The following is a 70797-nucleotide window of genomic DNA, read 5'->3' on the forward strand; positions in this document are numbered from 1 at the left end:
GTTTGGTGTGTCCTCTTACAGGTGCTTTCCCCGCCTTAATAAAAGTCTGTGGGGGGGAATGTGGGGGTGTATTTATGTGTGTACTGTGCTCACATGCACATAGAAATGACTTTGTGCAGAACTGCGTTCTTAATAGGATGGTTTCCATCTTCCTTCTTATACTTGACAGTATAGTAATTTTTCTATCATTATAAACATACAGATCTAATTCTCTTCAGTGACTGTATAAGATTACATTTTATTCCAGCACAAGTGGTTGCTATTTTGTGTGATAATTCTGATTTTTTACCATTAAAATAATGCTGGAGTGAGAAACATGGAATATCCATACCTGAGCATCCCTGGAACTGTTTTGATGGCCTGCATTATCTGAGAATCACTAGGTCAAGTACAGTCCTGTTTAAAATGTTGCTAGGTCCTTCTAAATTATCCTCCAGGATTGCATCCATCTAGACTTCCACAAACAGTGAGGTAAATCTCCTATGCTTTCCATCAACACTAGGTTTTTTATAATTCACATTCCTTTCAGTGAAGCATCTCTGCTTCAACACAAGACATTTGGAAGGGAAGAGCTGCCCTTCCATCATTCCCTGTCGGCACACCAAGGGCAGGCAGTGTAGAGGAGCTAACAGTGAGGTGAGCATCTGTAAAGCTAGAAACAGAGGTGTTTGGCTTCCATTCCTGTATGTTAATGCAGACAATGTTTATTGAAGGCTGTTACTGGCCAGGGACCCTGGGAATAGCATGATAAACAAGACCATGCTCTGCCTTCACGAGCTTGCATTTTAGACTGGGTCAGCCTTCAGCACATCCAGTAGACTATAATGTCAAGTGTTGTGAAGACTTCAGATGAAAAATAAAGCAGAGAAAAGGACAAGGGAGGAGGTGTGTGTGGGGAGACCGGGTGCAGGAGAGGATGCCACTCGGATGGCCTTGGAAGGTTCTCTGCTGATGGGACTCTTGAATAGAGACCCACGTGCAGTGAAGCCTGAGCCCCACTGCTAACCTGCAGAAGGCCCCATCCAGCTGGGTCTGGCAATAGCAAGCACAGAAGGCCTGAGAAAAGAGCCAGTCAGGCAGGTTCCAGAAGAAGCCCCAGAGCTGCACTGACTTTTGGTTTGCTAGAGGAAGATAATAGAACTACTTACTTTCTTTGTTGAATGCTATATTCAGGCGAGGAAAACCCTGAACCACATGTGTGTGTCTTTGAAGGAGTGATGCTGCTCATGTACAGTAGCACTTGATCCTCTAGAATGCAGCATCTTAACCACTAGACAGCAAGTCTCTGGGATGTTGGCATTACAGGTGGTGGCTTAACCCACTGCACCACAACACTAGCCCTTACCCACAGAATTTTAGAAGCCCAATGAGTCAGAAAATAGACTGTCTCGGCCGGCGCTGCGGCTCACTAGGCTATAAAACTTGAGCATCTCCCACAAAAATCCTAGGCTAGCAATTTCTAGTGTACTACTAATAAGAAGTTAAAATATAGACACTTTCTGGGGAGATTCCAAAATTAGAGTGATTTATGCCAAACATCTTAAGATGCTTTCCCTCTGTTTAGCTAAAGTCAGATCTATGGGGGAAAACTAGATGGAGAGTTCGCTACAAACAATGTCTTTGTTTCACCTTTATAAAATTTTGTTTGTGAGTTATGTAGGCCTCAGTAATTATGAATGGGAAAAATAAAACTGTGACTTGCAGTTCAATATTGCAAATATTGTAGAGTTTTCTACTGAAGTGCTGTGGTGAGAGAACAGGCATGGGGTCTAGGAAATCCTTCAATGAATTGGTATATGTGTATTTTTCAGAGTGCTTCTTTCAAAGACATTTAAACTTCGTAAACATTTTCTTACACATGATGTTAAATTTAAAATTGCTGCTTCAACAGACACTGAGCTCTATGTGATGGTAACCCCTCCTACACTAATGAATCACCTTGCTTGATTTTCCCACCTGATTATTGTGGAAGATGACATGTGATTGTCAAATGGGGAAAGAAAGATTTTTTTTAAGATTTGTTTCACTATTTGAAAGGCAGAGACACAGAGAGGCAGGGGCAGAGAGAGAGAGAGAGAGGTCTTCGGTCTGCTAGTTCACTCCCCATTGGGCCACGATGGCCATAGCTGAGCTGATATGTAGCCAGGAGACCAGAGCTTCTTCTGGGTCTCTCACGTGGGTGCAGGGACCATCTTCCACTTTCCTAGGCCATATCAGAGAGCTGGATCGGAAGTGGAGCAGTGGGGACTCAAGCCAGCACTGTTATGAGATGCCAGCACTGCAGGCAGAAGCTTTTCCTGCTATGCCACAGTGCCATCCCCAAGAAATATTCTTGTGGTAGACTAATGTTCATGGGCTATAGCCCTCTGCTCTGTGCAGGTAGAATTTGAGTAATTCCTGGCAGACCCCTAAATTTTTGAGGTACATAGGGATACCATGATAAATGTATTGGGACCCACAGTTTTCCAGAGAAATACTTCATGATATCTACTGGGGCCCTGCCATTTATGAAAATGGGTTCTAAAGCAACCTGATTAGTGAAGACATCGCCACCTATTGATTCAGTGAAGCAAGTCCAGAGGGAGCACCTCTAACCCTGGCAGAGTCTTCACCCCTGGTGACTAAGATGCTATAGACCTGTGCTGCTCCTCATTCCACGGGGAAGGCCCTGCCATACTGCTGTGAGCATCCTGGTTTAATATTTTGGTATTGTTGTGTTTTGGTTTGTTCTTCAACTTAAACACATGGTATCTCCGTTTGGTTTGTATATTTCATCTTGCAGTTTTCACAGCTAAATTTCTTTTTTTATAATTTTTATTTATGTAAATGTGAACAGATACCATGTATTTCATATCACAGATTGAGGAGTGTAGTGATACTTCTCACCTTTGGCTCCTCCCCCAGCATCCTGCCCTCCTTCCTTCTTCCTATCTTGTGATTATAAAATAAACTGAAAGAATGTCATTGTGAAAATTGTAAGAAATTGTAAATTCTAAACCTTGACAGAACTAACTACACAATGTGTAGCTCCTAGTAGCAACTGAAAATGTAGATTTTGTTTAAAAATTGTCATGCATTTAAATATGGAAACCCTAGGAATTTAGATTGAGTTTAGGTGAGAAACTACCATGGTGCCTCCCCAAACGTGTGTTCTGTAAACATAATGTGCCCACAACCAACTATTGATTTGAACCAAGGGCCATAGTGGTCACCAATGATGGGAAATGGGCAGTGAACCTGAGGACTGTGACCAAGACCTGTCCCAGTGAGTCAGTGAGAGATCAAACTGTGCATGAGCCCCCTGGCTCCAAGCCCCAGCACTTGCCCCATCTTCCCATCAGACTTCATTTACAAAACACAAATTGAAGTTAAATTCAGGAAGAATGAGTTTGGTCCAGTTGCAGTGTCACTGGTCACATCCTGATGAAACAGGCCCTGCATATTCAGTTCCATAGTTTAATTGGGCTAATTCTCAACCTGCCTATAATATTTAACTATGTTACATGCACATAGGAATGTACACCCATTGGTGGGAGAATAGCATGTAGTAATTTATAATTCTCATTTCACTTTTCACTTTCCTGGTGTCCTTCAGATACACTTCCTTTCATTTTCTATTTCTGAATTTTCAGTTTGAGGGAGGTGAGGTGACAGTGTAATATGTTACTTGGATATTGGCTTAAGTATTCTCTTGATAGAATTCCTGAATCTTTATTTTCAAGATATAAACTGCCTGTAATTTAGTTTAGTCAAGTTCATGAATAATTTCTTAAGATTTATTTATTTTGGCTGGTGCCATGGCTCAATAGGCTGATCTTCTGCCTAGGGGCACCGGCACACTGGGTTCAAGTCCCAGCCGGGGTACCAGATTCTGTCCTGGTTGCCCCTCTTCCAGGCCAGCTCTCTGCTATGGCCCGGAATGCAGTGGAGGATGGCCCAAGTGCTTGGGCCCTGCAACCTATGGAAGACCAGGATAAGCACCTGGCTCCTGCCTTCAGGTCAGCACGGTGCCGCAGCGGCCATTGGAGGGTGAACCAACGGCAAAAGGAAGACCTTTCTCTCTGTCTCTTTCGTTCACTGTCCACTCTGCCTGTAAAAAAAAAAAGATTTATTTATTTTAAAGTCAAAGTTACACAGAGAGAGAAGGAGAGGCAGAGAGAGAGAGAGGTCTTTCACCTGCTGGATCACACCCCAGATGGTGGCAATGTCCAGAACAGCACTGATCTGAAGCCAGGAGCCAGGAGCTTCTTCCAGGTCTCCCACGTGGATGCAAGGGCCCTTCTTTACTGCTTTCCGAAGCCATAGCAGAGAGCTGGATCAGAAATGGAGCAACCGGGATTTGAACTGGTCCCCATATGGGATGCCAGCACTGCATTTGGTGGCCTCACCTGCTACGCCACAGTGCCAGCCCAAATCCTGCATGTTTTAAAAATCATTTCTGTCCCATGAAGCCTACCAAAACCCCACAATATTAACCTAAGTTTCTTAATTTTTATTTGCATTTTATGTATAGGAACCTATTTTTGCATGATGTATTTTTCCAGCCTTATTACAGTATAACAGAAAGAAAAATAGTATATATTCAAGGTACGCAATCTGTGTTTCTATGAGTCTGATCTTTATATTGCATTTTCACACAAACCTTTCAACTCTCCTGGTACTTACAAAACACTAGGAAAGGATTAGTACAATGAAGCTACTTAACAAATTTATCACTCTTATAGTGTTTTTTAAACTTATCTCATTTTATTTATGTATTTTCCCAGAAAGCTTTTGTTTAAGGTATATATATTTTATGCATTACATAAATACAGCTTTAGCAGCATATTAATTCTTGCTACCATACCCACCCTCTCACTTATACTCCTGTCATTTTATAGTGTTTTTATAAGAATACTGACCTAGGAAATTACATGTACAAAATATGGTGTGAACTGGTTACCTGGGGTATATATTAGATTTTCAAAACCTTACCTCATAATTGTAAATGTAATTTTTTTTAAGATTTACTTGAAAGGTAGTGGCTCACTTGGTTAATCCTCTGCCCATGACACCAGCATCCCATATGGGTGCTGGGTTCTAGTCCTGGTTGCTCCTCTTCCAGTCCAGCTCTCTGCTGTGGCCTGGAAGGGCAAGAGCTTGGGCTCCTGCACCTGCATGGGAGACCAGGAGGAAGCACCTGGCTTTGGGTCAGTGCATCGCCAGCTGTAGGGGCCATTTGGGGAGTGAGCCAATGGAAGGAAGACCTTTCTGTCTTTCTCTCACAGTCTATAACTCTACCTGTCAAATAAAAAATAGAAAGGCAGGAAAGAGAGAAGGAGAGTAAGACAGAGAGAGAGAGAGAGTGAGAGAGAGGATGAGGGATATCTCATCTCATGCATTATTTCACTCCTCAAATGTCCTCAGTGGCAGGGCTGGGCCCCAGGTCTCCCACTTTGGCACAGAGGCCCAAGTCGTGGGGTCATCTTCTAGTGCTTTCCCAGGCACATTAGCAGGGAGGTGAATGGGAAGTTGAGCAGCTGGGACTCGGTCTGGTTCCCATATGGGATGCTGGCAGTCCAGGTGGAGGCTCAAGCTTTTACACCCCAGATCCAGCACCATAACCATATATTTGTATCTTTTGACTAACATCTCTTCATTTTCATGGTCCCAGTTCATCACAAACACCATCCTGCTCCATGACTGTGTTAGTTTGACTTTTGTATATTCCACATGTAAGTGTGCTCATGCAGTGTTTCTTATTTCTGTGTCTTGTTTCACTCACTGTAATGTCCTATAGTTCCATACTTTTGGATCCATCTTGTGACAAGTAGTAGTGTTTCCTTTCTTTTTAAGGTTTGGTGAGGATGCCACTGTGTGTGTATCCCATTTTTCCTTATGCATCCATCAACAAACATTTGGGTTATTTCCATATCGTGGAATTGTGAATGATGCTGAAGTGAATTGGGGGTGCAGACAGTTCTTTGAGATGGTGATTTTCTTTTGGATTCATGGCCAATAAAGGTTGTTCCTTTTTAAATTTCATTTGAGGAACTCCCATATTGCTTTTCATAGTGGATGGTACAATTTACATTACCTCCAATACTGTGTGTTATGTTTTATCTACATTCATCCAATACTGTATGTTCTGTTTTATCTACATTTTTCCAATACTTGTTATCTTTTAACTTTTTAATAGTAGCCATTTAACAGCTATGAGGTAATAACCATTGTCATCTTGATTTGCATTTTGCTGATGATAGCAATGTTCAGAACTTTTTCACATACCCACTGGGTACATTGTCTGTCTTTGTTGGAAAACATTGATTCAGTCCTTGGTCCTTTTTTAATTGTATTCTTTGTTTCTTAGTGGTATGCTTGTATTACTCCCTTGACCACACATCTGGTTTGCTAATAATTTCTCCTATTCATTGGTTTGTCTTTTCATTTCATTGATCTTTGCTTTACTGCTTTTTGTTGTAGTTGCATTTCCTAATATTTGCTTTTGCTCTCTGTGCTTTAGTTGTTAACACATAAGCAACCACTGTGGAGGCTAATGTCAAGGAATTTTGTATTTTATAAGTTGTAAGTGTTCAGATCTTCTGTGTGGACTTTTATTCATATTGAGTTGATATTATTATGTGGTGTAACAATATCCAGTTTCAGTTTTGGACATGTGGTTATCCAGGTTGCTTCTGCCTCAGATGTGGGCCATTATGTCCAGTGACTGCATGTTTGGTAACCCTGGTGGGCCAGGGTTCCCAGTGTCTTCAGTTGGATTCATTAAACCAGATGATGTGGCTAGAGTTGAGCAGGAGGTTGGCATGTGTGGTGATTTGGGAGTAGGAGACCATGAAGTGATGGAGTCAAGACAGGGGACTGTGGCCTCCTCCTCTGGAAGCCAGGGATATATGAGGGTATGTCAGAAAGTTTTTTGAAAGGTAGACATTTGGCATAGTGGGAAAGACAATGCTCAAGACACTAGTAGCAGTCTGGGTCAGGTCAGCCCCTGAGTATTTTGGGCGTTTGGGTAATGAACTACTAGATGGGTGGTATCTCTCTCCCTCTCTCCCTCTCTCCCTCTCTCTCTCTCTCTCCCTCTCTCTCTCTCTCCCTCTCTCCCTCTCTCCCTCTCTCCCTCTCTCTCTCTCCCTCTCCCTCTCCCTCTCCACCTCCCCCTCCCGCTGCCTCCCCCTTTTTGTTTCTCTGTGTTTTGCTTTTGAAACCAATTGCACTATTAAAACTAGGTGGAAAAATGGGTACGGATGATTATCACATTAGCAGTAGATTATGGGGTAATTTTCTAGAATCTTACAGGTGGATGTGTGTAGCTCACAGTGATCTGTTATATGTGTTATTAGAAAATGAAATACCTTACGGCGCTGGTGCACCGGGTTCTAGTCCCAGTCGGGGTGCTGGATTCTGTCCCGGTTGCCCCTCTTCCAGGCCAGCTCTCTGCTGTGGCCCGGGAAGGCAGTGGATGATGGCCCAAGACCTTGGGCCCTACACCCCATGGGAGACCAGGAGAAGCACCTGGCTCCTACCATCAGATCAGCATGGTGCGTCGGTCGTGGCGGCCATTGGAGGGTGAACCAGTGGCAAAGGAAGACATTTCTCTCGGTCTGTATCTCTCTCTCTCTCACGGTCCACTCTGCCTGTCAAAAAAAAAAAAAACGAGAAAAAAATAAAATTAAATAAAGCCTTCAATACTCTCATAGGCTCTTCAGCCAGATCCGAATGCCTTAAGGGCTGATTCTGAGGCCAGAGTGTTGTTTAGGACATCTGCCATTCTATGAGTCTGCTGTGTATCCCGCTTCCCATGTTGGATCCTTCTCTCCCTTTTTGATTCTATCAGTTAGTATTAGCAGACACTTGTCTTGTTTGTGTGATCCCTTTGACTCTTAGACCTATCAGAGCCAGCAATTGTGAACTGAAATTGATCACTTGGACTAGTGAGATGGCATTGGTCCATGCCACCTTGATGGGATTGTATTGGAATCCCCTGGCACATTTCTAACTCCACCATTTGGGGCAAGTCCAATTGAGCATGTCCCAAATTGTACATCTCCTCCCTCTCTTTTTCCACTCTTATATTTAACAGGGATCACTTTTCAGTTAAAATTTAAACACCTAAGAATAATTGTGTGTTAATTACCGAGTTCAACCACTAGTACTAGAACAACAACAACAACAACAACAAATACTAAAAAGAATAAAGTATTACATTGTACATCTAGAGTCAGGACAAGAGCTGATCAGTTCATTGTTTCTTATAGTGTCCATTTCACTTCCACAGGTTTCCCCTTTGGTGCTCAGTTATCGCCATTGTTCCTTACTGCTGTATAGTATTCTATGGAGTACATGTCCCATAATTTCTTTATCCAGTCTACTGTTGATGTGCATTTGGGTTGGTTCCAGGTCTTAGCTAGTGTGAATTGAGCTGCAATAAACATTAATGTGCAGATGGCTTTTTTATTAGCCAAATTAATTTCCTTTGGGTAAATTCCAAGGAGTGGGATGGCTGGGTTGTATGGTAGGGTTATGTTCAGGTTTCTGAGGAATCTCCAGACTGACTTCCATAGTGGCTTAACCAGTTTGCATTCCCACCAAAGGGTTAGTGTCCCTTTTTCCCCACATCCTCTCCAGCATCTATTGTTGGTAGATTTCTGGATGTGAGCCATTCTCACCGGAGTGAGGTGAAACCTCATTGTGGTTTTGATTTGCATTTCTCTGATTGCTAGTGATCTTGAACATTTTTTCATGTGTCTGTTGGCCATTTGGATTTCCTCTTTCGAAAAATGTCTCTTGAGGTCCTTGGCCCATCTCTTAAGTGGGTTGTTTGTTCTGTTGTTGTGGATTTTCTTGATTTCTTTGTAGATTCTGGTTATCAACCCTTTATCTGTAGTATAGTTTGCAAATATTTTTTCCCATTCTGTCAGTTGCCTCTTCACTTTCCTGACTGTTTCTTTTGAAGTACAGAAACTTCTCAATTTGATGCAATCCCAAATGTTAATTTTGGTTTTGACTGCCTGTGCTCCTGAGGTCTTTTCCAAGAAGTCTTTGCCTGTACCTATATCTTGCAGGGTTTCTCCAATGCTCTCTAATAATTTGATGGTTTCTGGCCGTAGAGTTAAGTCTTTAATCCACGTTGAGTGAATTTTTGTGTAAGGTGAAAGGTAGGGATCTTGCTTCATGATTCTGCAGGTGGAAATCCAGTTTTCCCAGAACCATTTATTGAATAGACTGTCCTTACTCCAGGGATTGGTTTTGGATCCTTGATCAAATATAAGTTGGCTATAGATATTTGGATTGATTTCTGGTGTTTCTATTCTGTTCCATTGGTCTATCCATCTGTTTCTGGAACAGTACCATGCTGTTTTGATAACAACTGCCCTGTAGTATGCCCTGAAATCTGGAATTGTGATGCCTCCGGCTTTGTTTTTGTTGTATAGGATTGCGTTGGCTATTCGAGGTCTTCTGTGTCTCCATATGAATTTCAGCATCATTTTTTCCAGATCTGAGAAGAATGTCTTCGGTATCTTGATTGGTATTGCATTGAATGTATAAATTGCTTTTGGGAGAATAGACATTTTGATGATATTGATTCTTCCAGTCCATGAGCATGGAAGATTTCTCCATTTTTTGGTATCCTCTTCTATTTCTTTCTTTAAGGTTTTGTAGTTTTCATCGTAGAGATCTTTAACGTCCTTGGTTAAGTTTATTCCAATGTATTTGATTTTTTTGTAGCTATTGTGAATGGGATTGATCTTAGAAGTTCTTCCTCAGCCGTGGCATTGCCTGTGTATACAAAGGCTGTTGATTTTTGTGCATTGATTTTATATCCTGCTACTTTGCCAAACTCTTCGATGAGTTCCAGTAGTCTCTTAGTAGAGTTCTTTGGGTCCCCTAAATAAAGAATCATATCATCTGCAAAGAGGGATAGTTTGAGTTCTTCCTTCCGGATTTGTATCCCTTTAATTTCTTTTTCATGCCTATTAGCTCTGGCTAAAACTTCCAGAACTATATTGAATAGCAGTGGTGAGAGTGGGCATCCCTGTCTGGTACCAGATCTCAGCGGAAATGCTTCCAACTTTTCCCCATTCAATAGGATGTTGGCCATGGGTTTTTCATAAATTGCTTTGATTGTATTGAGGATTGTTCCTTCCATACCCAGTTTGCTTAGAGTTTTCATCATGAAAGGGTGTTGTATTTTATCAAATGCTTTCTCTGCGTCTATTGAGAGAATCATATGGTTTTTCTTCTGCAGTCTGTTAATGTAGTATATTACGTTGATTGTTTTGCGAACGTTGAACCATCCCTGCGTACCAGGGATAAATCCCACTTGGTCTGGGTCGATGATCTTTCTGATGTGTTGTTGCATTCTATTGGCCAGAATTTTATTGAGGATTTTTGCATCTATGTTCATCAGGGATATTGGTCTGTAATTCTCTTTCAATGCTGCATCTTTTTCCGGCTTAGGATTTAAGGTGATGCTGGCTTCATAGAAAGAGTTTGGGAGGATTCCCTCTTTTTCGATTGTTTTGAATAGTTTGAGAAGAATTGGAGTTAGTTCTTCTCTAAATGTCTGGTAGAACTCAGCAGTGAATCCATCTGGTCCTGGGCTTTTCTTTGTTGGGAGGGCCTTTATTACTGTTTCAATTTCTGTCTCAGTTATGGGTCTGTTTAGGTTTTCTATGTCTTCCTGGCTCAATTTAGGTAGGTTGTATGTGTCCAAGAATCTGTCCATTTCTGATAGATTTCCCTGCTTGCTGGCATACAAGTCCTTGTAGTAATTTCTGATGATTCTTTTTATTTCTGTGGTGTCTGTTGTTATGTTTCCTTTTTCATCTCTGATCCTATTGATTTTGGTCTTTTCTCTTCTTTTTTTAGTTAGTTGGGCCAATGGGGTGTCAATTTTGTTTATTTTTTCAAAAAACCAGCTCCTCGTTTGGGTGATTTTTTGTAATGTTTTTTTTTTTTTGGATTCAATCCTGTTGATTTCTTCTTTGATTTTAATTATTTCCCTTCTCCTACTGGGTTTGGGTTTGGTTTGCTGCAGATTTTCCAGATCCTTGAGATGACTTGAAAGCTCATCTATTTGGTGCCTTTCCAATTTCTTGATGTAGGCACCTATTGATACAAACTTTCCTCTTAACACTGCTTTTGTTGTATCCCATAGGTTTTGGTATGTTGTGCTGTTATCCTCATTTACTTGCAGAAAATTTTTGATTTCTCTTTTAATTTCTTCTATAACCCATTGTTCATTCAGGAGCATGTTGTTCAATCTCCATGTGTTCGCACGTGCTCTAGGGATTCCCGAGTTGGCTAATTTCCAATTTCATTCCTTTGTGGTCTGAGAAGCTGCATGGTATGATTCTAATTCTTTTGAATTTGCTGAGACTTTCTTTATGGCCTAGTATGTGGTCAATCCTAGAGAAGGTTCCATGTACTCCTGAGAAGAATGTAAAGTCCTTAGATGTAGGATGAAATGTTCTGTAGATATCTGTTAGATCCATTTGGGCTATAGTGTCATTTAAATCTACTGTCTCCTTGTTGATCTTCTGTCCTGTTGATCTATCTATCTCTGAGAGTGGAGTATTGAAGTCCCCCAGTACTATTGTATTGGAGTCTAAGTCTCCCTTTAAGTCCCTTAACAAGTCTTTTAAATAAGCTGGTGCCCTGTGATTAGGTGCATATACATTGATAATCGTTATATCTTCCTGTTGAATGGATCCCTTAATCATTATATAGTGCCCCTCTTTGTCTCTCCTAACAGTTTCTGTGGTAAAGTTTCTGTTGTCCGATATTAAGATGGCTACGCCAGCTCTTTTTTCATTTCTGTTGGCATGGTATATATTTTTCCAGCCTTTCACTTTCAGTCTGTATGCATCATTGTTGGAAAGATGAGTTTCGTGTAAGCAGCAAAAAGATGGGTTTTGTTCCTAAACCCAATCACCCAATCGGTGTCTTTTAACTGGACAGTTCAGGCCATTAACATTCAATGTGACTATTGAGAAGGAGTAACTTTGCCCTGCCATTTGCCAAAGATATTTTCTAATATATGGTTTGAGATTACTGTGACTTTTTGCCGTGAGGTTTCCTTCCTTTACCTTCTTTCATATTGGTGACCGTGTTTCTGTGTTTCTGTATGTAACACATCTTTTGCAGGGCTGGACGAGTGGTGACAAGTTCTTTCAATTTCTGTTTGCTGTGAAAGGTCTTTATTTCACCTTCATTCACAAATGAGAGCTTTGCAGGATATAATATTATGGGCTGGCAGTGTTTCTCTCTTAGTACCTGGGCTATATCTCGCCATTCTCTCCTAGCTTGTAGGGTTTCTGATGAGAAGTCAGCTGTGAGTCTAATTGGAGATCCTCTGAGAGTAATCTGGTGTTTCTCTCTTGCACATTTTAGGATCTTTTCTTTGTGTTTCACTGTGGTGAGTTTGATTACAACGTGCCGTGGTGAGGATCTCTTTTGATCATGTTTATTAGGGGTTCTATGAGCTTCCTGTACTAGGATGTCTCTGTCCTTCTCCAAACCTGGGAAATTTTCTGCTAGTATATCACTAAAAAGGCCTTTTAATCCTTTCTCCCTCTCCATGCCTTCAGGAACTATTAGAACCCGAATGTTGTTTTTTTTTTAATAGTATTCTGTAGATTTCTGACAGTATTTTTTAGATTTCTAATTCTTGTTCTCTGTCTTCTAATTCCGATATTCTCTCTTCTGCTTCACGCATTCTGTTTTTAAGGCTCTCTAATGTGTTTGCCATTTGATCTATTGAGTTCCTCATTTCATTATGGTTTCTTGTCACTATCACAGTATCATGTTCTACTAGTTGTTTCATTTCATTTTGATTCCTCCTTAATATTTCATTTTCACGAGAGAGATTTTCCATCTTATCCATTAAGGGTTTCTGTAGTTCCAGAATTTGTTTTTGAGAACTTCTTAATGTTCTTATCAATTTTGAGATCCACTGCTTGCATTTCCTCTATCTCTTCATCTTCATAATCTTGCATTGGGGTGTCTTGTTCATTTGGGGGCATCATAGCGTGTTCCTTGCTGTTGTTACCTCGGTTTCTACGTTTGTTGTTTGGCATGTTCGAGATAATTTATGGTTTTTGTTTTTTTTTGCTCTGGTGGTTTTTTCTCGTTGTACTATGCCTCTAAATGGGCTGTCTGCTTTGATGGATCCTTATAGGCTGTGATGGGTGTGGCCAGATAGCTCTGCTTGATTCTTCAGGTTTAAGGCTGTGCAAAAAGTGAATCACCCATATTGTTCTCTCCATTGCTCCTTGCTGGATCTCTCTCTCTTTCTCTCTCTCTCTCTCTCTCTGTCTCTTTTTTTTTTACTCAGTTGGGAAGTAATTCCACACAGCTGAGTAGAATTGAGGGTAGTTGAAATCTGGCCTCTGTGAGTATTTGTTTGATCTACCCCTGTGACCACACAAAGAGTTTATGCAGCCCTCAATGTGTTCTCAAGTTTCACCATAGTCCCAAAGTAACTGAGTTTGTGTACTCCTTGATGCTTTACATATTTAAAATGGCTCCTGCTCTTTGTTTTACTCGGTTTTGTTAGTTGAGTGGAGAGAGAGGCCTCTGCCTTTCCCCACCAATGTCTCAGGTTTCTGAGGTTTTTGTCTTACTTCCAGTTCCCGCGCTGGCGAGATTCTGTGGCTGGGCTCCCGCGGCTGGGCTTCCACGTGGTGGGCTCCCTGTAGGTCCTCTGTGTCACATCCACTAGATCCGGAAGTGTTTCTTCTGGAGTTTTTTTCTTGAATCTTCTCCTGAGGCTACAGTAATTCCACTTTTATGAAACTTTATTTTCCCAGATTATCGGCTCACATCCTCACTATCTGCCATCTTGGCTCCACCCCAGGTGTATGTATTTTTAAGACTGTTGTGTCTTCTTGCTGCATTGGGTCTCTTGTCAATATATAATGTCCTTTGTATCTGTTTTATAGATATTGATGTAAAGTCTTTTGTCTGATATGAGTATAGCTATTACAGTTTGTGTTTCTACTTGTATGGTAAATCTTTTTCTCATTACTCAATTTCTTTCTTTGTGTAACTTTACCTGTGAAGTAAGTTTCTTGTGGGAATATGAAGTTGGGTCATACTTTTTAAAAAGTTACTTGACCAAACTTTTTCTTTTGACTGGAGCATTTAAATCATTAACATCCAAGCTAAATATTGATAGATAAAAAGTAAGTCCTGTCTGGCGCCGCAGCTCAATAGGGTAATCCTCTGCCTGCAGCGCCGGCACACTGGGTTCTAGTCCCAGTCGGGGCGCTGGATTCTGTCCCGTTTGGCCCTTTTCCAGGCCAGCTCTCTGCTGTGGCCCGGGAGTGCAGTGGAAGATGGTCCAGGTGCTTGGGCCCTTCACCCACATGGGAGACCTGGAGAGGCACCTGGTTCCTGGCTTCGGATCAGCGTGGTGCACCGGCAGCAGTGCGCTGGCCGCAGTGGCCACTGGGGGGTGAACTAATGGTAAAGGAAGACCTTTCTCTCTGTTTCTTTCTCTCACTGTCCACTCTGCCTGTCCAAAAAAATGTTTTAAAAAAATAAGTCCTGCCATTTTGTCAATTGATTAGTGATTGCTTTATTTCTCAATTTCTGCCTGTATTATTTTTATTATTTAGTATATTGGTAGTCTTATTTTATAAGGTTGGATCCTCTTTTTCTTATTTTGTATACCTACTAGTGAATTTAGTTCTCTTGTATGTTTTCATGATGGTTATTTCTAATGTAGGAGTCCATTTAGGATTTCTTGTAGTACTGCCCCAGTGGTGAATTTTCTCAGGGTTTTCTCCTCTGGGAAAAACTTTCTCTTTCACTTTCAAGGCATTGTTTCACTGGATATAATAGACTTGGTTGGAAATATTTTCTTTCATGTATTTGATTTTTTTTTCATCTTTTTCTCTTCTGGTCTCTGTGACATATACTGAGACATCTGCTGTGTGTCCAGTGGTTTTCATGTGTGTGTAACTTGAGACTTTTCTCTGCTTATGGATACTCTCCTTATCCTTAAGTTGACAATTTCATCATAATATATTTCTCAACAGTTTTTTTAAAGATTTATGTATGTATTTGTTTTTATTTTTTTAGTTAGTTATTTGACAGATAGAGTTAGACAGTGAGAGAGAGAGACAGAGAGAAAGTTTTCCTTCCATTGGTTCACCCCCCAAATGACCACCATGGATGGTGCTACGCCGATCCAAAGCCAGGAACCAGGTGCCTCCTCCTGGTCTCACATGTGGCTTCAGGGGCCTAAGCACCTGAGCCATCCTCCACTGCCTTCCCAGGCCACAGCAGAGAGCTGGACCTGAAGAGGAGAAACTGGGACTAGAACCTGGTGCCCATATGGGATACCAGCACCACAGGTGGAGGATTAACCAAGTGAGCCACGGCACCAGACCCTTATGTATGTATTTGAATGGCAGAGTTACAGAGAGGCAGAGGCAAAGGGAGGGGGGAGAGGGTGTGTTGCCTTCCATCTCGGTTCACTCTCCAAAAACAGCCAAGGCTAGGCCCTTCCAACCCAGAAGCCAGGAGCTTCCTCTGTGGATACAGGGGTCCATCTTCTAGTGCTTTCCCAGGCCATAGCAGAGAGCTGGATTGGAAGTGGAGCAGCCAGAACTCAAGCTGGCACCCATATGGGTGCCCCTTCTTTTCCTTTGGATATTACTGTAACATGAATATTTGCTCAATTAGTAGTTTTCTGGATAGGAAGTAGGGCCGCTGGGAATCAAACTTGCACCCATATGTGATTCCAGCATTGCAGGCAACAGCTTACTATGCCACAATGCCAGCCCCAAGTGATTTCTTCATTTGTGTTATTTTTCTTATTCACAGTGTGCATTCTTTTTCTCATTTATTTTAACTGTCAATGTGCTCTTGTATCTCATTGAGTTTCCTTAGGATCACTGTTTTGAATTGTTTTTCAGGTATTTCATAGATTCTCTTCAAATCATGATCTATTTCTGGAAACTATTGTGTGCTCCATTGGAGGTTTCAGGCTTCCTTGTCTATTCAGTATTTCCTCTGTCCTCATCTTGCTATCTGTGCATCTTATATAACACTTGATCTTTATGGAATAACTCTCATTGGAAAATAATTTTGTTTAGATTGAATGCAGGTGTAATTTGGTTGTTGTTTTGGCCTTGTTTCTAGTGAGCTCAGAAATGAAACCTCTGAATTATTTCTTATGTTGTTTTGAATATCAGAAGTGTCTATGAATGCCATAATTGTCTAGCCTGCAGAAGTTCATGGAGGTAGTAATATAACTTTGAAGTGTGTATGTGTTTCCAATGGTGAATTTTTTCAGATCATGGGGAGTTGATGTCAGTCACTTTGGGGTATGGGATGGAAGTAGCCATACTCCTGGTACTGTGGGTGGAGAGGAGGTTGTCCTTTTTTCCTTTTGGCAGGCCTGAGTGCTGCTGGGGCTTTTGGCACCAGTACTTGTTACCTCATTCTGTGTATGTCCCTATGACCATCCACAGTTTCTTTTGTATGGGCATTGTTGATGCTCATGTTTGTAGCGCAAAAATCCTAGTGCCAGTACTAGGGAATATGAAGGAGAAATTGCCAAATCCTCACAGAGTAAATAAAGTTCTATTGGTGATTGTGCTCTGAGAGGTAGGTGTCTGGAACATTAGAAGGCAAGTAGTAGGGTCTTTTCTGTCACATGACAGTTTCAGGTAACTAACTCTGGAGGATAGAGTACAAATTATCACAGTTCTGGACCTGAAGGGAAGCAAGGTTTGTTTATTTTACTAGGTCCCACAACATAGTGCTGAGTTTTCTGCATGGGCATCCATGAACCTGAACTATTAGAAGGCACAAAGGATCTTCCCCAAATTCCATAGGGAAGACACTTGTGTTCTGAGACTTTTAGAACCAAGAGTTTCAGTCCCAATCTTTCAGGATGCAGTACTGTTCTTCCCCGGGTCTCATCTTTCATGCACAGGTTATGCTGGATTATGAGCACTGGCAGGTATGGATCTAGAACACTTGAATGCAGGTGGTATTTTCTCCAGTTTTCACCAGATGAACACAGGTGACTCTGGAATATGGCTCAATGTAAGACTTTAAGACTCAATGTTACCCTACTCAAGTCTCAGAGTATGTACTAGCAGGTACAAGCCAGAATTAGCAGCATGAATTAGCAGATAGAACCTTTCCCAGGCCATGGGAGACAAGTACACTTGTCCCTGAGACTTACGGAACAGTCACAAACTCTGAGTTGCAAGATTCTTACCAGATTCCTTGAGGTTGGACTCATGTCAGTCTGGGACTATAACTAACACCACACAGTACCAGAACTACAGGAATCAGAGGGCTACTTATGTAGCTCCCACATTGTGGTTTCAAGTTATACTAGGTTTTGTGTCCTAGAAGATCCAGGCCCAGATTAGTGTCATGCTGTTAGGTCCTTCCCTAGGCATTATGGGGGATAACAGGTATTGCCGGAACTTAAGAAACCAAAAGTCCCAGTCAGAGTGCTACAGAATACCCAGGAGTTTTTATGTAGGTCTCACAAGAGATTATGAGTTATGTTGGAGATTGTGGACTGGCAGGTGCTGGCCTGAATTGGAGGATTTCACACTGGGACCTTCAGATCCCACCAGTACGTGTGAGTTTCTCCAGGAATTCTAGCACCAAAAGCCATAGCCCTAGAGCTGCAGGACACAGAAGGGACACCTGCATTTCCCACAGAGAATGCAAGAGTGATACTGCGTATTGTGCCCTAGTCACCCAGTCTGGTTCTTGTAGTGCAAACTGTCTTCAGGTTTATGTAAATCAAAATATCAAAATTGGGGGCCAGCACTGTGGCTTAGCAGGTAAAGCTGCTGCCTGCAGTGCTGGCATACCATATGGACACCAGTCCAAGTCCTGGCTGCTCCACACCCAATCCAGTTCTCTGCTGTGGCTCAGGAAAGCAGTAGAAGATGGCCAGAGTACTTTGGCCCATGAACCCATGTGGGGTACCTGGAAGAAGCTCCTGGCTCCTGGTGGCCATCTGGGAGTGAACCAGCAGATGGAAAACTAACTCTCTCTCTCTCTCTCTCTCTCTCTCTCTCTTTCTCTCTGCCTCTTTCTCTCTGTTTCTCTGCCTTTCAAATAAATAAATCAATCTTGAAAAATATCAAAATTGGTCAAAAGATGCTTGACATCTTCTTTCCATTAAAATGGGCATAGGGATGTGGAATGACTGATTCCAGCCATAATTTTTATTAAAATATGCGACATGTAAATCAAAATATTAAGAGCAGTTGAATATAAGATCCTGAGAATCTAAGGTTGTGCCTGTTGCTTGAATGTATTTCAGTAGTATGTGAAAGATGTAGTTAAGAAATAGCTTTAATTTGGTTCAGAAAATTTTGATATCCATGCATTTCTGAGATCTTTTTATGATTATGAAAACATTTTAGTGCTTATTTTTACTTATGTGATCTGCAGAGCACATGTGCATACTTTTAAGAAAAGAGAGAGAAAGAGAGAGCTCCTCCATCTGATGGTTCAGTGCCAAGATGCCTACAATAACTGGGCTGATAGAGGACAAGTCCAGGAGCCTGGAGTTCCCCACGGATATGGCAGACTACAAGTATGTGAGTCTTGTGTCAGGACCACAACCTTCCAGGGCTTGCAGTTAGTGTGAAGCTGAGTCAGAAACAGAGTAGCTGGGATATGAACCAGCACTGTGATATAGGACATAGACATTCATAGTAACAGTTAGCCACTGTGTCACATACTCACCCACACAAATTGTAAAGTACCTTACTTTGGAGAAAGACGTGAAGCTTGTTTTTCCATTTTTGCCTTTGCCTTCAAAACATAAACTCAATAAGTAGATTGAGAAATATTTGTGGGCTGGTGCTGTGGTGTAGTGGGTTAAGCCACCACTGCCTGCAGTGCTGGCATCACATATGGGTGCCAGTTCAAGACCGAGCTGCTCCACTTTCCTATCCAGCTCTCTGCTATGGCCTGGGAAAGCAGTAGAAGATGGTCCAAGTCCTTGGGTCCCTGCACCTGCGTGGGAGACCCAGAGTTTGTGCTTGGCTCCTGGCTTTATTTGGCACAGCTCTGGCTGTTGCAGCCAATTGGGAAGTGAACCTGTGGATGGAAGACCTCTCTCTCTCTGCCTCTCCTTCTCTCTCTATGTAAATCTGACTTTCAACTGAAAAAATTAATGTTTAAAATAAGAGAAGTATTTGGCATTGCAAGAAAACCAAGTGGAGTGCAGTATCTCCCAGTAGGGTTGATTCCTAGTAAAACCTGTAGGATTTGATTGGAATTCTAAGAGGTACCCATAAAACAATGCTGGACATGAAATATCCTGGCTTTCCTTGAGATTGAGATTTTGGTAGGTGATCTCAAATGTATAGTGGATTTCGAGTTTACAGAACTTGTATACCCTCAATCTTCTGCCAAACAGAAGCTCATGCCTTCCCTGTGGCATGATTACATCACAATAGGACTCCATTTTTTCTCAGCTCAATTCAGAAAAATAAAATCAGTTTTGGAGAAGCTAAATCCTTGATGTAAAAATGTACCTAAAGATGTAAACTTTATGTATCTCATATTATTGGCTGCAAAATATACAAAGAAAAAATGACAAAAGTAGGTGAGGAAAACAGTACACAAGCAGAATGGGAAATTTTTACATTCTGCTCAAGAGTGAATATAGTGTTCAGATAAAGTGTCAGTAAGGACACAGATGATTTGTATAGCAGACCATTTTAACTACATGTTCCATAGTTTGTAATAGTAAGAAAGGTGACTTTTAAGCACATACAGTACAATCATAAAAATTTAGCATTTCTGTGAATGAAACAAGACTGAAAGCAAGTTTGAAACCAGTGAAATCACACGGGGCTTTTTTTCTAATTAGGATGCATTTTATCACTATTACAAAAGGAAAATAATATTTCCACAAAAGAATACTTCAGCATAAATAGTAAGCAACAAAACACAACAGTGTTGACAACACAGTGGTGTTGGATTCTAATTAAGTGTTTTTGTATGGAAGAAGCACCCCAGAACTGCACTCTCCTAGGTATGAAATTGAAGTATCAGAAGATACAGCAGGGGTTGAAGTCAGAATAGCCCCAAAGGGAATGGGACAGACTCTATCCATGACAGGCAGCCTCTCTCAGTTCTTGCTCGTGGTTCTCATGGGAGTCTGATATGGTTTGTGGCTGTGTGCTAAAGGAAATAAAAGTTAAGGTATTAAAATAGTACTTACCTTGATTTCTCAAACTTGGCTCAAACCTGTTTCTAAATAATATTCAGGTGAAAGTGAAAATGTGAGGGCCAATCCTGGCTTAGGTCAACAGCCTGGGTTATCATCAATCCTAATTGGAAAAGGACACAACATATTTCATATGGAAAACTTAGCAGAGTGCCTTTAGACTTGCATTTTGTCTGTCTTATTTTAAAAGGCCTTCCAAATTTTGTGGACTAGGATAGGGCTAAATTTCCTCTTCCAGCATCTTGCCTTTTACTTAGAGAAGAATTTTAAGTACAGGCACAGACACTGTGCGCAGTGTGATAAGGTTTATCTGTGGAGTGAGATGAATACACAAGGATATGAGGGCTTTATTTAGGGAGAGTGGGCCAGGAATCGTAAAGAGGGACTTCCATACCCTGCTTTCCCATGGGTCCATGAGGGGACAGAGAGAGAAGGGAGAGAGAGCCCCCTCCATTTATAAGGTTTTTTATGAGCTTCGGAAAGAGGAGTGGTTACATAGTACTACCCCCAGATCCTAGGTAAGAGAAGGTACATCCTGGGGTGGGGTCATTTGGTTGACAGGTGTGTTGATAGTATTGCATGGGTGTGGGGGAGGTGTGGCCTCCAACTTATGAACTGTCCACCTGACTTTTCCCACATCACATACTGCAGGATTATTTAATGAATCACTAATTATTTTAATTAAAATACCGTTTTTGTTTTAGGAATGTCACACATTCAGTGCAGAAAGTATATAAAACATTTAAACAACAAGTAAAATATTCGATAATATATATAATTGCCAGATAACGATTGTTATTTTTGTTCTAGAGAATTCCAAACTTTATTTATATATACTAATCAGAATATTGTTTTATGCCAAGAATTCTCCCTGTTAGATAATTGAATTATGTTTTTAAGGAGAAACTTTTTGAGATGTAATTTGTATATCAAAATTCATCGATTTTAAGTGTATAATTCAATGACATTTTTGTAAATCTGTGGTTATACAGTTCTCATTACAGTCTATTTGAACTTTTTCATTCCCTATAAAGAAGACTTGTGTCCATTTGCAGTCATTCTCACTCCTTAACCTCTAAGTAACGTGAGATGCTAAATTTAATAGCATTTGAGTTCAGTAAGATGCATTCAGGTAACTGAGAAATTAAGACTTTTAGACACACTAAACTGAACACTTGATGAACACATACTCATAATGGAACACTTTGAAATGTATGAGATCTCAATATTATAAGTGAGGCACAGAAGCTTTTTTAAAGGTAATATTATGAACTTGAGGAACTAAGAATAAAATCTGCCCATTTAAAATGTATAATTATAAGCTAAATGAATATAGAGTTTGTCAGTGTGATTTTTCCAATAATGTCTTTAGATTATCTGGATTATGAAAACACGTACTTTTTTGTTAAAACAATTATATACTAGTGAAAACTATCATACTGATATTAATATATGGAAATTTTGAATATGAAATTTAGGGATAAATTACTACCCATGTTCTGTGTCTTCAATATTGTAAGCAGCAGACATTAATGTAATTTCGGATTAACACCATTTTGTTCCCTGGTTGATGGAGCTTAAACAGTGTATGCTGCTTTAAATTTCTACCTCTTGCAGATCCTTATTGGAGGGAGTTTTCCTTTTTATTATGATTTTTTAAATGTTTATTATTCCATTTCAAGTAGCTTGAAAAGTAGAGATGACTAATGCTTTAACCTCTTCTTGGGGAAAAAGAATAACTCTTGTTGTTGAATATTTTCAGATTATTGTGATTGCTTTAAAAGACCTCTGTAGCAATTTGGATTAGATGGACTTAATAATGTGCTTGTAGCATCAAAGACATGTATCAATAGGAACACTTACTCGTAAATCTTTTACCTTAACTTTTTTTTAACCTTTAACTTTTTTTTTACTTGTAAATCTTTAGGGCTTTGTTGTCACTTAGGGAGTTACTACTTGAGGTGGCATCTGAATAGTGGGGGTAGGGACCTGTGTCTGCATACAGTGAGGGAAGTTTTGTGATCTTTATTCCTACAATGCACAACAGGGTTCCATGGAGTACACTTGACTTGTCAAATTAGGAAAGGTTATAACCTGAATTTTTAAAAATCTATTTCTCATCTATGTGTCCCTCTGTACATGGCAGATGTTTATGCGGTGTGAGTTCTCATTACCTGTATGAACGAACTTGAAATTGAGGGGAAATTTTTTCTCTTAAATCTTAAAAGAAATGAAGTTTTGAAAAACATCCATTGAATGAAAATGATTGCATGCTGTCTTTAAGTAATTTAAAAGTGGTTTTTATTCATTGGCTAGTGTTTTTTTTTTTTTACAACTTGTGTCAGAACAGATGATCTTTGTTTTTCTCACACAGAAAAAACAGTTTGACACTGGTGGGTTGGTTTTATTAATTAAAACTGTTTTGCTATCAGGTGATTTCTGTAACAATGATATTTACATTTTTTAAATTTTATTTATTTTTATTTTTTATTTTGACAGTTAGAGTTGTAGACAGTGAGAGAGAGAGAGACAGAGAGAGACAGAGAGAAAGGTCTTCCATCCATTGGTTCACTCCCCAGATGGCCTCAATGGCCAAGCTGGGTCAATCTGAAGCTCGGAGCCAGGAGATTTTTTTCAGGTCTTCCACAGGAGTGCAGGGGATTTGGGCCATCACTCTTGCTTTCCCAGAATACAACGGAAAGCTGAATCCAAAATGTAGCAGCTGGGACTTGAACTGTCGCCCATATGGATGCTAGATGGTAGGCTGTAGCTTTATGCACCAAGCCCTATAGCAGGCCACCAGAGCTTATAAGTCCTCTGCCCAAGGAGCCAACCCTCATCTCTAACTTATGCCTCAGGGACTAAGATGGAATGGGAGAGTCCTCCAAGATGGCCTTGGGATTCCATGGCCCTGGCCTCCTCCCTAGGCCAACCTGCTGGCGAGGGGTGCATGGTAGCATGCAGACTGCCAGGGAGGGGTGCTGTCGGGGAACACATAGTCTGCCCAGTGTTCAGGGCTTCTAGCCAGCAAAGCCAGGAGACCTGCTCAGCAACTTGCTCTCTTGCATTTCCTCTTGGCACCTGCAGACACCAGACAGTTCCTGCAGGTACAAGTCCAGTGTCCGGTCCCCGCCTTGCCCCATCCTGCGGATGGGCTAGGAGAGGTGAGTTGAGCAGTGAGGGCAAGAAGTGAGCTGAGCAGGCTGTGGTGGAGTGCTGGCAGGAGGAGGGGGCACTGCAGCCTACCTCTTTCTTGCGTGAGTCACCGTGCCCTGATCCCCATCACTGACCAAGCATGAGGGCTGCCATGTCAGCACAGGACCCAAGGCTGCCTGAGGCCTTGTGCTGAGGGCTGGGAACAATGGTGGCATGGGTGCGCAGAGGCCAGAGCAGCATTCTTCCTTCATTTTTATTTTCTCAGTTGTTTTTATTTGCTGCCAAGGAAGGGAGAGGAGGCCAGGATAGGTTAAGGGCTCTGATGTGGAGGCATCCATGCCAGGGAAGGAGGGGCTGCTCTGCTCCTTGTCCTGCCACCACCAAATCTGTTATCCAGTGGACCTCAGGGTCAAGCTCACTTTGGATGGGTGGGTGGGGGTCAGTGCTCACCACAGACTGAGTGGGGACCTTCTTAACAGACCCTGCAGCTGTGTTTCAAGTCATCTCCTGGGCTCAGGTCTGGAAGCTGGAAAGGAGGTCTCCAATGTCTGACTGTTGTCCCATCCACCGCTGAGAGGGTGTTTGTGGGCCCTGGGAACAATGGGAAGTGGCCTTTCAGTGACACACAGATGTGGGCTGGGCCGTTCTGGGGACAGTGCAGCCCTGAACCCAGAATTCTCACATGTGTCCAGGGAGGTCTCACACTGTGACCGTCCTCCACTGTCGCCCTCCTTGCTCCACAATGCTTGTTCTCCCACTGGCCTTTAGACCCAGCAGCCTTGGCCGTGGTCCTGTCCATGGCCTCTAGGAAGAAGCATGTTTGGGTCACAGTAGTGTTCACACTGCCTATTTCTAAAACAGAAGCAAAAGTTAGAGAAATACACATCTGCTGTGTCTGCTGGGTTCTGGTGTTTTCTCTTCTGGTATATTTTATTTTTAAATAAAATTGCTGGGGCTGGCGTTTGTGGCACAGTGTGGGTTTAAGCCGCTGTTTGCATCTCTGGCACCTCCTATGTGAGGGCCAGTTCCGCTTCCTCTCCCGCTTACTGCTGAAGTGCCTGGGAAGCAATCGAAGAAGACCCTAAGTGTTTGGGCTCCTGCACCCATGGGAGAGCCCTGGATGCCTATGGGAGACCCAGCTGGAGTTCCAGGCTCTTGTTTTCAGCCTGGCCCAGGCTGTTGGGAGCATTTGGAGGGGTAAACAGAGAATGGAAGATTTCTCTCTCTCTGCCTTTCTCTGTCACTGTGCCTTAAGCATAAGTATATACTGTTAAAAAATACTGATCAACCCACTAACTAGATTTCACAGCCTACTGCTGGGACCTACAGGCCTAGGAAATGAATCTGCTGGATGGATAAACAAGTGTCTGTGTTGAGCATATGGATGAAAGGATAGATGGGTGTGTGTGAATGGGTGGATAGATGGAGGGATGGGTGAAAAGAAGGCTGGATGGGTGGATGATAGGGTGGGTGGATGGATGAATGGATGCATAGGTGTTAGTTGGATGGGTGATGAATACATATGTGGGTGGATGAATGTGTGGATGATTCTAGTGATGCCTGTTTGGTCATGAACCAGTTGGTCTCAGACCCCTTTCAGGCATCTCTGGAACTGGACAAAATTTCTCTCTCCAATGTTTGGTAAGAAGGGCTGCCACCCCCTCACTCTGCTCTCTGCTGGAAATCAGAGGCCTCCCAGGAAGCCCCAGGGCCCCTCCTCACCCTGCTGGTCTATCCATGGCACCTCCCACCAAGTGAAAGTGGCTTCCCCATCCCTCTCCCCTGGCAATGTCCTCCTTCTCCAGGGCTCTAAGTACTTACAAGACCTTTGGAGGGAACAGCTCCAGTCATGTTAGGCTTTGCATGCATCTAGCAGGTGGAGTAGATAGCAGTGTTTGCTTGTACTGAACTCTGTGCTGTTAACGTGTCTTCAGAGTCTCACCATGACCTCAGGGGTAAGCAGGCTATGCTCCCCTTGTGTAGACAGCACAGGCTTCTGGTTCTGGCCCTGGTGTCTTCACTTCTGGTCCAGCTCCCTGCTAATGCACCTCAGAAAGCAGTGGATGATGGCCCAAGTGTTTGAGCACCTGCCATCCAATGGAAGATCCAGTGGAATTCTAGGCTCATGGCTTCAGCCTGCCCAAGCCTCAGCTGCTGCAGGCAACTGGGGAGTAAAGCAGCCAATGGAAGATCTCTCTGTCTGTCCCCCCAACCCTCTCTGTTACTCTGCCTTAATAAACTAAATATATCTTTTTGAAAAAAACAGAAACCAGATGCTCAGATAGAGCAGGGGAGAGTGCCTGAAGTCACAGGTAGCACTTCTGGGACAAGAGTTTCTTCCAATTAGTTATCTGCTTTCCCCATTGCTGGCCTAGGCACAGAGCCTGATTGACAGCTTTGTCATCAGGCTGAGTGGCGAACAATTCTGAGAGTGTTTCCTCCTCTCTATGGGTCTCCGTTTTCTGCCCTATAATATGCAGACAATAAGACTGTAGTAGGTGCCAAATAAATGTGAAGTATGTGTTTGCTAATGGGAGTCCTGCTATTTATTACTTGGCTATAGATTTGGGTATTTATTTCTCAGATCTCTATCCCATTCCATTGTTATATGTGTTTGCTTTTTATGCCAGAAATATGCTGTTTGTTGGGTCTTAGTCCACCCGTACAAGGATGGACTGGGTCCGAGGAAAGGTAAGTGCGGCCGCTCGCCCGTTCCCCAGCCTCCCTGTCCCGGAGACAATCAGACGCAGCGGGGAGCCAAGTCTAGCAAGGACTCATTTACTTCCTGAGAAACAGAACCTTTTATAGCACAAAACTGCAGAGTCATTGGGGCAGGGCTAAGGACCAGCCAATCACTTTACACAGTCACCTTACGGGGGGATTTCTATAGGACTAGCCCTATGTCTATACACTTGTTACTAGTTTTGTTACCTCCCCGGATGTTGCGCAGCCAATTAGCTTTAGTGGTAAACAACTTTGGATTCCGCCCATCTTACTTCCTCTGGGCGCCATCTTACTTGGCTCCACGCGGCTTCGTTCCGCGCAGCTCGGGCGGGGGCACCCTGGAGCAGCTGCGCATGCGGAGCCCCCGGGCCGGGCCTGGCCTGGCCGCGCTCATGCCCCACAGATTCCCCCTTTTTGTTTTAGCACGCGATCCCTGTCTTAGGTTGCCCCCAGCCGTCCTTGCCCTTACCCGTCATTGGTAACCCAGGCAGCTTGGCCATGAGCCCTGTCTTAGGTTGGTGCAGGACGCTGGGTGCTTTACCCGTCTTGGGGTGTCGCGTGACTTGTAATTATGGGAGTGGGGTGAGCTTTCTCCACCGCCTGTCTTAGGTTGTTCCGGTGCATCCGGAATCTTACCCGTCATTGGCAATGTGGAGAGCACCGGGGGCGCTTCCCCAGTTCAGGGGATCGTAGCCCTCTGTGGCTAGCAGGCTCTGGTAATGAACCTCAACCTGTCTTACCCTTGTTGCCTCTATGCGCTGTTGTATAAACTGTATAAGCCTATTCATTATGCATGGGCCAATAGCAAGGATTAAAAGCAGGGCAAGAAGCAGTCCAAGAAGAGAGAAGAGGTAGGGAAAGAATCCATTAAGGCTCGTCCAAAAGAGGCTTTCTTGGAGTTCTCTTCGTCTTTTTCAGGTCCTCCTGAAGTGTTTTGATGATCTCGTTTGGGTCATCGAATCCCCCGTCACTGGGCTGGGCACTTCTTGTCAGGATCACAGTGCATCATCACCTGCCTCTGGATCTCCATCCATTTCTGGAAGAGGAAAGACAAGGGGATCTCCCTCAGGGGCAAACTGCTCCCTGGGTGGGTTGTTACTTGCCTTGGGCATAGGCCTGATATTTCTGGCCAGTATTTAAATTGGAGTTAACTCCCCTATGGGGAACACGCAGCCAAATCCTCTTCCCAACTGAATCAGCGGGTCAGGCCCTCTCCAGAGTCGGGTGAGAGGGTCTCTCCATCTAACAAGCATCTGAGGTTTAGGGGATAAATGTCCCCAATGTTTTTGGAACCTTGACTCCCTTGACCCTTTTGAAAAATTTAAAATATTGATGGTGAACAAGGCCTTATGTAACTGTAGATGGGGGGTAGCCACTCCCCCTTTTTGTTTTAATAACTGTTTTTTGAGGCATTGATGGTTTTTTTTCCACCATAGCCTGTTCCTGTGGGTTGTAAGGAATTTTAGTAGAGTGTTGAATCATTTTACGTCTTGGCAGCACTTTTAAACATTCCAATTGGTTATTATCTCTGTAAGATGAGAGATATATCTTTTGACATCTCCAGGGGCCCTTTTGGAGATACCAAAAGTTTAGAGAATTTAGAACTTTGATTTTTAGAAAGTTTGTTAAAGGTGCCAAGAGAACTTAGAGTATCTGGTTAGAATAGAATTTTTTAACATCCTGAAATGATAACCCTTTATTAGACAGGGTGATCTTAACACTTTTAGACCAAATCTAATCATAAAGGTATTTAGCAATGCTTTTCATCAATTTGAACTTAACAGAGACAGTAGAGTACACAATAGATTACCTTGACAGAACATGAATTTTATGTTGTTATTGAATAAACCAGAAATAAACACCTTGAACATAAGAGTTAGTACACAAAATCCTCACATAACTTAGAACTATTTAACAGAGCTAAAAAGGACCTAACTTTAGAAATGGCAGAGTAACCCATTAAGCAGACACTGTTAAAATAGACGTTACAGTTTTTGCAAAAACAGATTCCAAGATTTACGACTTAGACCATTTTCAGATATTTACTAACATTAGTGCACATTTTTTACTTCAACTTTAGGTCAATGTAATTTTGGCATTAGCACATAACTTAAAGAAAACTCTGTAAACAATTTTAAAGTTGTAAACCTTTTAAAACCTTTTATGACTTGCTCACACCTGAAACTTTATACCTGTAGTTACTTTTACATAGTCTTGAATTGTCATGTATGGACAATCTATGAGAATACATGCTAACTCTCTTATCGAATTTAAGATGTGAAAAGTACACAATACATAAGACACTGAGTTATTAATGAATACCACACCATTAACTCCTCCTGGACAGCAAACATGGACACTAGTACATGTTTACAACTTTGAAAAGACCTTCATCGTTAAGAGAAACAAGTTTAAAGCATAAAACTGAGCAAGTGAGCTACCAAGCAAACCGAAGGGCTTTTGCGTTAACTTAATTCTCTGAACCAATCTGTATTGGCTTACTTTAGTTAGCAACATAAAGGCTTGTATACACAGAATTTACTCATTTTCCTAAGGCCACTCTAGCTGGAAAGCAAGAACATGAATACAGCACAGGTCTGACATTATTCACAACATTTTAATACACTTTGTATAATTTGAATTGACCCAAACAGTTGTTACTTTAACAAATTTAGAGTCCCATCCTTTGAGAGTTCCAGGGATCCTACTGGAAGTCCCAAAGTTGTTAGACTCCATTTGAGAATTTAAACTGTTAGAGAGTTCAACCGCTCAGCCAAAACTAGTACGTATAACCTGAGTATTTTAACCAAGGCTGTGGGGTAGATCTGATCAGAGTTAGGTAATCACTCAAACATTAAAGACAGACAAATCCAATAAAACACGAAACCTTCAAGACACGTGCAAACTCTTAGACAAGTTAACTACAGCAGCACAGAAAAGAGCTGGTCATCAGCATGGGAGCCCATTGCTTAGGACAGGGAAACACATCTGAAACAAAGCTGCAGGGAATGAGAGACTTCCGTAGTGCTGGAGAAAAAGTCTTATTAACTGCAAATAAAGACTCATTAGGTTGGAAAGGGTTAATGGATTGAGGTTTTTGTTCTTTTAGGTAAGGCCAGTGGTAGTTAAAGGCATTTTTTCTTCTCCCTCCTAGTGAGGACAGCATTGAATTGTAAATGGAGAGGAAAAAAGCAGTCCAAGGACTAGTCTCCCTAGAGTATCTGGCTGTGGCCTGCAGGGGTGCAACAGGCTACACTGACTGGAAGAGAGTGCAGAGAAAGGCCATGGTCCCCCATTTACAGGGAAGACTGTGCACGCCGGGGCCTAGTAGGACTGGCTGTGAGGTTGAGTAGGCATGCTGTTTACAAGATGGCGGCGGGCGATTTAAGGGAGGGGAATAACCATAAAGGGGTGGCCACATGGGCGGAATTGGAGGCGCAGTGCGTTGAGGGGTTGCCGCCACACCTGAAAGTTCCACCTTAGTTTTAACTGCCTCTGGGGATTTATGAGCCTCCCTCAGGCCAGCGCAGGCCTTCAGATGATTAGCATTCATTTCTTCCCAAACAAGCATTTTAACAAACTGATCCCGAAGGTCCCCAGCCAGCAACTTACAACGGAGACTGTGTTCGACCCTAACTACAAAATTTGGCAATGACTCTCCCAACTTTTGTCGCACCCCCACGATGGGAGATTTAGTGGGCCCCTCATCCAGCTTGTACCAAGCATTAAGTCCTGCCTGCCTCACTTGTTCACGGTACTGAGCAGGTAGCACAGCTTGCTGGATCCCCGTAGAGAACCCTTCCCCCGTCCCAGTCCCAGCCAGCATAGCGTATGTAATAGGGATAGCTGGCTGGGCTACTCGGTTAGTTTCGGCCCTCACCCGGCAATCCTCCTTAAAGAAGGCGCACCACTTTATGAACTGGAAACTTGGGAGGACTGTCTTGGCCACATCCAACCAGCCCTCGGGGACACATGGGTGATAAGCTATATCTTGCAGCAGGGTTTGGGCCCAGGGGGTATTTGGCCCTTCTTCCACCACTGCCTTGAGAAGCTCCTTTAAGTCCTTCGCTTCCCAGAGATACCACTCCAGAGCTCTGTTACCACCTGGAGCTAAATTAACAGGGTAGGCCTGAGGCAGCAGGTTCCCTGGCCCAGAGTTCACTTCCCTATGCTGCTTTATGTCCACCGGATAAGCTTCCGCAAAGGTCGCCTCATTTCTCCTCTCCCCTCCTGGGCAATCATAAGTGTCCCGATCACAAAGCTCCCTCCGTGGCTCTACATAGGGGGAGGCCGCCTCTGCCCCGGGGAGGTATGGGGGTGGTCCCGGCCCTTCTAGGGTGGATGGGCTAGGCGGGACGATTTTTACTTTCGTTTTTACCTCAACAGTTCGTGCCTCCACAGGCTCTCTGCATTCCTGATCAAACTTAGCCCATTTTCTCTCCCCGCCATCTTCCTCTGAGGCTTTAGGCTCTCCCAAGTCCTGCACTTCCTCTTTCTCCCTCTCACCCTCTGAAGCTAGGGTTATAGCGTCTGGGTGGAAGGATGCTTTAAGGGCGGTATCAAAGTGTCTCTCCCTCTTAAGGGTGAGTTTTTCCACCCATGACCAAGTGTTCCAAGAAAAGAGATTGGCCATCTGAATCCAAAGGGCCAAGGTTATGACAGCTACCCAGACACTTTTTAACATATAGCGTAAGGCCTTTAAGGCCAGGTCCTTTTGGGACGAAACTGCATAAACCATACTAAGGTTTTCACTTACCCTGAGAGACCGCTTAGCCTCGGCCGAAAAGTAACTGTTCATGCCCCACGTTGGGCGCCAGATGTTGGGTCTTAGTCCACCCGTACAAGGATGGACTGGGTCCGAGGAAAGGTAAGTGCGGCCGCTCGCCCGTTCCCCAGCCTCCCTGTCCCGGAGACAATCAGACGCAGCGGGGAGCCAAGTCTAGCAAGGACTCATTTACTTCCTGAGAAACAGAACCTTTTATAGCACAAAACTGCAGAGTCATTGGGGCAGGGCTAAGGACCAGCCAATCACTTTACACAGTCACCTTACGGGGGGATTTCTATAGGACTAGCCCTATGTCTATACACTTGTTACTAGTTTTGTTACCTCCCCGGATGTTGCGCAGCCAATTAGCTTTAGTGGTAAACAACTTTGGATTCCGCCCATCTTACTTCCTCTGGGCGCCATCTTACTTGGCTCCACGCGGCTTCGTTCCGCGCAGCTCGGGCGGGGGCACCCTGGAGCAGCTGCGCATGCGGAGCCCCCGGGCCGGGCCTGGCCTGGCCGCGCTCATGCCCCACAGCTGTTTTCATTATGATAGTTATGTGCATTTTTGAGTTAACATTTTGAATTTACATTCTTTTTTTTTTATTTTTTGACAGGCAGAGTGGACAGTGAGAGAGAGAGAGACAGAGAGAAAGGTCTTCCTTTTGCAGTTGGTTCACCCTCCAATGGCCGCCACGGCCAGCGTGCTGCGACCGGTGCACTGCGCTGATCCGAAGGCAGGAGCCAGGGACTTATCCTGGTCTCCCATGGGGTGCAGGGCCCAAGCACTTGGGCCATCCCCCACTGCACTCCCGGGCTATAGCAGAGAGCTGGCCTGGAAGGGGGGCAACCAGGACAGAATCCGGCACCCCTGACCGGGACTAGAACCCAGTGTGCCAGTGCCGCTAGGCGGAGGATTAGCCTGTTGAGCCACCATGCAGGCTAAATTTACATTCTAATCAAAGGCTTAATACTCTACTAAATAATGAGTACATGTAATAAAAAACATAGTTCAGCAGAACCATATGCAAGTGTTTGTGTGTGTTTTTTGAAGTTACTCATTAGAAAATTAGGGATGCAGCCAGAGGTTTTCTTTTTCCTCAAGATTGCTTTGTCTGTTAAGGGTCCTATGTGTTTACATATGAATTTTAGGAAATGCTTCTTCTAATTATGTAAAGAATTCTATTGTTATTTTGATAGAGATGGGATTTAATGTGTATGTCAACTCTAGGTGGTGTTAACCTTTTAATAAGATAAACTCTCCAATTCTTGAACATGGGAGACATATCTCTTTTTTCTTTGAGTTTTCATCAGCATTTTGAAATTTTCCCTGTAGAGGTTATTCATAACTTTAGTTAAATTGATTACTAAACATTTTGTTTTGTAGCAGCTATTATGGATGATACTACTTCTATGATTTCTTTATCAACAAGTTTGTTATTGGCATATAAAATGCTACTACTTTTTGTATCTTGAATTTGTGTCATGTAACTTTATTGTATTTTTTTCCATTTATTAAACTTTTATTTAATGAATATAAACTTCCAAAGCACAGCCTATGGGTTACAATGGCTTTCCTCCTCCCACAACTTCCCTCCTGCCAGTAACCCTCCCCTTTCCCGCTCCCTCTCCTCTTCCATTCACATCAAGACTCATTTTCAATTCTCTCCATATAAAGTCTTACATTCTCGGTAGAGTTTGTAGGTCTTTCTGTAGACAGCAACATATCATCTGCAAACAGGGAAATTTTGAGTTATTTCTTTGCTACTTATACAGTCTTTTAACTTTTTTTATTTTTTCCTAATTTCTCTGGCTAAGATTTCCACTACATTTATAAGAGCAATGAGAGTATATATTCTTCTTTTGTGCTAGATAGTTAAAAAAAATCTGTAATGTTTTCCAATTTAGCATGATATCTATTGTGGTATGTCAGTACTTGTTTAGCATTTATTATATTGATCTATGATCCTCTCATACTTAATTTCTTTGAGATTTTGATAATGAATGGGGTAGAATACTATCTGATGATTTTTCTGCATCCTTTGAAATGATTATAAGAGATTTTAATCTTTCATTCTTTTATTGTGATGCATTACACTTACTGAATTTTATATGTTGAATAATCCTTGCATTCCTTGCAAAAATTTTCCATGATCATGGTGGATGAGAATTTAATATTCTATTATACTCTATTGGCTAATATCTTGTTTAAATTTCTGCACATTTGTTTATAGTTTCCTTTTTGGTTGTTGTTTCCCTATTTGGTTTTGGTATTACGGTAACATTACCTCTTCAGATGGATTTAGGGTGATTCTTGCTTTTTGGAAAAGTTTGAGAAGATGATTCACTAAAATATTAGTGGAATTCAGCAGCAAAACCATCTAGTCCTAGGTTTTTATTCATTGGGAAATTTCATTTACTGATTCAATTTTATTACTAGTCATTGGTGCACTCCAGTATTCCATTTGTTCATGGTACAATTTTGATATATGTGTCAATAAATGTATTTATTTATCTTTGGTTTTCCATGTTCTATAGTTATTTATGTTATAGTTGCTAATAATCCTTTGTTTTTCTGTGGTATCAGTTTTGCAAGATTCCTTTGTATCTCTGATACTATTTTTTGCATTTTTCTTTTTTTTTCAGAGAAGGGGATTACTTTAGCACAGTCTGTGGGTCTATGGGAAAACCGAACAGAAAGACAGAGCGCTCCTTGTGTCTCTTCCTCCTCTGTGCCAGCATCGGGCAGTGGGGTGGTCCCCAGGGCACACAGGTCACCCTGGCACTGGGTGTTCTGTGGGCCCAGACAGAAACCATGTGTGGCCACTCTGTGGCATCACACGCTGCAGTCGCCCTCGGCCCTCGGTCCACTGACCTGCCCCCTTGGCCTCAGAGTCACTGCCTTTCAGGGATGCCAGGCAGCCAGGAGCCCCTGGAGCCATAGGCATTCATGGGGCTGTGCTGTTAACACTCAGGGAGGCCAGGAGACCCCCAGAGAGACTGGGCACCAGCAGCCCACTCCCAGCTGGGGTCTCCAGGGCAGAACAGGTCACCAGGAGAGGGCCAGGGGAGCCTCACCTGCTCTGGGTTTCCAGGGCCACCCTGGATCAGGCCCTCCCACTGTGGTGGCCATAGGAGCAGCTGGCCACTGGTCAGCCATGAGTGGGCAGTGGTCTCGGGCTTCCCTGTGCTGTTTCTCCCTCGCCCCAGGCTCTCCTGTGCTCGACCACCCCATTGAGGGCCCAGGGGTTCCTGGAGGTGCCGCCAGTACTTGCGCCCTCTGTCCCCCAGGCAGGCACAGAGGCGGCCCCCGGCTAGAAAGAAGCTCCAAGTGTCCTGGGCAGGTGTTGCTGGGGAGGGTAAAGACCACGGGGCAGGAGAGACCATGTCCGAGGAGAGGAAGGCATGGCCATGGGACAGAGGCAGGCATGGCCATGGAGGGAAGGGCTTCCAGCTTGGAGCCGAGCTGGTGCAGGGTGGGGGCTAGGGTTAAGGGGTCACGAGGGGCTTCAAGCCCAGCTGGGAGACCCAAGGCCGGGTAGGGGTCAGTAGTCCAGGGAAAGTAAGGCAAGAGACAGTGGCGGACCAGGAGGCCCAGAGGATCCTGGGTAGGACCCTTGGGCCATGGGCATGAAGAATTCCTGAGAGGCCACTCAGGGGGCAGGACCGGGGGCTCCATCAGCCCAGGATGTGGGAGTGGCAGCCACCACCTCCACCTCCCACTGGGCCCGAGCCAGCAGCAGGAGGAGCCACAGGTCAGGGCAGTGCCAGGCCTAGGTCACGGTCAAGGGTGCCCGTGGGGACACCAGGGGCTGGGGTCACCGCAGGGGCCTCTGTGGCCTTGAGAGCCTGCTGACATGTGCCAGCCTCCGTGCACAAGGGAAAGGGCTTCGAACCCTACATTTGTTTCCCAGAAAACAAGACACAGTGCAACAGGCCCAGAGGAAGCCAAGAACATTCCTCAGTCCCCCAACGGCCAGGTCTCTGCTCCCCCGCTGTGGCTGAGTTCCTGGGCCTTTCAGGAGGGGTTGGCTGGGCCCAGCCAGGCACGTCCTCAGCCCTTGTTGCCCCGCCTCTGTCTCTGCCAAGGCCACTGATTTCACAGCTTCCTCAGGGTCCATCCAGACCTGTAAACCCTCACCCCGTCCAGGCCCCATGGGAGCAGTCCCAAGGCCTCAGGGCCGCAGTCATTCCCCTGCCTGCTGCCCTTGCTGTCCCTGGGCCCTGACCAAGAGGAGCCAGGGTGGGGGCTGCACTCATCTCTGATTTCCTCCAGCAGGGCGCAGGGTGAGGCCACGCCCAGCCAGCTGTCTGCTCTCCTGGTTTGAGACCAAGGGCCTCTGGGCAGCCGAGTATCTGCACCACATGTGGCCAGGTGATGGGTGCCCCCTCCAGGGAGGGCCTGGGAAGAGTGAGGCCTATAGCAGAGGCTGCTGCTCCCCCCTCAACACACCCCAGCCTTAGCTACACAGAGTCAGCCCTGGACCCTGGCCACCAACCTGGCCGCAGCACAAGCCACAAGCCACCGTGCCATGACTGACATGACTTCCCACCTCTACCTCGACTTCCAGCGTCCAGAAAGAGCTCCCTAAAGCAGGTGTCGGATGCCACTGGCACCCAACTAGCAGCTCTCAACAGCCACCCCCACCCCGACTCGCAGCTCTTGGCAGCCACCCCCTCACCTGGTCACCAGACCCCAGGAACGGCCCTCCCAGCCTAGCTCCTCCGTACCCACCTCAGTCTGCTGGGAGTCATGTCCCCCCACCCCCTCTCCCTTCCCAGCCTCCCCCTCAGTGCTTGGCGTCTGACCCGCGAATGCAGGGGCTGTGATGGCCTTGGTGGCTGACCCCAGGGGGCTCCAGCAAAGGATGGACGAATGATCAAATGAAGAAGTGAAGGGACCCTCACTCAGCCGCTTCCTCCCTGTCCTGCTAGGATGCCCTCGCCTGGGTCTTGTCCTCTCTCTCCCACCGGCAGGCCCCATTTATGGGTTGGATGAGGCTCAGAGAAGGTGTCAGAGTGGGTGAGGAAGGCAGGGGCGCAGCCTGGCACCGAGCAGGCCCAGACCCCACCCCCATGCTGCAGGGTTCATCTCCACCAGACCCACAGTCCCAGACACCCCATGCCTGCATTCTTCTTTTCTTATCTTGGTCATTCCAGCCACAAGTTTGTTGTGTTTCTTGATATTTTCAAGAAAACAATTCTTCATTTCACTGGACATTTGTATTTTTTAGACTCTATTTCATTTGTTATTTTTCTATCATGGATATTTCTATTCTTTTACTAATTTTTGTTTTGTTCTTACTTTTCATGGTATTTGAGATGCTTTGTTAGGTTGTTTATTTGAAAATTTTGCTTTAAAAAATCTAGTTGCTTCTTACTATACATTTGTTATTATTGCTTTTGCTGTGTTCCCAAGATTTGAGATTTTGTGTCTCCAATATTGTTTGTTTGTTTCAAGATAGTTTTAGACTTGACTTCTGATTTCTTCAATGATCTGTTGTTCATTTCACAGAGTGTTGTTTACGGGCCATGTTTTTGTGTAATTATCCAAACAGAAGAATCTTATTCCTTTGTGGTCAGACATGAATCACTGTTGCTGCTCTGCCACTGTCCCCATGGTCTGTGGTCTGCACTTCTTTCTGGCTCTCTCAGCAGAAACCACCACCACTGCCCTGGAATCACAATGGCTTCACTTCCTCCCCCTTTTCCTCCACTTCTTGCTGAGCCACTTTCTTCCTAGCACTCTGACCTTTGTCTCTGTCCAGCAGCAGGAGCCCTTCATCCTGGGTGGCCTGGTTGCGCCGCTTGGCTTTTCTGCTAGCGGTTACTCCAGGACCCTCCTGATGGTGACCACAGCTCCGCCGCCTTTACCCTGGATCCCAGACTCCTGCGTGCAGACCCCGACCCTCTTCCTCCCTCACTTCCTAGAGGGAGACAGCTCCTGTGTGATCCCCCAACCTTGCGCTCCAGTAGCTCTGCCTAACTGCAGCCCCATGATGCGGGAGGCACCCTTCAGGTGGCACAGAAGAAGTGGTGAACAAGGTATGGGTCAGCCTGGTGGGTCAGCTGTCCAGCCGCTTGCACCAGTATCGCAGCACTGACAGAGGCTGGAGGGCGGCCCATCCGGGTGGCAGGACAGAGCAGGGTGCAGGAGGCCCCAGGCCAGGCCGCTGAATCATGCCTGGCTCCTGGGACAGCAAGCCAACTGAGGGAGCGAACTTGGTCCCTGGGCCACTGTGACCTGCAGCATCTGGCCAACTCCCACCCAGATAAGAGGTTTTAAAATCAAAGATAGGAAAATCAGAGAAAGTTACCCTTTCCCACAGCCAGCTTGTCAATGGTATACACGTGAGTGTACAACCAAAAATAGACAGAAAAGCAAACCCAAGTTGCCAGTGACCAAGATGACTCCTACAAAAAAAAAATGAAAGTAACTTATGGCAGGACTCTGTTTCATCTGATAGAATTCAGAAGCAGGAAAAAAAAAGACCTTTTAAAAATGCAGAGAATATTAAAAACATGCATTTGAAGAAATCAGCATTTCTAACTGAAGTGAGCCAAAAGGAAAATTATGCTGGCATGAAATTTAGTAATCCACCATCTCCTACTGTTCTTCCAGAGCCTCCTAGTCACTGGATGGGAAGCCCTGTTGAAAATTCCAACCAAAATGGGGAGCTGATAGCGGTGTACTTGAAAACACTGCTGAAATGCAAACTTAAGATTTCAGATTTCAATACATATGTAAAACATAGTTTTTTCCCAACTCCCTGGACTCTTGGAAGTTGGTACAGATCTGGAAAGCTGCCTTGTTGCTTTGTAAGAGTACAAACAATGAGTTTTAAAAGCTATATATAAACAGCTTGCATTATATTTTGTATTTTGTCAATACTGTATACCATGTATTATGTGTATATTGTTCATATTTGAGAGGTGCATTATAGTTTTGTTATGAAAGTATGTATTTTGCTCTGCCCACATGGCAGGTGATTTGTGTGTATATATACATATATTTATAATATTATATGTTATAATATATATTTTCTATAGATAATGGAAAAATTTTAAGGGTACTAAAGCACATGGAAGACCAGTTTATTTGCTCAAGGTACTGAGAGTTTACCAAGAAACAGCTGTCAAATCTCAAGGTGAAGATCCAAACGTGAATAGTTTACTAATGCACTACTGAAGATTAAATCTGTAGCACAATCATTGTAAACAATGGAGTTTGTCTTTATTTAAATTGTTTGCTACCTTCCAATGTATAATTACTGGAAAAATTCCTCTCCCTATTTCTACCAAATTTAGTTTCTTGTTTTTGGTACATATGCATTATTCAAATTTAAGATGCCTCTAATTTTAATGCCAACAAAATCTGTTATAATTAAATTTTAAAGTAATAATAATTTGGCTTTCCCCCTTTAAACTAGTCTTGACTTTTTGTGTGTGACTGTTCTGTGTGTGACCATGAGATGATTTTGTGTGACTGCATTTTTAATTTCCCATTTTACTGGCTATGTCCTTGTTCTTATACTGATGATCCTTCCTCTACAAAATTCAGAGCAACAATTTAATATTTCTATATCTCTGAGGAGGAATTGCCCATCTCACAAGTGGAAATGGTAGTGGATAAAGAAAAACTGGTTAGTTTATGACTGAGGATATATTTTACATGTAAACTTTTTCATGAAATATTATTTGAATTAATATATCATGCAGTTTTCAGTAGAAGACAATGATGCCTACTTTGTTTTATTACATTAATCTTGAGTGGTGGTACTTACACTAAAAAAAGTATAGCTGATGCTGAAACAGTGGGTGGAGATTTTAGAGGCTTGCTTAAAGATCAGCATGGCAGTTCAAACTTCATTCTCAATATGTTTCCAACTCAGAAATTCTAAAATACACTTTCTATAAGGTTTCACTTATGCAAACCAAAAGTTTGTCTCAAAGGAGAAAACTTTTCTAAGTGGGCAATATTTAGTTATTAAAATAAAAAAAAATTGTTAAATGGGTACATACTTGCATATGATTCTTAAGGTCGAATTCATGAGAAAGGTGCTACTGGAGGTGTTTTAGGTCTTAATTGGCTCCCAGAAGGAGAGTGAAGACTTTTTAACTTTTTGTGTGGTAGACAGTATGGGCAGAAGGTTAGAATTGCTGTTAACTTGATGAACAGTGACAAGAGGGTAGGATGATTTGCATTATGTAGATGTACCACAAATTTGTGTAATAGCAATGTATGCTATCTTGTACTCATAGCTCAAGCCTGAAAACCAATTCTTTGTCCCTGGATATAACATGCTTGTTCTTATAGAGGGAGATTAAGCTGTACTTTAATATTATATATTAAATGATTAGGAGGTTATATTCCAATATGACAATATCCACATCCAAGGATGTCTTACTTGTAGGAGTCATGCTGTTTTCAAGTATGCACATGGTGATTCTTTTGTCCGGACTTCAGAGGAGGTCCCACCACCTGGGCAGCATGAGCCGCCTCTGCCCAGCAACCTTCCCAGAGTAAAAGGCCACCCAGACCATCCTGCTGGTGAGTGCCTTTGTGGTCACCTACCACCTTAACCTCATCATCCTGTCTATCTCAGTCCATGTGTGGTGGACATACAGCAAAGTCTGAGTATCTGGAAGTTAGTATTTAATGCTTATGCTATGGTTAGTCCTGTGGTGCTGCTCAGTTCTGATAAAAGAGTAATCAATATTCTGAAAAGCACACAATGTAAGAGCCACTAATGTTTACTAATATTGTGATGAGATATTTTTCTTGAAAAATATATTCTAATGCAATTAAGTTATTCAGTAGCATAAGATTATTTTTTATTTCTGTAAGAGGAACATTCCTTATTTCATATATACAGTTTTAAGAGCAAAATGACACTTTATCAGATTAAAATGAAGTGCAATTATTTGATAATATCTTAATAGTTTTTAAATTTGATACCTCAAGGATTATCAATTCTTTACTTCAGTGTAAATCATAGTTTGATGCATATCATGTATCATCTTATTTCATTTTCTTTACTGTAGAAAAATATTTCTTCTTGACAGGTAGGTTTAGAAAGCTCCTATTGGTAATCAAATCTCTGTGTTTATTTTTGATTATGTTTTATTCGTCTTGGTCCATTAACTAGATTTTACATAAGGATCCAACTCTAGCTCAAATAATTGCTTTTGGCATGATTAATTTTATGTCTGTTTTACAGCACCATACAAGTTGTTAAAAGGATTATTTTAGTCACCTCTGTGAATGATCTCTGTATTCCTCGTATTGTTTCTAATTTTTTTCTCCCCTGATGTTATGAAGTGTGATTATGTATACTTTTGTGTCTTTTTGACACAACGCCTTTTGTAATTCAAGAGTTTGTAAGCATAGAGTCTTTTAAATCATCCATGTTTGGATATTTCAATCTTCTTGCTAACCTTCATGTTTTTGTAACTGTGCACTTATTTGCTATAGCTTTATATCCCAGCGCTATATTTAACCGGATCCATTGTTCTCAATATGCTTGCTCACCAGCCCTCTTACCATCCCTGTGCAGTTCTCACCCATGTTTTATATTTACTTTATTCATAATATTTTCACCTCTTCACTTTCTCATTACTTTTCTATACATAGTTTATAATCTTGCAACTTGTTCTTTCCACATTATTTTGGTTTCCTATTTTCTCACTATATGGACTTAAATATTTTAAGGATAACTCCTATACGTAGAGTTATGTGAAAGGAAATTTTTAAAGGCCCAAATTCTGGTACCTTATTTCCAGAGTGAAAACTAAACTATATATATATATATTTTTTTTCTGCTTTCCAAATATTTATTTGAGAGGTAGAGTTACAGAAAAAGTGAGGGAGAGACAGACAGGTCTTTATCTGCTGGTTCACTCCCCAGATGGCTGCAATGACCGAGCTGGGTGGATCGGAAGACAGGAGCCAGGAGCTTCTTCCAGGTCTCTTAATGTGGGTGCAGGGGCTCAAGTACTTGGGCCAACGTCCACGGCTTTCCCAGGCCATACCAGAGAGCAGTTCTTCATTAGACAAACCTCTCTCTTCCATGCTGCTTCTTCGGCAGGCTGTGTAGGAAGTGCTGGGAAGGAAGCCATAACAACTCCAGGGGCAATGGTGCTAGTGGGTGCTGTGCGGATCTGGTATGTTTGTACATCTCCAGAAGCAGCTTGAACAACAACTTGGTTGCTGGGCGCTAAGATCTGTTGTCCATCCATGGTCTGTGCATACTGTAGAATGGTAGTACCCGGCTGAGTGGCAGCTGCATTGGTCATGGTTAATGTTTGCAGGCCCTGTACCCCATCGGTACCATTGTTAGCCAGTTGTATTGCTCCTCCCTGGGTAATGGCAATATACTGTCCACTGCTAGTTTGGTAAATCAGAGTCGGCATCGTTACAGTGGTAATGGCAGGTGCTGAAGTCTCCTCTTCAGATTTCTCTTCTTCAATCCTTGGCACTCCTGGTGCATCAGAAGATAAGTCATTTAAAATTTTCCTGTAGGAAGGCCTCCTTGAAAGAATTTCCCTTCGTTTTTGGGAATCAGTTACACTATCCACTGACTCCTGTGAATCTTCACTTTCTGCAGTAGTTGAAATCTGAACTGTTTGGACTTGTGGAGACTGAATAACTGATGGCTGGGCCACCTGAATAACTCCATGGACTTGAACTGTCTGCCCATTGGGCAGTTGTACTAATGTTACAGTGGGAGCAGATGATGTTGCATGAGCTGCTGGCAGTTACTTATTTCTGATGCATCGGTATATCAAAACTGAGATTTTCAGTCACTTCATTTCTATTGTTTATTTCACTTATCTGTGGCAATGTTGTACAAGGCACATGGGTTTAATATCTTTTTGTCACCCCTATCAAGATGGGGCATTGGCTTCTTGGTTGACTGCTTCTCTGGCTCATTCTCTGGATTCACTCTCATATCTTGGAAGTTGTAACTTGTTCCTTCCAAGCTGATTTGCCATTTTAAGAATTTTTGTTATTTTCCTGTGTTAAGCCTTTCTATATTAAATTTTTTAAAGATAATAATTTGCCCAAAAAGCACAAATATCAGCACTGCACATGTGAATAAAATATGTTACATGGTATTTTTGGCACATATATGAGAATTTTTGTAAAAAATATTTCTTCATTTGAAACACCCTAATATTCTATATTTTAAAATAATTTATAGAAAGTGCTTATTTATTATTAGTTGAATATCATTCTATATTTGCTCATATCTTTGAAATGATAGCACTCAGGGCAGAGAATAATTGCTACACATAGACATTTCTTTTTTAAAAAACACTAAGCTAGTGATGGTATGATTATTTACCTGAGCTCAATTCTTTCCACATTCTTTTTTATTTTTTAAAGATTTATTTTACTATTTTATTTTTTAATTTATTTGACAGGTAGAGCTAAAGACAGTGAGAGAGAGACAGAGAGAAAGGTCTTCCTTCTGCTAGTTCACTCCCCAAATGGCTGCTACAGCCGGCACTGCACCAATCTGAAGCCAGGAGCCAGGTGCTTCTTCCTGGTCTCTCACACGGGTGAGTGCAGGGGCCCAAGCACTTGGGCCATCCTCCACTTCCCTCCTAGGACACAGCAGAGAGCTGGACTGGAAGAGGAGCAACCGGGGCTAGAACCTGGTGCCCATATGGGATGCTGGCACTGGAGGCAGAAGATTAACCAAGTGCAGCACGGTGCCAGCCCCTGTTTTGCTATTTTAAAGACAGGAATACAGAGAGAGGGAGAGAGGTCAGTCATCCATCCTCTGGTTCACTACTCAAATGGCTGGAGATGAGCCAATCCAAAACTATGAACAGGACCTTAGTCTGGGTTCCCATGTGGGTGCAGGGGTCATGGGTACTTGGGCCATCCTCCACTGCTTTCCTAGGCACATTAGCATGGAGCTGGAATAGAATTGGATCAGTTGGGACTTGAACTGGGACCCATATATACTATAGCACTGGCCCCTCTCCATGTTCTTTGCCAAGCTTGTTTATCAGCACTCTGTTAATGGTAAAAATAATCTGATTTTTTCATATAATTCAGCAGATAATTAAATGAAACTTAAAAGAACTTGGCCTGTGGCTACCTAGCACTTGTTTGTTATGTGTTTTTGTTGGCTTCTGTTGTCATTTTTCAGTGCCTAGAAAAAGGTGCTCTGTTCAGTTTCTGTTGTTAAACATTGAAAGGCAGACCTTTCCATTCACAATATTTTTATCTTTATTTTTATTTTTTATTGTTTAAAAGATTTATATATTTGAAAGTCAGAGTTAGAGAGGAGAGGCAGAGAGAGAGAGAGAGAGAGAGAGAAATATGAAGGTCTTCCATCCACTGGTTCACTCCCCCAAATGACCACAATGGCTGGAGCTGTGCCATACAAAGCCAGAAACTGGGGGCTTCTTCCAGGTCTCCCACATAGGTGTAGAGGCACAAGAACTTGGGCCACCTTTGACTGCTTTCCCAGTCCATAGCAGAGAGCTGGATCAGAAGTGGAGGAGCCAGGACTCAAACTGGCACCCATATGGGATGCCAGCACTGCAGGTGGTGGATTTACCTGCTATGCCGCAGTGCCAGCCCCATTACCATCATTTTTAAAGATCTCAGAAGAATGCTGCTGGTATTTTGATTGGGTGCACGTGGGTAATATGGACATTTTGATGATATTAATTCATCTAATCCACGAACATGGAAGATTTTTCCATTTTTTGTGTCTTTTTTTAATGTTTTGTAATTTTCATCTCAAAGATCTTTGGACTTTGACTTCATTGGTTAATTTTATTCCATGGTATTTATTTTTTGGTAGCTGTTGTGAGTGGGATTGTTCTTAGAAGTTCTTTTTGTGCCAGGATATTTTTCTGTGTATTCAAAGGCTACTGATTTCTTGTGTTTTAGTTTTATACCTGTCACTTTACCCAGCAGATTTATGAGTTCCAATAGTCTCTTACTGGAGTATTTGTTTCTCCTTTATGTAGAATTATGTCATCTTCAAATATGGATAGTTTGTCTTCTCCTATCCAATTAGTATAATTTGATTTCTTTTTCTTGCCTAATGGTTCTGGCTAAAACATCCAGGATTATTGAATAGCAGTGGTGACAGCAATGGAACCAGGCATTCTTGTCTGGTTCCAGATTTTGGTGGGGATGCTTCCAACTTTTCCCCATTGAATAAGATGATAACTGTGGGTTTGTCATAAATTGCATTGACTGAGTTGAGGAATATAATTTCCATATGCAATTTGTTTAAGGTGTTCAACGTGAAAGGATGTTTAGTTATATAAAATGTTTTCTCTGCATCTAATGAAATAATCACAAGGTTTTATTGTTCATTTTGTTAATGTGATGTACCACATTTACTAATTTGTGAATATTGCACCATCAGTGCATACCAGGGATAAATCCCACTTGGTCTGACTGAACTTCTTGATGAGATGTTGCATTCTATTAGCTAGTATTTTGTAGAGGACTTTTGCATTTATGTTCATCAAGGGTATTGGTCTATTGTTCTTTTTATCTTTTGTTTCTTTTTTTCTGATTTAGGAATTACAGTGATTCTTGCTTCATAGAATAATCTTGGAAATCCCCCTTCCCTTTCAATAGTTTTGAATAGCTTGGGAAGAAGTAGAATTAGTTCTTCTTAAATGAGTGGTAGAATTCAGCAGAGAAACCATCCTGTCCTGCTTTCCTCAGCTCCTCTTTGTTGGGAGAGTCTTTATTACTGATTCAATACCCATCTTCGTTATTGGTCTCTTTCAGTTTTCTATGTCTTCATGACTCAATTTTGATAAATTGTATTTGTCAGAGAATCTACTCATTTCTTCTAGATTTGTTGGCAGATTGCTCTTTTTAGTAATTCCTGATGATTCTTTTTATTTCTGTGTTATCTGTTGTTGCATTTCCTTTTTAATCTCTGATGTGTGTGTGTGTGTGTGTGTATTAGGAATTCTATGTGCCTTTTTCACTTAGACTCCCCAGAATTACTCTCCTTGACAGAAAGCCTTCACAAGTCTAGGGAGTCAAGGATACTGAGCTGATTCACAGTGTTCCCATTTTCTCTGTGGCAAAACATCAGCCATTTATGTGAAATTGTGATGAATCTTCTCTAGAGCAGCCCATATCCAAGGTGAATATCTTTGAGTAGTCCCAGCCAATGTCAGGAAATATAGACACATTTCCCAACAAAGCCCAACCACCATTTCTAACAAACATAATTGTGAGAGACAAAAATGGATAATGTTTTAGTGTCCAAGTTTGTCATTGTTGTACTGTGACATATAATCACTATGGAAATAACAATATATGATTTTCCACCTAATCATTCTAGTATAATTGAATGGATTTGTGAGTGTCATAGACTTGAGATACCATTTTATGCTTGATTATCATTCATAGATAGTTTATTTTCCCCAGTTTAAAATGGTTAGTTAATTAATAGTTTACAACAATCATTGTAATATTTTTATAATAATTACAAATTAGACTGAATTTAAGAAATATTTTTGGTAAAATCTATTTGACATCTTTAGATTAAAGTCATACTCGCTTTAAAAAATAATCAAGATGTATGTTCTTCCTTTTCTCTGATGTAGATAGTTTGATATCCTCTAATCTGGATGGATTTGGTTTATTTCTCCTTGGAAAATGTAAGTACCCAGTGTTTTAATATAGAAGAAATCTTCAGTTATATTCACTCTTTCTTATCTATTCATTGGCTTTCAGTTTTCATTACAGTTAGTATTTTTCTATTAAATGATCCATTTATTGGATTTTCAAGATTCTTCGTAAAGATCAGTAAAATAGTTTCATATGAACTTACTCTATTTTCTTTTTTGCATGCTTATTTTTCCTTACAACGTTTTTTGTAAATATTTATATGAAAGGCAGAGTTACAGAGAGGCAGAAACAGAGAGAGAGAGAGAGAGGGAGGGAGGGAGGGAGGGAGGGAGGGAGAGAGAGAGAGAGAGAGAGAGAGAGAGAGAGATGTCTTCCATCTGCTGGTTCACGCACCAAATGGTCACAGTGGCTGGAGCTGTGCTGATCTGAAGCCAGGAGCCAGGAGCTTCTTCTGGTTATCCTATGTGGGTGCAGAGGCCCATAGTCTTGAGCCATATTCTACTGCCTTCTCAGGCCATAGCAGAGAGATGGATCAGAAGTGGAGCAGCTGGGACTCAAACTGGTGTCCATATGGGATGTCAGCACTGCAAGCCACTGCTTTACTTGTCACACCACAGTGCCAGCCCCTAGAATATATAATACTGTGTATTAACAATTTGTCCTCCCCTTCTTTTAAAATTAGGTTATCTATATTAATTTTTTTTAAGAACTGACTTTTGGATTTATTTATGATTCTAATATTTTCTTGGTTCTACCTTATTAAAATTTTATTTCATGTTTTTCAATTTTTCCTATCTACTTTTTTGTGTTTTAATTGTTGAGTTGTTTCCCAAGTAAAATTATAGAATTTATGTATGTAGACATTTGATGCAATGCATTGTTTTTGCTAAGTGCTTTGGAACCAATTAAGAGATGATTTTAAGCCATGTTTTCAACTGGCATTCATGCGGCATGGGCATGTCCATGGACAAGCACAATGCTGAAAAAACACAAGCTGGGGGGCTGGCTCTGTGGTGTAGTGGGTAAAGCCACCACCTGCAGTACCAGCATCCCATATGGTGCCGGTTCAAGTCCCGCCTTCTCCACTTCCAATCCAGCTCTCTGCTATGGCCTGGGAAGGGAGTAGAAGGTGGCCTAAGTCCTTGGGCCCCTGCACCGCTGTGGGAGACCTGGAAGAAGCTCCTGGCTCCTGGCTTTGGGTCAGCTCTGGCTGTTGCGGCCAACTGGCAAGTGAACCAGTGGATGGAAGACCCCCACCCTACTTTTCTCTGTGTTACTCTTTCAAATAAATAAATCAATAAAGCTTTAAAAAAAGAAAAAAAATACAAGTTGGGAGAACTGAATCGGCCTGGTTCTGCCTTAGGGAATGGCAGCTTACTGGGACTCAGCTCTGAAATTCTACAGGACAAAATGGGTACTGGAAGGTTTAGCATGTGAGTGGATGGTCCAGGGTCTTGTAGAGCAGCCCAGAGCTCAGAATTGGAATATTCATGCTGGTATCAGGGGAAAGACTGTGGATGGACCTCCCATGTTCTGATGACAGAGCTGGTATGGACAGTGCCAGGCAGTGAATGGGCATTTGGCTTGCTTAAGAGCAAACTCAAGTACCCAGAGTGGCTTATGGTGTTCAGTGTTATGGTATTCAGTGTAAGTCTGATCTCTGACCCTTGGTTCCAGACCTGCATATGTGGGGCATCACACAGGCTTGGGTTCTATGCTCATATTGACACTCCAGGGCACCCCATGATGGCTGGAGCCCTGGCCTTACCTAACAGACCTCAGCTTCCAGTCTTAATCCTCAGGGTTGTGAGTGGAGTCCTCTATGGGGGTCACAGCTTGATGAGGAGAAGGCAAGCCTTCCAGAGCCCAGTGGATAATTTGGAGGAGACACAGTTGTAGATGAGTGGGGGATATGAGAACTGGAGGCAATTTTGGAGTAGACAGCCAACTTCTGACTTTGTGAGATAGGGTTGTGGAAAGGTGCCTAGCCACAGTGTCAGCATAGGGTATCTCTGGAAACATGCTGACAGGCTGAAAATAGAATGGCCTGGATTTTGTGGGTGGTAGATGAGAAGCCTGATAGGGAGAGTGACTCTTTGGGGAGTTCTGGTACCCCAAGGGTTGTTTGAAGACCTGCGCATAAGAACAAATCTCTGCCAGCAGCTGTTGGGGGCCGTGCAGGGGCCCCAAAGAAGCATCGGCAGTGGGGATTCCCAAGGAAAGAGGTGGTGGCTGCTGGAGTCCGCGTGGTGGCCCAATGATGCTGGAGCAGCAGAGGTGCCTGAGCAATGAGGCAGTGGTGCTGGGGACCATGCTGGGGGGCCCAATGACAGGTGGCTGTGGGGGATCGCACTAGGGCACAAGAACTTGGCCATACTGGCTGTGCCATAGGAAGGAGAAGGATGCAGCAACTGTGGGCAATGACGCAGAGGCTGGTAACGACTGTGCCAGGGGCCCAATGACTTGGCAGCTGCTGGGGTCCACATGGGGGCCCAAAGACTCAGTGGCAATGGAGGTGCCCATAGAAGGGGTCAGTGGCTTTGGGAGCAGAGCAAGGACTTAAAGATGGGTAGGCAGTAGGCATGCCAGAGAGAAGAGGTGGAAGCCGCTCATGTCCATTGGGGGCCCAATGACGCTGTGGCAGTGGGGCTGCCCGAGTTAGGAGGCCACTGGGGACCATGTGGGGGCCTAATAATGCAAAGGCACCGGAGGTGCCCAAGGCAAGAGGTGAAAGCTTCTGGGTTCCCCGTGGTCACCTAATGATGTGGTGACAGCGGGAGTGCCCAAGGAAGGAGCTGGTGGGTCCTGGGGGCTTCACGGAGGGCCCAAATAACCAGTGGCAGCAGTGGAGCCCAAGAAGTAGGAAGCATCCTCGGGCAATCATAGGGACTGCTCAGGGTGCCCAATGATACAATGGTAGCAGGGGTGCCCGAGGACAGTGGTGGTGGCTGCTAGGGACCTTGTGGGGATGCCAATGAGGTGGCTCCTGGAGTCCACGAGGGGTAGGGGTCCCTAAGACGCGGCAGCCGCTGGGGTGGCCGAGGAAGGAGGTAGCAGCCTCTGCAGTACGCCTGGGGATTTGAGGGTGTCTGAGGAAGAGGCCAGCACCTGCTAAGGGCCGTGCAGGGGCCCCAAAAAACAGGCAGCAGTGGAGGTTGACCGAGGAGATGGCAACCACTGAGGACCGAGTGGGGGCCCAATGGTGCAGTGGCAGCGGGGGTGCTCTGGAAAGGAGATGGCGGCTGCTGGGGTCTGCGTGGGGGCCTAATGATGAGGCGGCAGTGGGAATGCCAGAACAAGGAGGTGGCAGCTGCAGGGGACTGGGCAGGAGGCCCAATGACAGGTGGCTCCTGGTGGCACACTGGGGCACAAAGACATGGCTGCATGGGGAGTGACTGAGGAAGAAGGAAGCAGCCAAGGGGGGCCATGAGGTGGCTGCTGCTAGGGATCGCCTGGCATGCCCAATGATGCAGTGACAGCAGGGGTGCTTGGAGACGGAGGCTGTGGCTACTAGGGACCGCACGGGGACACCAATGACTTAGTAGCTGCTGGGGACATGTGTGTGTGTGGGGGGGTACTAAAATGTAGCAGCTGCGGAGGTGGCCGAGGAAGAATGAGGCAGGTGCTGGGGTCTGCGTGGAGTCCCAAAGATGAGGGGACAGAGGGGGTGTCCACGGAAGGAGGTATCTGCTGCTGGGGTTCCCATGGGGACCCAATGAGGCAGTGTCAGCCAGGGTGCTTGAGGAAGGAGCCAGCAGTGCTGGGGCCCAAGAAGCAGGGACAGAAGGGTTGCCAGATAAAGGAGATGGCCGCTGCTGGGGTCCACCTGGGGGCCCAAAGATGCGGCGCATGCAGTAGTGCCTGAGGAAAGGGCTGGCGGCTGCTGGGGGTTGCACAGGGGCCCCAAAGAAATGTTGATAGTGGAGATGCCCGAGGGAGGAGGTGGAGGGTGCCTGGGGTCCAGGTGGGGTACCAATAACAACGTGGCAGTGGGAGTACTCCTTAAGGAGACAGTGGCAGCTGGGAGCTCAATGACGAGGCAGCAGCGAGGCTGCTGGGGACCACACAAAGTCCCAATGACAGGTGCCTGCGGGTGTTCCCACTAGGGCACAAGGACGTGGTTGCACGGAGTGCCATAGGAAGGAGAAGGAGGCAGCCAAGGTGGGCAATAACAAGGTGGCTGCAGGGGTAGGACATGCTGGGGCACAAAGGCATGTTGCACCGCAGGTGCCCAAGCAAGGAAAAGGAGGCAGCAAAGGCAGGCAATGCCGTGGAGGCTGCTGGGGACCTCACAGGGTACCCAGTGATGTAGTGACAACAAAGGTGCTGGAGGACAGAAGCCGTGGCTGTTAGGGACCACACGGGGACCCCAATGACTTAGTGGCTGCTGGGAGCATGCAGGTGGGGACCCTTAAAATGTGTCAGCTGTGGTTTGGCCAAGGAAGGAGGTGGCGGCTGCTGGGGACCGTGTAAGGGGCTCAATGACAAATGGCTGCAGGGGGGCCCACACTGGGGCACAAAGGCATGGCAGCACCGCAGGTGCCCAAGGAAGGAGGAGGAGGCTGCAACGTCTGGCAATGACTTGATGGCTGCTGGGGATTACACGGGTTTCTGAATGATGCAGCGGCAACAGGGGTGCCCAGGGACAGAGGCGGTGGCAGCTAGGGACCACCTGGTGGCGCCAATGACTTGGTGGCTGCTGGACTCAGCGCGTGGGGGTGGGGGTGCCCTAAAATGCGGCAGCCACAGCGTTGCCCTAGGAAGGAGGTAGAGGCTGTATGGTCCCAGTGGAGACCCAATATCGTGGCCAAGCAGGGGTGCCTGAGGAAAGGGCCTGCTGCTGCTGCTGGGTCCCTCGCGGCTTCCCCAAAAAATTGTCCGCAGTGGAGATGCAGGAGGCAGGAGGTGGAGACCCCTGGCATCCACATAGGGGCCCAATGATGAGGCAGCAGTGGGAGCTCCTTAAGCAGGCAGTGGCAGCTGGGGGCCACACAAGGGGCCCAGTGACAGATGGCTGCTGGTGGCTGCGCTGAGGCACAAATACATGGCTGTAGGGGGGGTGCCTAGGAAGGAGAAGCTGACAGCCAAATATGATGCCATGGCTCCTGGGGACTGCACCTGGGGTTGCCACTCCTGCAAGGCCCCCAGCACCGTTGTCCCTTCCTCAGGCACCTCAGCTGCCACCGCATCCCCACCCCTGCAAAGATAGATAGTAGCCTGCCAAGAAAAGTTGCAAAGGCTAGGGTGCAAAAATAGGAAAGTAGAAAATGGAAACTTTAGAAAATGGACGCTGTAGCCCACTGGAGCTCTGAGCTTTTTTCGAGTGCGTGGTGGCTGCTGTGTCTCATTGGCTAAAAACAAGTCCCCATGTTGGCTTGGCTCCCTGCCTTCCTCCTCCTCTTCCTTGGAGGCTACAGCAGCAGAAACAGTGCTCCGGAACCTGGCTTTACCAGACTGAAGCAAGCACTCTCTGTACTCCGGCCTGGAAGTGCAAAGCCTAACATAGAAAGCAATTCTGGCCCCACAGCCAATAGCTGCCTCCACCCGCCCATGGGGCCCTCGCCATGCATACAAGGGCTGGGGACATGGGCGGGGGGCGGGGTCACGTCTGGGGTGCCAGGGCGGGGCACTCACGACAACTACGGGGCTTGGGGCCCTGGGCCGGGTGGAGGGCAGTGTAGCGCCTGGGATGCCCAAAGCGGGGCCCTCGCAGCACTGTGGGGACTGGGGCCCCGAGCTGGGAGGGGGGGGGCAGGGTAGTGCCTGAGGTGCCCAGAGCGGGATTCTTGCCACGCCTGCCCTCGCTGTGCCTGCGGGGCCCTCGCAGTACCTGCAGGATCTGTGAACCTAGGCGGGAGTGGGGTCGAATCTGGGGTGCCCAGGCCGGGGTCCTCACTGTGTCTGTGGGGCCCTTGCAGTGCCCTCAGGGGCTGGGGATCCAGGCAGGCTGGGCGGGGTGGTGTCTTGCGTGCCCAGTGCGGGGCCCTTACTGTACCTGCAGTGGCGAAGGACCTGGGCAAGGGTAGGGCCGCATCTGGGGTGACCAGGGCAGGGCTCTCTCCATGACTGTAGGAGCTGGGGATCCGGGCAGGGGGTGTGGTCCCATCTGGGGTGCCCAGGGTGGGACCCTCAGCCTGCCAGAAGGGGTGAGGGCTCGGGTAGGAGACGGGGTCCCGTCTGGGGTGGCCAGGGCGGGGCTATTGGCATCCTTGCAGGGGCTTGGGACCCAGGCAGGGGCGGGTCCCATCTGGGGTACCCTTACGAACTCTCTCATAGTGCCTGCAGGAGCTGAGATCGGGGCGAGGGCCGTGGTCAATGTGGGGTTCCCAGGGCGGGGCACTTGCAGTGCCTGTAGGGGCTGCGAATCCAGGCAGTGGGCGTGGTCACATGTGGGGTGCCCAGTGCAGCGCTCTTGCCATGCCTGCAAGGGTTGGAGATCCGGGTGGGGGGCGTGGATGCGCCTGGGGTGCCCAGGGTGGGGCCCTCAGTGTAATTGCTGGGCCCTCGCTGTGCCACAGGGGCTGCGGATCCGGGCGGGCGAGGCAGGTTTGCAACATGGATGCCCATGACAGGCACCCTCTGGGCCTGGCCTGGCTGTGCATGCGGGGCTCTTGCCCTGCCTGCAGTGGTGGGGACCTGGACAGGGGGCAGGGTCTCGTGTGGGGTGCATGGGGTGGGGCTCTCGCCAAGTATGCTGGGGCTTGGGACCCGGGCAGGGGGTGGAACATCATCAGGGGTTTCCATGGCGGGGACCTCGCTGTGCCACAATGGCTGAGGACCAGGGTGGGTGAGGTGGAGTTGCGTCTGGGGTGCCCAGGGTGGGGCTCTCGCCATGCCTGCAAGGGCTGGGGATCTGGACGGGGGCGGGGTCGCTTTTGGGGTGCCATGACAGGGCCCTTGCCCTGCCTGCAGTCTGGGGATGCAGGCGGGTGGCTGGGTCCCATGTGCAGTGCCCACCCGGGGCCCTCAGTCTGCCTGCAGGGGTGGGGACCGGGGTAGGAGACTGGATCCCATCTGGGGTAGCAAAGGTGGGGCTCTCGCCTTTCCTGCAGGGGACTGGGCCCCAGGCAGAGGGCAGGGTGGCGTGTCAGGTGCTCAGGGAGAGCTCTTGCAGTGCCTGCAGGGGTGGTGACCTGGGAAGAATGCGGGGTCCAGTCTAGGGTGCCCAGTACAACACTATCGCCATTCCTGCAGGTCTTGGGACCCGGGCGGGGACAGGGTCGCATCTGGGGTGCCCAGGGTGGGCTCTTGCAGTGCCTGCAGGGGCTTGGGACCTGGGCATGGGGCAGGTCGCTTCTGGAGTGCCCAGGGAGGGCTCTCGAAGTGCCTGCAGGCGCTGGGGATCTGGGCGGGGGGTTGGTCACATCTGCAAAGCTTAGGGCGGGTCCCTTGCTCTGCCTGAGGGTCTTCTCTGTGCCTGTAGGGCTGGCGACCCCAGCTTGGGGCGGGGTCTCGTGTGGGGTGCACAGGGCTGGGCCCTCACCGTGCCTGCAGTCTGGGGACATGGGTGGGTGGCTGGGTCCCATGTGCAGTGCCCAGGCCAGGGTCCTCAGTCAGCCTGCAGGGGTGGGGACCGGGGTAGGAGGCAGGCTCCCAACTGGGTGGCCAGGGTGAGGCTCACGCCATTCCTGCAGGGGATTGGGCCACGGGCTGGGGGCAGGGTCGCATCTGCGGTGTCGAGGGAGGGCACTCACAGTGCCTACAGGGGCGGGGACACGGGAAGGATATGGGGTCCCCTCTGGAGTGCCCGGGGTGGGGCCATCAGCCTGCCTGCAGGGGTGGGGACCCGGAGGCGGGGTCCTATCTGGGGTAGCCAGTGCAGCACTATCACCATTACTGCAGGGGATTGGGCCCCGAGTGGGGGGCGGGGTCGAGTCTGAGGTGCTCAGGGCTGGGCCCTCAGCCTACCTGCAGGGGTAGGGACCTGGGTAGGAGGCGGGGTCCCATCGAGGGTGGCCAGAGCAGAGCTATCACCATTCCTGCAGGGTTTGGGACCCGGGCAGGGTGTGGGGTCGCATCTTGGGTGCCCAGGGAGGACAATCGCAGTGCCTGCAGGGGCTAGGGATTGGGGCAGGGCGCGGGTCGTGTCTGGGGTGCCCAGGGAGGGCTCTTGCAATGCCTGCAGTGGCTTGGGACCCGGGCAGGAGGCGGGGTCGCGTCTCGGGTGCCCAGGGAGGCCTCTCAGCTTGCCTACAGGGGTGGGGCCAGACTAGGATGCAGAGTCCCATCTGGGGTGGCCAGAGTAGTGCTATCGCCATTCCTGCAGGGTGTGGGACATGGGCGGGGTGCGGGGTCATAACTTGGGTGCCCAGGGAGGGCTCTCGCAGTGTTTGCAGTGGCTGGTTACCTGGGCGGTGGGCGGGTCGCCCACGGGGTGCACAGGGAGGGCTCTGGCAGTGCCTGCAGGGTCTTTGGACCTGGCCGGGGGGCGGGGTCGCATCTGGAGTGCCCCGGGGCGGGGTCCTCAGCCTGCCTGCAGGGGTGGAGACCTCGGTAGAAACTGAGGTCCCGTTTGGGGTGTCCAGAGCAGCGCTATCGCCATTCCTGCAAGGGATGGGACCCGAACGGGGGGAGGGGTCGCATCTGGGGTGCCCAGGGAGGGCTCTCCCAGTGCCTGCAGGGGCTGGGTATCTCGACGGGGGGCAGGTCATGTCAGGGGTGCCCAGGGAGGGCTCTTTCAGTGGTCACATCTTCACTACTTAGGGTGGGTCCCTCTATCTGCCTGAGGCTCTTCCTGTCCTGTAGGGTTGAGGACCCTGTTGTGGGGTGGGGTGTCCTCTGGGGTACACAGGGCTGGGCCCTCGTCATACCTGCAGGGGTGGGGACCTGGGTAAGAGGCAGGGTCTCATGTGGGGTGCCCGGGGTGGGGCTCACACCAAGCATGCTGGGGCTTGGGACCCGGGCGGGGGGTGGAGCATCATCAGGGGTTTCCAGGGCAGGGCCCTCCCTGTGTCACAGTGGATGGGGCCGCAGATGGGGATTTGGGGTCGCGTCTGGGGTGCCAAGGGAGGGCTCTGGCAGTGCTTGCAGGAGTTGGGGATCTGGGCGGGGGAGAGTCGCATCTGGGGTGCCCAGGGTGGTCTCTCGCAGTGCCTGCAATGGCTTGCGACCTGGGCAGGGTGCAGGATCACGTCTGGGGTGCCCAGGGAGGGCTCTGGCAATACCTGCAGTGGCTTGGGACACACACAGAGCCAGGGTCGTGTCTGGGGTTTCCAGAGCAGCGCTATCGCCATCCCTGCAGGGTTTGGGACCCGAGCGGAGGGCAGGGTTGCATCTGGGGTGCCCAGGGAGGACTCTTGCAGTGCCTGCAGGGGCTGGGGATCTGGGCGGGGGGCAGGTCGCATCTGGGGTGCCCAGGGAGGGCTCTGACAGTGCCTGCAGTTGCTTGGGACCTGGGCAGGGTGCAGGGTCGCTTCTGGGGTGCCCAGGTTGGGCTCTCACAGTGCCTGCAAAGGCTTACGACCTGGGCAGGGTGCAGGATCGCGTCTGGGGTGCCCAGGGAGGGCTCTGGCAATGCCTGTAGTGGCTTGGGACCTGCGCAGAGGCGGGGTCATGTCTGGGGTGTCTAGAGCAGCACTATCGCCACCCCTGCAGGGTTTGGGACCCGAGTGGAGGGCAGGGTCGCATCTGGGGTGCCCAGGGAAGACTCTTGCAGTGCCTGCAGGGACTGGGGATCTGGGCGGGGGGCACGTCGCATCTGGGGTGCCCAGGGAGGGCTCTGGCAGTGCCTGCAGTGGCTTGGACCTGGGCAGGGTGCGGGGTCGCGTCTGGGGTGCCCAGGGTGGGCTCTCGCAGTGCCTGCAGGAGCTGGGGATCTGGGCGGGGGCATGGTCACATCTGCAATGCTTAGGGCGGGTGGGTACCTAGCTCTACCTGAGGGTCTTCACTGTGCTGTAGGGCTGTGGATCCAGGCATGGGGCGGTTCTCATCCGGGGTGCACAGTGCTGGGCCCTCGCCATGCCTGCAGGGGTGGGGATCTGGGTAATAGGTGTGGTCTCGTGTGGGGTGTCCTGGGCGGGGCTCTCCCCAAGCATGCTGGGTCTTGAGACCGGAGCAGAGGGTGCAGCATCATCAGCGGTTTCCAGGGCGGGGCCCTCGTTGTGCCACAGTGGCTGGGGACCAGGGTGGGTGAGATGGAGTCACATCTGGTTTTCCCAGGGTGGGGCCGTCAGCCTGACTGCAGGGATGAGGACCCGGGTAGGAGGCAGAGTCCCGTCTGGGATGGCCAAAGCAGCGCTATCACCATCCCTGCAGGGTTTGGGACCTGGGCGGGGGGCGGGGTTGCGTCTCCAATGCCCAGGGAGGGCTCTTTCAGTGCCTGCAGGGGCTGGGGATCTGGGTGGGGGCGTGTTCACATCTGCAATACTTAGGGCAGGTCCCTCGCTCTGCCTGAGGGTCTGCCTGTCCTGTAGGGGTGGGGACCCGGGTGTGGGGCAGGTTCTCCTCTGGGGTGCACAGGGCTGGGCCCTTGCCCTGCCTGCAGGGGTGGGAACCCAGGTAAGAGGCGGGGTCATGTGTGGGGATCCCGTCGTGGACGCATCTGGGGTGCCCAGGGCGGGGCCCTCAGTGTGCCTGCGGGGCCCTCACTGTGCCACAGGGGCTGGGGACCCAGGTGAGTGAGGTGGGCTTCTGTCCTGGGTGCCTAGGGCGGGGATCCCTCTGGGCCTGCCCTCGCTGTTCCTGCCTGCAGTGGCTTGGGACCTGGGCAGGGGGTGGGGTCGTGTCTGGGTTGCCCAGGGCGGGGCTCTCACAGTGCCTGCAGGGGCTGCGAATTCGGGCAGTGGGCGTGGTCGCAACTGGGGTGCCCAGTGCACCGCTCTCACCATGCCTGCAAGAGCTGGAGATCCGGGTGGGGAACGTGGATGTGTCTGGGGTGCCCAGGGTGGGGCCCTCAGTGTGCCTGCGGGGCCCTCGATGTGCCACAGGGGCTGGGGATCCGGGCGGGCGAGGCAGGTTCGCAACAGTTATGCCAATGACGGGGACCCCCTGGGCCTGGCCTGGCTGTGCCAGCGGGGCTCTTGCCCTGCCTGCAGTGTTGGGGACCATGGCAGGGGGCCGGGTCTCCTGTGGGGTGCTCTGGGCAGGGCTCTCGTCAAGCATGCTGGGGCTTGGGACCTGGGCCGGGGGTGGAGCATCATCAAGGGTTTCCATGGCGGGGACCTTGCTGTGCCACAGTGGCTGGGGACCAGGGTGGGTGAGGTGGGGTCGCATCTGGCGTGCCCAGGGCGGGGTTCTCACCATGGCTGCAGGGGCTGGGGATCTGGATGGGGACAGGGTCCCTTTGGGGTGCCATGACAGGGCCCTTGCCCTGCCTGCAGTCTGGGGATGCGGGCGGGTGTCTGGGTCCCATGTGCAGTGCCCAGACCGGGGCCCTCAGTCGGCCTGCAGGGGTGGGGACCCGGGTAGGAGGCGGGGTGCCGTCTGGGGTGGCCAGAGCAGCGCTATTGCTATTCCTGCAGGGGATTGGGCTCCGAGTGGGGGGCGGGGTCGCGTCTGGGATGCCCAGGGCGTAGCCCTCTGCCTGCCTGCCGGGGTGGGGCCTGGGTAGGATGGGGAGTCCGGACTGGGGTGGCCAGAGTAGCGCTATGGCCATTCCTGCAGGGTTTTTACACGGGCGGGGTGCGGGGTCGTATCTGGGATGCCAGGGAGGGCTCTCGCAGTGCCTGCAGGGGCTGGGGATCTGGGTGGGGGACTTGGTCACATCTGCAATGCTTAGAGCGGGTCCCTCGCTGTGCCTGAGGGTCTTTGCTGTGCTTGTTGGGCTGGGGACCCCGGCGTGGGGTGGGTTCTCCTCTGGGGTGCACAGGGCTGGGCCCTCGCCATGCCTGCAGGGGTGGGGATCTGGGTAAGAGGTGGGGTCTCTTGTGGGATGCCAGGGGCGGGGCTCTCACCAAGCATGCTGGGGCTTGAGACCCGGGTGGGGAGTGCAGCATCATCATCAGGGGTTTCCAGGGCAGGGCCATCGCTGTGCCACAGTGGTTGGGGATGCGGGTGGGCCATTGGGGTCACATCTGGGGTGCCCAGGGCAGGGCCCTCAGCCTGCTTACAGGGGTGGGGACCCGGGTAGGAGGTGGGGTCCCAACTGGGGTGGCCAGAGCAGCGCTATTGCCATTCCTGCATGGGTTGGGACTTGGGCGCGGGGCGGGGGCGGGTTCGCATCAGAAGTGCCCAGGGAGGGCTCTTGTAGTGCTTGCAGGGGCTGGGGATCTGGGCGGGGTGCGGGTCGATCTGGGGTGCCCAGGGCAGGGCTCTCGCCATGCCCACAAGTGCTGGGGATCTGGATGGCAGCGGAGTCACATTTGGAGTGCCAGCACAGGGCCCTCGCCATGCCTGCAGTCTGAGGGCCCAGGCGGGTGGCTTGGTCCCATGTTTGGTGCCAAGGCCAGGGCCCTCAGTCTGCCTGCAGGGGTGGGGACCGGGTTAGGAGGTGGAGTCCCATCTTGGGTGGCCATGGTGAGACTCTCACCATTCCTGCAAGGGCTTGGGCCCCGGGCGGGGGCGAGGTCGCATCTGGGGTGCCCAAGGAGGGCTCTCACAGTGTCTGCAGATGCTGGGGATCTGGGCAGGGGCGTGGTCACATCTGCAATGCTTAGGGCGGGACCCTCACTCTACCTGAGGGTCTTCGCTGTGCCTGTAGGGCTGGTGACCCTGGCTTTGGCTGGTTCTTCTCTGCGGTGCACAGGGTTGGGCCCTCGTCATGTCTGCAGTGCCTGCAGGGGCTAGGGATCGGGGCCGGGTGCGGGTCGCATCTGGGGTGCCCAGGGAGGCCTCTCAGCTTGCCTACAGGGGTGGGGCCGGAGTAGGATGCAGAGTCCCATCTGGGGTGGCCAGAGTAGTGCTATCGCCATTCCTGCAGGGTGTGGGACATGGGCAGGGTGCGGGGTCATAACTTGGGTGCCCAGGGAGGGCTCTCGCAGTGTCTGCAGTGGGTTGGGACCTGAGCAGGTGTGGGGTCGCGTCTGGGGTGCCCAGGGAGGGCTCTCGCAGTGCCTGCAGGTTTGGGGGATCTGCGTAGGGGCGTGTCGCGTCTGGGATGTCCATAGAGGGCTCTTGCAGTGCCTACTGCGGCTCAGGGATCTGGGAGGGGGCGGGTCGCATCTCAGTTGCCCAGGGAGAGTTCTCGCAAAGCCTACAGGTGCATGGGACCTGGGCAGAGGGCAGGGAAGCGTCTCGGGTGCATAGGGAGGGATTTGCAGTGCCTGCATGGGCTTGGGACATGGGCAGGGGGCGGGGAAGCTTCTGCGGTGCCCAGGTAGGGCTCTCGCAGTGCCTGCAAAGGCTGGGACCGGGATGGGGACGGGTCGCGTCTGGGGTGCCCAGTGAGGTCTCTCGTTATGCATGCAGGGGCTTGAGACCTGGGCAGGGGGCGTGGTCTCGTCTTGCATACCCAGGGAGGGCTCTCACAGTGCCTGCAAGGATTGGGACCAGTGCAGGGCGCGGGGTCGCGTCTGGGGTGCCCAATGAGGGCTCTCACAGTGCTTGCAGGGGCTGGGGATATGGGCGGGGGTGGGGTCGCGTCTAGGTGCCAAATGAGGGCTATCCCAGTGCCAACAGGGGCTAGGGATCTAAGCCGGGGCTGGTCGCATCTCGGGTGCCCAGGGAAGGCTCTCGCAGTGCCTGCTGGTTCTTGGGACCTGGGCAGGGGGCGGGGTCATATCTGGGGTGCCAGGAAGTGCTCTCGCAGAGCCTGCTGTGCTGAGGATCAGGGTGCAGGCAGGTCGCGTTTCCGGGCCCAGAAGGGCTCTCGCCGTGCCTACAGGGGCTGGGGACCTGCCCAGGGTGCGACGAAGCGGCTCTGGTGCCCAATGAGGGCTCTTGCAGTGCCTGCAGGTGCTAGGACCCGGAGAGGGGCGGGTCGCGTCTCTGGTGCCCATGGAGTCTTCTCACAGTGCTTGCAGGAGCTGGGGCCCTGGGCAGGGGGCGGGGTCGCATCTGGGGTGCCCAGGGAGGGCTCTCACAGTGCTGCAGGGGTGGGGTCCCGGTGGGGGCGTGGTCACAAATGCAATGCCTAGGGCAGTCACTCGCTGTGCCTGAGGGTCTTCTCTGTGCCTGTAGGGCTGGGGACCCCATCTTGCGGCGGGGTCTCATCTGGGCTGCACAGGGCTGGGCCCTCGCCTGCATGCACGGGTGGGGGCCCGGGTAAGAGGCGGGGGTCACGTGTGGGGATCCGGGTTATCGCCGTGGACGCGTCTGGGGTGCCCAAGGCGGGGCCCTTAGTGTGCCTGCAGGGCCCTCGCTGTGCCACAGGGGCTGGGGACCCAGGCGAGTGAGAGGGGCTTCTGTCCTGGGTGCGTAGGGCGGGGATCCCTCTGGGCCTGCCCTTGCTGTTCCTGCGGGGCCCTTCCTCTGCCTGCAGTGGTGGGGACCCGGACAGGGGTTGGGGTCTCGCGTGGGGTGCTCAGGGAGGTCTCTTGCCAAGCATGCTGGGGCTTGGGACACGGACGGGGTGTGGAACATCATCAGGGGTTTCCAGGGCGGGACCTCGCTGTGCCACAGTGGCTGGGGATGCGGGTGGGCGAAGTGGGGTCACGTCTGGGATGCCCAGGACGGGGCCCTCAGCCTGCCTGCAGGGTTGGGGAGCCGGGTAGGAGGCGGGGTCCCGTCTGCGAAGGCCAGAGCAGGGCTATCGCCATTTCTACAAGGGTTGGGACCCAGGGGGGCCGGGGGGTGGGGTCGCATCTGGGGTGCACAGGGAGGGCTCTCGCAGTGCGTGCAGGGACTGTGATCTGGACGGGTGTGTGTCGCATCTGGGGTGCCCAGAAGGGCTCTGGCAGTGCCTGCAGCGGCTGGGGATCTGGGCAGGGGCGGGGTCGCATCTGGGGTGCCCAGGGAGGGCTCTCGCACTGCCTGCAGAGGCTGGGGATCTGGGCAGGGGCAGGTCGCTTCTCAGGTGCCCATGGAGGACTCGAACAGAGCCTATAGGGGCTGGGGATCTGGGGGGGGGGGGTCGTGTCTGGAGAGCCCAAGGAGGGCTGTCGCAGTTCCTGCAGGGGCTGAGGATCTGGCCGTGGACGGGTCGCGTCTCGGGTGCCCAGGGAGGGCTCTCACAGTGTCTGCAGGGGCTTGGGACCTGGGCATGGGGCAAGGTCGCGTCTGGGGTATCCAGAGTAGCACTAGAGCCATTTCTGCACGGTTTGGGACAGGAGCGGGGTGCGGGGTCGTATCTGGGGTGCCAGGGAGGGATTCCGCATTGCCTGCAGGATGCGGGGATCTGGGCGGGGGCGGGTCGCGTGTCGGTTGCCCAGAAGGGCTCTCACAGTGCCTGCAGTGGCTTGGGACCTGGGCAGGGGGCGGGGAAGCATCTCTGGTGCCCAATGAGGGCTCTCGCAGTGCCTGCAGGTGCTGGGACCCGGACGGGGGGTGTCGCGTCTCGGGTGCCCAGGGAGTGCTCTCGCAATGCCTGCAGTGCATTGGGACCTGGGCAGGGGGCGGGGTGATATCTGGGGTGCCAGGGAGGGCTCTCGCAGTGCCTGCTGGGCTAGGGATCTGGCGGGGGTGGGTCGTGTGTCGGGTGCCCAGAATGGCTCTCGCTGTACCTAAAGTACTTTAGGACCTGGGCAGGGGGCGGGGTCAAGTCTGGGTGCCCAATGAGGACCTTTGCAGTGACGACAGGGGCTGGGGATCTAGGCCATGGCAGGTCGCAAGTCGGGTGTCCAGGGAGGTCTCTCGCAATGCTTGCTGTTTTTGGGACCTGGGCAGGTGGCGAGGTTATATCTGGGGTGCCAGGGAGGGCTCTTGCAGTGCCTGCAGTGGCTTGGGACCTCCCCAGGGGTCAGGGTAACATCTGGAAGCCCAGGCAGGGCTCTCGCAGTGCCTGCAGGGGCTTGAGACCTGGGCATGGGGCAAGGTCATGTCTGGGGTGGCCGGAGTACCGCTAAAGCCATTTCTGCACGGTTTGGGACAAGGTCAGGGCGCGGGGTCATATCTGGGGTGCCAGGGATGGCTCTCACATTGCCTGCAGCATGTGGGGATCTGAGTGGGGAGTGGGGTCTAATTTGGGGTGCCCAATGAGGGCTCTCGCAGTGCCTGCAGGGGCTGGGGACCTGGGCGTGGGCGGGCCACGTCTTGGATGCCCAATGAGGGCTCTCGCAGTTCCCATAGGGCCTGGGGATCTGGGCAGGGGTGGGTGGCTTCTCTGGTGCCCAGGGAGGGCTCTCACAGTGCGTGCAGGGGCTTCGGACCTGGGAAGGGGGCGGGGTCGTGTCTTGGGTGCCCAGGAAGGCCTCTCACAGTGCCTACAGTGGCTTGGGACCTGGGCAGGAGGGGGTCACGTCTGGGGTGCCCAAGGAGGGCTCTCGCACTGCCTGCAGAGGCTGGGCATCTGGGAGGGGGGTGGGCTAGCGTCTCGGGTACACAATGAGGGCGCTCGCTGTGCCTGCAGGTGCTGGGGACCTGTGCAGAGGGCGGGGTCACGTCTGGGATGCCCATTGATGGCTCTCATAGTGCCTTCAGGGGCTGGGGATATGGGCCGGGGTGGGGTCGCGTATGGGGTGCCCAATGAGGGCTCTCGCAGATCCTGCAGGGGCTGGGGATCTGGGGGGTGGGCGGCATCACGTCTGGAGAGCCCAAGAAGGGCTGTCATAGTGCCTGCAGGTGCTGGGGATCTACGCGGGGGTGGGTCGCATCTCGGGTGCCCAGGGAGGGCTCTCGAGTGCCTACATGGTCTGGGGATTTGGGCGGGAGTTCGGGGTCGCATCTGGGGTGCCCAATGATGGCTCTCACAGTGCCTGCAGGGACTGGGGATCTGGGCGGGGGTGGGGTCGTGTCGGGTGCCCAGTGAAGGCTCTTGCAGTGCCTATAGGGGCTGAACATCTGGGCAGGGACGGGGTATCCTTTGGGATGCCTAAGGAGGGCTCTTGCAGTGCCTGCAGGGACGGGGGATCTGGGCAGTGGTGGGGTCGCATCTGGGTGCCCAATGAAGTCTCTCACAGTGCCTATAGTGGCTGGGGATCTGGGCAGGGGCGGAGTCGCATCTGGGACGCCCAAGGAGGGCTCTCACAGTGCCTGCAGGGACTGGGGATCTGGGCGAGGTTGGGGTCGCATCTGGGTGCCCAATGAAGGCTCTCACAGTGCCTATAGTGGGTGGGGATCTGGGCAGGGGCGGGGTCTCCTCTGGGATGCCCAAGGAGGGCTCTCGAAGTGCCTGCAGAGGCTGGGGATCTGGGCAGGGGAGGGGTCTCCTCTGGGACGCCTAAGGAGGGCTCTCACAGTGCCTGCAGGGACTGGGGATCTGGGCGAGGTTGGGGTCGCATCTGGGTGCCCAATGAAGGCTCTCACAGTGCCTATAGTGGGTGGGGATCTGGGCAGGGGCTGGGTCGCGTCTGGGACGCCCAAGGAGGGCTCTCTAAGTGCCTGCAGAGGCTGGGGATCTGGGCAGGGGCGGGTCGCTTTTCGGGTGCCCAGGGAGGGCTCTCGCAGTGCTTGCAGGGGCTGGGGATCTGGGCGGGGGCGGGTCGCGTCTCTATTGCCAAGGAGGGCTCTCGCAGTGCCTGCATGGGCTGGAGATCTGGGCGGGGGTGGGTCGCGTCTCGGGTGCCCAGGGATTGCTCTAGCTGTGCCTGCAGTGGCTTCGGACCTTGGCAGGTGGCGGGGTCGGGTCTGGGTTGCCCAGAAGGGCTCTGGCAGTGCCTGCAGCGGCTAGGGATCTGGGCAGGGGCGGGGTCGCATCTGGGGTGCCCAGGGAGGGCTCTCGCACTGCCTGCAGAGGCTGTGGATCTGGGCAGGGGCAGGTCGCTTCTCAGGTGCCCAAGGAGGGTTCTCGCAGTACCTGCTGGTTCTGGGGACCTATGCAGGGGGCGGGGTTGCGTCTGGGGTGCCCAATGAGGGCTCTCACAATGCCTGCTGGGGCTGGGGATCCTGGCGCGGGTGGGGTCCTGTATGGGGTGTTCAGTGTGAGCTCTCGCAGAGCCTACAGGGGCTGTGGATCTGCGGGGAGGTGGGGGGCAGTGTCGCGTCTGGAGAGCCAAAGGAGGGCTGTTGCAGTGCCTGCAGGGGCTGGGGACCTGTGCAGGGGGCAGTGTCGCATCTGGGGTGCCCCATGAGGGCTCTCACAATGCCTGCTGGGGCTGGTGATCCTGGCGGGGGTGGGGTCCTGTATGGGGTGTTCAGTGTGGGCTCTCGCAGAGGCTACAGGGGCTAGGGATCTGGGGGGTGGGCGGGGTCACGTCTGGAGATCCCAAGGAGGGCTGTCGCAGTGCCTGCAGGGGCTGGGGATCTGGAAAGGAGGCAGAGAAGCGTCTTGAGTGCCCAGGGAGGGCTCTTGTAGTTCCTGCTGGGACTTAGGATCTGGCTGTGGATGGGTAGCGTCTTGGGTGCCCAGGGAGGGCTCTCACAGTGTCTGCAGGGGCTTCGGATCTGGGCATTGGGCAGGTCGCATCTGGGTTATCCAGAGTATCGGTAGAGCCATTGCTGCACGGTTTGGGACAGGAGCGGGGTGTTGGGTCGTACCTGGGGTGCCAGGGAGGGCTTTCGCATTGCCTGCAGGATGCGGGGATCTGGGCGGGGGCGGGTCGCGTGTCTGTTGCCCAGAAGGGCTCTCACTGTGCCTGCAGTGGCTGGGACCTGGGCAGGCGGCGGGGAAGCGTCTCTGGTGCCCAATGAGGGCTCTTGCATGCCTGCAGGTGCTGGGACCCGGAGAGGGGCGGGTCACGTCTCTGGTGCCCATGGAGGCTTCTCACAGTGCTTGCAGGAGCTGCGGCTCTGGGCAGGGGGCGGGGACGCATCTGGTGTGCCCAGAGAGGGCGCTCGAAGTGCCTGCAGGGGCTGGGGACCTGGGCAGGGTGCTGGGTCACGTCTGGCGTTCCCAGGCAGGGCTCTCGCAGTGCCTGCTGGAGCTGGGGATCTGGGCGGGGCAGGTCTCATCTCGGGTGCCAGGGATGGCTCTCGAGTGTCTGCTGGGTCTGGGGCACTGGGCAGCGGGCAGGGCAGCTTCTGTGGTGCCCAGGGAGGGCGCTCGCAGTGCCTGCTAGGGCTGGGGATCTAGGTAGGGGCAGGGTCGCGTCTGGAATGCCCAAGGAGGGCTCTTGCAGTGCCTGCAGAGGCTGTGGATCTGACTTGGGCGGGTCGCTTCTCGAGTGCCCTTGGAGGGCTCTCGCAGTGCTTGCAGGGGCTGGGGATCTGGGCGGGGGCGGGTCGCGTCTCTGGTAACCAGCGAGGGCTCTCGCAGTGTCTGCAGTGGGTTGGGAACTGAGCAGGGGGCGTGTTGCGTGTGGGGTGCCCAGGGAGGGCTCTCGCCATGCCTGCAGGGGCTGGGGATCTAGGCTGTGGCGGGTCGCAAATCCGCTGCCCAGGGAGGTCTCTCGCAATGCTTGCTGGGATATCCAGGTAGAGCCCTCAGCCAGCATGCAGGAGTGGGGCCCATGTAGAATTCAGAGTTCCGTCTGGGGTGGCCAGAGTAGCGCTATCGCCATTTCTGCAGGGTTTGGGACACGGGCGGGGTGCGGGGTCGTATCTAGTGTGAATGGTAGGGCTCTCCCATGCCTGCAGGGGCTGGGGATCTGGGCGGGGGCGGGTCACGTCTTGGGTGCCCAAGCAGGTCTCTTGCCGTGCCTACAGGGGCTGGGACCTGGGCGGGGGCGGGTCACGTCTTGGGTGCCCAGGGAGGTCTCTTGCAGTGCCAGCAGGGACTGGGACCTGGACGGGGGCGTGTCGCCTCTCGGGTGCCCAGGAAGGGCTCTCACAGTGCCTGCAGTGGCTTGGGACCTGGGCAGCAGAGGGTCGAGTCTGGGGTGCCCAATGAGGGCTCTCGCACTGCCTGCAGAGGCTGGGCATCTGGGAGGGGGGTGGGCTAGCGTCTCGGGTACACAATGAGGGCGCTCGCTGTGCCTGCAGGTGCTGGGGACCTGTGCAGGGGGCGGGGTCGTGTCTGGGGTGCCCAATGAGGGCTCTCTCAGTGCCTGCAGGGGCTGGGCATCTGGGAGAGGGCGGGGTCGCGTCTGGGTTCCCAGTGAGGACCTTCGCAGTGTCTGCAGGGGCTCTGGACCTGGGCGTGGGTGGGCCACGTCTTGGATGCCCAATGAGGGCTCTTGCAGTTCCCATAGGGGCTGGGGATCTGGGCTGGGGCGGGGTAGCGTCTGGGACTCCCGGGAAGGCTATCCAAGTGCCTGCAGGGGCTGGGGATCTGGGCAGGGGCGGGTCGCTTCTCGGGTGCCCAGGGAGGGCTCTCTCAGTGCGTGCAGGGGCTTCAGACCTGGGCAGGGGGCAGGGTCGCCTCTTGGGTGCCCAGGAAGGCCTTGCAGTGCCAGCTGGGACTGGGACCCGGACGGGGGCGTGTCGCCTCTCGGGTGCCCAGGAAGGCCTCTCACAGTGCCTGCAGTGGTTTGGGACCTGGGCAGGAGGGGGTCGCGTCTGGGGTGCCCAAGGAGGGCTCTCGCACTGCCTGCAGGGGCTGTGCATCTGGGAGGGGGGCGGGGTAGCGTCTCGGGTACACAATGAGGGCGCTCGCTGTGCCTGCAGGTGCTGGGGACCTGTGCAGGGGGCGGGGTCACGTGTAGGGTGCCCAATGACGGCTCTCATAGTGCCTTCAGAGGCTGGGGATATGGGCCGGGGTGGGGTCGCGTATGGGGTGCCCAATGAGGGCTCTCGCAGATCCTGCAGGGGCTGGGGATCTGGGGGGTGGGTGGCATCACGTCTGGAGAGCCCAAGAAGGGCTGTCACATTACCTGAAGGGGCTGGGGTTCTAGGCTGGGGCGGGTCGCGTCTCAGGTGCCCAGCGAGGGCTCTCGTAGTGCCTGCAGGTGCTGGGGATCTAGGCAGGGGCGGGTCGCGTCTCGGGTGCCCAGGGAGGGCTCTAGAGTGCCTACATGGTCTGGGGATTTGGGCAGGGGTGCGGGGTCGCGTCTAGGGTGCCCAATGACGGCTTTCACAGTGCCTGGAGGGACTGGGGATCTGGGCGGGGGTGGGGTCGCGTCGGGTGCCCAATGAAGGCTCTTGCAGTGCCTATAGTGGGTGGGGTTCTGGGCAGGGGCGGGGTCGCGTCTGGGACGCCCAAGGAGGGCTCTCGCAGCACCTGCAGGGGCTGGAGATCTGGGCAGGGGCGGGTCGCTTTTCGGGTGCCCAGGGAGTGCTCTCGCAGTGCCTGCAGTGCACTGGGACCTGGGCAGGGGCGGGGTGATATCTGGGGTGCCAGGGAGGGCTCTCGCAGTGCCTGCTGGGCTGGGGATCTGGGCGCAGGCGGGTCGTTTGTCAGGAGCCCAGAAGGGCTCTCGCCGTGCCTGCAGTGGCTGGGACCTGGGCAGGCGGCGGGGAAGCGTCTCTGGTGCCCAATGAGGGCGCTCGCATTGCCTGCAGGTGCTGGGGACCTGTGCAGGGGGCGGGGTCACGTCGGGTGCCCAATGAGGACCTTCCCAGTGCCTGCAGGGGCTGGGGATCTGGGTGTGGGCGGGCCGCATCCTGGATGCCCAATGAGGGCTCTCGCAGTTCCCACAGGGCTGGGGATCTGGGCGGTTAGCGGCGTGGTGCCTGGGATATCCAGGTAGAGCCCTCAGCCAGCATGCAGGAGTGGGGCCCATGTAGAATTCAGAGTTCCGTCTGGGATGGCCAGAGTAGCGCTATCGCCATTTCTGCAGGGTTGGGACACGGGCGGGGTGCGGGGTCGTATCTAGTGTGAATGGTAGGGCTCTCCCATGCCTGCAGGGGCTGAGGATCTATGCGGGGGCCGGGGTCACGTCTGGGGTGCCCAAGCAGGTCTCTTGCCGTGCCTACAGGGGCTGGGGACCTGGGCGGGGGCGGGTCACGTCTTGGGTGCCCAGGGAGGGCTCTCGAGTGCCTACATGGTCTGGGGATCTAGGTAGGGGCGGGTTGCGTCTGGGATGCCCAGGGAAAGCTCTCGCAGTGCTTGCAGGGGCTGGGGATCTAGGTAGGGGCGGGTCGCGTCTGGGATGCCCAGGGAGGGCTCTCACAGTGCTTGCAGGGGCTGGGGATCTGGGCAGGGGCGGGTCTCGTCTCGGGTACCCAGCGAGGGCTCTCGCAGTGTCTGCAGTGGATTGGGAACTGAGCAGGGGGCGGATTGCATATGGGGTGCCCAGGGAGGGCTCTCGCAGTGCCTGCAGGGGCTGGGACCCGGACGGGGGGTGTCGCGTCTCGGGTGCCCAGGGAGTGCTCTCGCAGTGCCTACAGTGCATTGGGACCTGGGCAGGGGGTGGGGTGATATCTGGGGTGCCAAGGAGGGCTCTCGCAGTGCCTGCTGGGCTGGGGATCTGGGCGGGGGCGGGTCGCGTGTCGGGTACCTAGAATGGCTCTCGCTGTGCCTTCAGTGCCTTAGTTCCTGGGCAGGTGGCGGGGAAGCATCTCTGGTGCCCAGGGAGGGCTCTCGCAGTGCGTGCAGGGCATGGGTCCAGGGCAGGGGACGGGGTCGCGTCTGGGGTGCCCAATGAAGTCTCTCACAGTGCCTGCAGGGGCTGGGGATCTGGGCGAGGGTGGGGTCGTGTCTGGGTGACCAATGAGGGCTCTCGCAGTGCCGACAGGGGCTGGGGATCTAGGACGCGGCGGGTCGCAAGTCGGTTGCCCAGGAAGGTCTCTCGCAATGCCTGCTGGTTCTTGGGACCTGGGCAGGTGGCGGGGTTATATCTGGGGTGCCAGGGAGGGCTCTCGCTGTGCCTGCTGAGCTGGGGATCTGGGCGCAGGCGGGTCGTTTGTAGGGAGCCCAGAAGGGCACTCGCCGTGCCTGCAGTGGCTTGGGACCTGGGCAGGGGGCGGGGAAGCGTCTCTGGTGCCCAATGAGGGCGCTCGCATTGCCTGCAGTGGCTTGGGACCTGTGCAGGGGGCGGGGTCTCGCCTGGGGTGCCCAATGAGGACCTTCCCAGTGCCTGCAGGGGCTGGGGATCTGGGTGTGGGCGGGCCGCATCCTGGATGCCCAATGAGGGCTCTCGCAGTTCCCACAGGGCTGGGGATCTGGGCGGTTGGCGGCGTGGTGCCTGGGATATCCAGGTAGAGCCCTCAGCCAGCATGCAGGAGTGGGGCCCATGTAGAATTCAGAGTTCCGTCTGGGGTGGCCAGAGTAGCGCTATCGCCATTTCTGCAGGGTTTGGGACACGGGCGGGGTGCGGGGTCGTATCTAGTGTGAATGGTAGGGCTCTCCCATGCCTGCAGGGGCTGGGGATCTGGGCGGGGGCCGGGGTCACGTCTGAGGTGCCCAAGCAGGTCTCTCGCCATGCCTACAGGGGCTGGGACCTGGGCGGGGGCGGGTCACGTCTTGGGTGCCCAGGGAGGTCTCTTGCAGTGCCAGCAGGGACTGGGACCTGGACGGGGGCGTGTCGCCTCTCGGGTGCCCAGGAAGGGCTCTCACAGTGCCTGCAGTGGCTTGGGACCTGGGCAGCAGAGGGTCGAGTCTGGGGTGCCCAATGAGGGCTCTCGCAGTGCTTGCAGGGGCTGGGCATCTGGGAGGGGGGGGCTAGCGTCTCGGGTACCCAATGAGGGCTCTCGATGTGCCTGCAGCTGCTGGGGACCTGTGCAGGGGGCGGGGGTCGCGTCTGGGGTGCCAAATGAGGGCTCTCACAATGTCTGCTGGGGCTGGGGATCTTGGCGGGGGTGTTCACTGTGGGCTCTCGCAGAGGCTTACAGGGGCTGGGGATTGGGGGCTGGGCGGCATCACGTCTGGTGTGCCCAAGAAGGGCTCTGCAGTGCCTGCAGAGTCTTGGGGCCTGGGCGGGGGCGGTTCGTGTCTGGGGTGCCCAGGGAGGGCTCTCGCAATGCCTGCAGGGGCTGGGGATCTGGGCGGGGCCAGGTCGCATCTCTGGTGCCCAGGGAGGACTCTCGCAGTGCCTGAAGTAGCTTGGGACCTGGGCAGAGGGCGAGGTCGTGTCTGGGATACCCATGGAGGGCTATCTCAGTGCCTGCAGGGCCTTGGATTCTGGGAGGGAGCGGGTCGCATCTCAGGTGCCCAGGGAGGGCTCTCCCAGTGCCTGCAGGGACTGGGGATCTGGGCAGGAGGCAGGGAAGCCTCTAGTGTGCCCAGGGAGGGTTCACGCAGTGCTTGCAGGAGCTGGGACAGGGACGGGGGCGCATCGCGACTTGGGTGCCAGGGAGGGCTCTGGAAGTGCCTGCATAGGCTGGGCCCCTGGGCGGGGGCGGGTCGCGTCTGGGGTGCCCAGGGAGGGCTCTCCCAGTGCCTGCAGGGGCTGTGGATCTGGGCGGTGAACAGGGTCGCGTCTGGTGTGCCCAAGGAGAGCTCTCGCAGTGCCTGTAGTGTCTGGGGACCTGGGCGGGGGCGGTTCGTGTCTGGGGTGCCCAGGGAGGGCTCTCACAATGCCTGCAGGGGCTGGGGATCTGGACGGGGGCGATTCATGTCAGGGGTACCCAGGGAGGGCTCTCACAGTGCCTGAAGTGGCTTGGGACCTGGGCAGGGGGCGGAGTCACATCTGGGGTCCCCGTGGGGGGGGCCTCTCACAGTGCCTGCTCAGGCTGGGTACCTGGGCGGGGGCAGGTCGCATCTCTGGTGACCAGGGAGGGCTCTCCGTGTGCCTGCAGGGGCTGGGGATCTGGGAGGGGATCGGGGTCGCTGCTGGGGTGCCCCAGGAGGGCACCCACAGTGCATACAGGGGCTGGTGATCTGGGCGGGGGCGGTTCATGTCAGGGGTGCCCAGGGAGGGCTCTTGCAGTGCCTGCAGGGGCTGGGGATCTGATCGTGGGAGAGGTCACGTCTGGGGTGCCCAGGAGGGCTCTCGCGGTGCCTGCAGTTTCTGGGGATCTGGGTGAGGATAGGTCGCATCTCTGGTGCCCAGGGAGGACTCTGGCAGTGCGTGAAGTGGCTTGGGACCTGGGCAGAGGGCGGGGTCAAGTCTGGGGTGCCCCAGGAGGGCTATCGCAGTGCCTGCAGGGGCTAGGGCTCTGGGCGGGGCGGGGTTACGTGGAGTGCCCAGGGAGGGCTATTGCAGTGCCTGCAAGGGCTTGGATTCTGGGAGGGGGCGGGGTCGTGTCTGGGGTAACCAGGGAGGGCTCTCGCAGTGGCTGCAGAGGCTGGGGATCGGGGCAGGGGGCAGGTCCGTCTCGAATGCCAGGGAGGGCTCTCGCAGTGCCTGCAAGGCTGCAGATCTGGGTGGTGGGCGGCGTCGCGTCTGGGGTGCCAGGGAGGGCTCTCGCAGTACCTACAGGGCCTGGGTATCTGGGCTGGGTGCGCAGTCGGGTCCAGGGTGCCCAAGGAGGGTTCTCACAGTGTCTGCAGGGGCTGGAGATATGGGCCGGGTCGGAGTCGCGTCTGGGGTGCCCAAGGAGGGCTCTCGCAGTGCCTGCAAGGGTTGGGGATCTGGGCGGTGGACGGGGTCGCGTCTGGTGTGCCCAAGGAGG

General features: G+C 50.4%; 1 protein-coding gene and 1 pseudogene across 1 annotated transcript; one reads left to right on the forward strand and one right to left on the reverse strand.

The window, feature by feature from the left end:
* Positions 1 to 36499: 36499 nt before the first annotated feature.
* On the forward strand, positions 36500 to 38317 carry LOC133750511 (proline-rich nuclear receptor coactivator 1-like; annotated as a pseudogene).
* A 58-nt stretch (positions 38318 to 38375) lies between these two features.
* Positions 38376 to 41636, reverse strand: LOC133750512 (cyclic AMP-responsive element-binding protein 1-like; the record flags this gene model as incomplete). Its single annotated transcript, XM_062180093.1, has 2 exons — positions 38376 to 38429; positions 40914 to 41636. Coding segments are annotated over 2 exons (777 nt in total), but the record flags the coding sequence as incomplete, so codon positions are not given.
* Between the last annotated feature and the right edge of the window lie 29161 nt (positions 41637 to 70797).

Source organism: Lepus europaeus, chromosome 21 (assembly GCF_033115175.1).
Source record: "Lepus europaeus isolate LE1 chromosome 21, mLepTim1.pri, whole genome shotgun sequence".
NCBI classification, from domain to species: domain Eukaryota; kingdom Metazoa; phylum Chordata; class Mammalia; order Lagomorpha; family Leporidae; genus Lepus; species Lepus europaeus.